Source organism: Simochromis diagramma, unplaced genomic scaffold (assembly GCF_900408965.1).
Source record: "Simochromis diagramma unplaced genomic scaffold, fSimDia1.1 OVJJ01000816.1, whole genome shotgun sequence".
NCBI classification, from domain to species: domain Eukaryota; kingdom Metazoa; phylum Chordata; class Actinopteri; order Cichliformes; family Cichlidae; genus Simochromis; species Simochromis diagramma.
Window position 1 is genome coordinate 11,616,965 of NW_024386908.1, and position 72,089 is coordinate 11,689,053.

At 39.1% G+C, this 72,089-nt stretch overlaps 2 protein-coding genes across 5 annotated transcripts; both read left to right on the top strand.

The window, feature by feature from the left end:
• Positions 1-2,652: 2,652 nt before the first annotated feature.
• On the top strand, positions 2,653-24,184 carry si:dkey-159a18.1 (sortilin). Of its 3 annotated transcripts, XM_040036018.1 has the most exons (23): positions 2,663-3,010; positions 3,944-7,040; positions 7,681-7,957; positions 8,255-8,317; positions 8,867-8,943; positions 9,017-9,113; positions 9,529-9,696; positions 9,852-9,925; positions 10,170-10,216; positions 11,021-11,157; positions 11,246-11,329; positions 13,584-13,644; positions 14,605-14,757; positions 15,460-15,557; positions 15,639-15,738; positions 15,837-16,011; positions 16,106-16,299; positions 16,844-17,036; positions 20,269-20,385; positions 20,468-20,609; positions 20,703-20,809; positions 22,670-22,750; positions 22,972-24,184. In XM_040036018.1, the coding sequence occupies exons 2-23, from the start codon at positions 7,015-7,017 to the stop codon at positions 23,039-23,041; spliced, it is 2,541 nt and encodes an 846-aa protein (XP_039891952.1). In that variant the 5' UTR covers positions 2,663-3,010; positions 3,944-7,014; the 3' UTR covers positions 23,042-24,184. The 3 variants fall into 3 exon arrangements, with proteins under 3 accessions (XP_039891950.1, XP_039891951.1, XP_039891952.1); XM_040036016.1 differs by having other exon boundaries at positions 2,653-3,010; positions 3,944-7,957; XM_040036017.1 differs by having other exon boundaries at positions 2,654-3,010; positions 3,944-7,957; positions 22,633-22,750; positions 22,972-24,181.
• A 290-nt stretch (positions 24,185-24,474) lies between these two features.
• On the top strand, positions 24,475-33,046 carry fam3c (FAM3 metabolism regulating signaling molecule C). Of its 2 annotated transcripts, XM_040035819.1 has the most exons (11): positions 24,475-24,600; positions 25,003-25,058; positions 25,179-25,283; positions 26,676-26,702; positions 27,062-27,185; positions 27,386-27,444; positions 27,540-27,590; positions 27,704-27,788; positions 27,881-28,007; positions 31,425-31,522; positions 31,685-33,046. In XM_040035819.1, exons 2-10 carry the CDS (start codon positions 25,043-25,045, stop codon positions 31,512-31,514), a joined length of 684 nt encoding a protein of 227 aa, XP_039891753.1. In that variant the 5' UTR covers positions 24,475-24,600; positions 25,003-25,042; the 3' UTR covers positions 31,515-31,522; positions 31,685-33,046. The 2 variants fall into 2 exon arrangements, with proteins under 2 accessions (XP_039891753.1, XP_039891752.1); XM_040035818.1 differs by having other exon boundaries at positions 31,425-33,046.
• The last annotated feature ends 39,043 nt before the right edge of the window (positions 33,047-72,089 follow it).

Here is a 72,089-nt window from a genome sequence, read left to right on the forward strand (position 1 = left end):
ACCTTAAGTGTTTTTTGTGATGTTTCCTTTTTTATTATTAAATAGTTAAAACCCAGGACATAATTAGGACAAAGTTTGTAATTAAAGAGAAAGTGCTTTATTATCTTTTTTTTTCCAGAAAAATCGTAAATAAAAAGTGCACGCAAACCAGTAAACACATTAAAACAAACAAGTAATGTTGAGAAACTATAATACAAAAATTACAATTAAATTTCTCAACAACAAAAACAACAACTGGTGAAAATATAAATAATATGTAAACAATTTAACAACCCCCAAAGCGTCTAAGTCACATCACGTGACGGCGCAACATCTAAACACGAGAGGGGGGAGGAGGAGCAAAGTGTGCCCGCTCTGCGCTGACACAGGAGCGGTTACTCCGGCGACCTGGCTGTTTAGTCTTTGGCGAAACCAAAGCATTGGAAACGAGAGCGGAACTTAAAGTAAAGAATCGATCTCACCGGGCTAGTATCGATCTGATACCGTTACCGACTTGGTACAGATACAATCGATGTTTGGATCGATCCGCCCAGCAAGACAATAACTTAAAGCACACAGGGTAAATCAACAATAGTGCTGTGGCACTGTGTGCTCGTTGATCAAGGCATCCTAGAGATGCTGAATCGGGAGGAATGGTTCCATGTCATAAAAAATTGTACACATGGTAAAATCTGAGCAATTTATAAAGTATCAAAATATTGTAACTGAACATGTGTAATAATGACATTTAAAAAAAAAAAAAAGTACAGTGCTCTATTGTTACTCTAAAAGTAAGTATTTAAAGGTTCGGTCAAACAAAGATCAAATTAACCTCTTTTTGTTTTTATTGTAAAATAATGCTTGTTTTGGCATGTGATAAGCCAGGGTTGGATCTAACTCAAAAGCCAAGCACACCACACATTTACTGGCGAATGACTTGGTTGACAAGTCATTACCCACCTTGGTCAGTCCTCCTTTCTGCCTTTAATAATGATGCTGAATTACAAAATTACCTCGCTTTACGGACATGTGTTATCCACTATGACCTAAAACTAACTGAGCCAATAGAGTCACATGAAGGCCTTTACTAATTTGACACAGAAACTGAGCTAGTGGCTGATTCCTCCATTCATTATTTCATTATTGCAATAACATACTTGACATAGCGTCCTGCCGTGCCACAGCAAGAAGGAGTTCACAGCAAATTTGCTTCCATTGCATTCAACCTTTTGCCATTTCACACACTTCGTCAACTGATGTGTGAACATGTTTCAGCTGTTGGTGCTGGTGCAGGGCATACGAAGCATTTGTAAGATTTTAGAGCAGCAAAACTGAAAGCTAAAATCTGATATTGCCACTTCTTAGCCATGAAGATAGGCAGGATCTGGCATGTTGGGTTTCAAGCAGCAAATTCTTGGCATAGCAACCAGCCTCAATTTTGTAGACCTGCCACATAACCTTGGTTCATTTTGATGAATTGGGGTTGGAGTGGCTGGTTTGGTGGAACAGCACTGATGGATGCAGGTGTTCTTAAGGCGGCTGACCAGACTGACACCCAGGATTTGGCACAGGCACCTTATCTGTGAGATTCGAGCTTGTCCATGCCCTCATTTAGAAGGATCCAGTACTTAGAGCCATACAGAAGTGTAGTAATAATGAGAGGTTTTCCAGTTGTGTGGCTTCTAAACACATGATGTGAACTTGTAAGCAATTTTGAATGATCATAGTGGAACTGTAGGGTCAAGTGAATTTGGTCCCTGTCACACAGGCCTAGACACTGGTCCACAACGATTGGTTTTTGGGGAAAAATGCATATTTCCTAACGTTGGCAAGTTGGCACGCACTTTACCAACCTTTACTACTGCTTGTCAGGTAGTCCACTAAAAGAGAAAGTAAAAAAAGAGAGTTGCTACAAAGAGAGCAGCAACCAAAGCAATCATGAGGTTTTTGGTGCTGCACACTCTTTGCAACCGACTTACCCAGCAACAGCCAGCAACCTCCAAGAACCACTGCCAACAAATCTGGGAATGCATGTTTTTCCCCAGCAGCTGGTGGCTTCCCTAGCAAGCTAAAACCTTTTTAAGGTTTCTCACTTGACATTATGCACACATTGCTCAACTGATGTTCAAATATTAGATATGATACAACCAAAAACATTTTATTGATTGCATGGCTGCCTGTAGTTTTTCATGTTTGAAACTTACTATCTTTATCAAACTAAGTGTGATGCAGAGCAGAAACTACACCTTGGAGAACAGCTAGACAGATGTTGTAGACAAGTTTAATTTGGTCAACAATATGCTAAAGACCAACGCAATTACATTTGGATGCCAGTTTCTCTAGCGACAGGGTGTCACTGACAGTAGGGCTGCGTGACTCTTTATCAATCACTCTCCCAGCAACTACTGGAAATTAGTTGGGGAATCTTCATTTTCCCTCACAACCGGCTTGCCTGCATGGTCTCTAAGCCCGAGTGTCACTATTCCAAAATGGCACATTTTTGCAAAACCTGAATGTAGTCAAGAATAATTAACAATTGCTGGTCATTAAAAAAAAAGAATTTAGCTTTAAGGAAATTAACCACAGTCCACACACTTAACTGTCATTTTTTTCACTAGAAATCGTTTACAAATTTCCCATATCCTTATCAGATAATGTGTCAGTCGTGAACTGACTATCGACACAACAATTAGGCTGAAAGTGATTTGAGTGCTGTTAAAACAGGAAATTAATCAACAGCCTGGAAAACCCAGAACTCTCCTCTTCGTGACGTCGTCTATCATACCACAGCAGAGAGTGAGAGAAGGAGTCAGACCGTGCGGGCACAGCAGCGGGTTGGACGAAGAGTTCCTCACCTCGCACGAAGAAACACCGTGTGAACTAACAGACGGACAAAATAACCAAACAACTTAACTGGTTTCTTTGCTGATCTGTGCCGTGCCGTGTCGTGTCGTGCCCGCTGGAGAAACAGAGCCTGCACAGCTTCGAGAAACGAGAGAGAACAACAGTTTACAGATCGGTGGATATTCTGGTATGTTATCGTGCCATTAGAAACCATGTCCCAGTCTTTAAGAGCCTTTCGGTTAAAGTACCGACAAGCAGCATTTAATGTCTGTGTTTTATCGCATTGAAAGCCATGTGTCTTTCGCTTTCTGACTGTTGCCTTGAGTCGTCCCTTATTTTTTTATTTTTCACTTCTTTTAAGTAAATTTGAGCACAGTGAATAAGTGAAACTATTACATCCGCATTGAAAGTAACAGCTGCATCGTCGAAAATGTGTAGAGACGTAAGGACTTTAGATTATTCCTCAGGGTAAAGTTGATTCTTCCAGAAGTTTGCAAACGCAGCACAAATTATCTTCCTGTTGATGTATGCCGGTGATTCAAGCTTCCTTCCTAGAGCATTTCTTTCTAAAACAGAAGGCTTTTACTCGTTTACTGTGTCTTGTGGTGAATTTTGTACTGCGGTCATCGAGATCTAAACAGTGATCAAAATGCACATGAACTGTTTCAAAATTCAGCTACCTGCTTGGCTTCAAAAATCTGTAGGCTGGTGACAAGCTATCTGTCAAACGTGCATAGATCAATGCATGTTTTTGTTTAGGTTTTTTTGCCTCAACTTTTCTTACAAATCTTTTACCTGATATATATATATATATATTTTTTTAAATCTGCTGTAGAATAGGATGACCAACTGTCCTTTTTTGCACTTATAGACTTATAAAAGCCTATATGACATTTTTTATTTATTTATTTATTTATTTTTTATTTCACCATTCATTAACCGCACAGAGAAGGCTTCGTTTAAATATGTTAAAGTTTTCTTTAAGCAAACAGTATTATTAAAGTTCTTCATGACTGGGCCAAGTGTCCTCTTTTTTTTGGAAATCTAAATATGGCCCCCCTGCTGTAGAATTAATGTTTGTCTGTCATCAAAATCTGAATATTTACTTCTCCTTTTGCAGGCAGCTCTTCCTCACAGAAACCATGGTGGCGGCCATCCTGAAAATGTATTTCTTTGGAACAGCACTTTCCGTCCTTGCAGTCCTTTATGAAATGGCGGACTCCGTTGGTGGTCTCATGCACGTGCAGGACCATCACTACTTACAGGAGCTGAACCAACAGACAGAGAGGGACATTTCTTCAAACAACTGGAGAGGGCGGCCCGTGACTAAAAACATTGGCTCATGAGAAGATCGTCATGTTGTAGTTTTTGGACATGTTCTGCAACTGTCTGGAAGGACATGGAATGTTCACTTATGTGGATTTATGGTCCAAATGGTTCTTTCTGTTTGGGCACTTTTTTGTAGCCCATTGTCTGCTGTCATGTCTTGTAGCAGCTATTGTGTAAAACCACTACTGAACACAGAACACATTCCTTGTGTTAAAAGTACACATTTTGTATATAATTTTCTAAGCAAAGTGAATGAAAACATTGGGGGATTTTTGATGAATGTCTTTGATGTGTGTAAGTTTATTGCAGCATGTAGAAGTCAGAGTACAAGGTGTGCGTTTCAGTTTGGTAGTGATCCAGCAACTGAACTTGGAGTCAAAAAGAGAAATGCAGGCTGCTATAAAACTAACAGGTCTTAACAAAACATGACTTCTCTAGAAAATGGGGGGGGAAAAAAAAAAAAAGGAAAGAAACTTTCAGACTTCCAGCAAAAATTGCGCAACAAGCTCTCCACTGTGTAAAGATCTGTCTGCCTTTTTGTTGTGAGTAAGGTTTTGTGAATCAAATATGTGTTGCGCGACAAAGCTGGGAAATGATCTGTAAAAGCTGAAAAGCACGACTCTGTGCAGGATTTCAACGTGAATAAAGGTAAAATGTTGTAAATAACATTTGTTCTTCTTATCAAGCGCAGATACCATCTCGGGCTTTTCAGGAGACAAAATCAGAAAATAGAAAGTGAACAGTGAATCACTGTTGGGAGCTAAATCAGAAAACCTCTGGTCACAGAAAAAAAAATCTAAAAAGGAAATCATATTAATCAAAGAAACAGCATTTTGGGGGAATTTTAACGTGAATTAAATAAGAGTTTTGTGGTTTACCACTTTATGATCTCTAGTTCTTTCAAGTGGACAAAATAACCATTGAAGCTTGAATGGTTTCACTGCACAAAAGACTTGGCTCTCAGTCTTTGATTATCCCAAGGGCTTTTAAAGTGTTTTTGGGATTTGTACGTAAGCAAACCCAAGCACAAATAAAACCAAGTCAGAGACAAGTCATTACAAAAAAGTTTTTTGTGTTTCTACACACCCTTAAGTTCACTTCTGTGGTTTCTGCTTCTGTGCCCTAATAGGATATGGGATAATACATTTATGACACTTTACCTTTAAACCTAATTGGAACCATGTATTATTCTACCTATTATAGAATTCAGTTCATTCATCCAACCATTTTCTTCCACTTTTCATGGGACAGGTCACGAGAGCAGCAGCCTAAGCAGCAAAGCCCACACCTCTCTCAGAGGAAAACTGAGGCCTTCCCAGGCCAGCAGAGAGATATAATCTCTCCAGCATGCCATGCTGAACATGCCACTCAGTTCAATTCAATTTTATTTACATAGCGCTAATTCATAATAACTTTTTCCTAAAGGCACATTATATTGTAAGGTACATTAAGCTACAATATTAGAAAGAAACTCCAGCAATCACAAAACTCCATTTCAGCAAGCATTTGGCGACAGTAGGAATGAAAATGTTTTATCCCTATTATCAGGAAGAAATCTTCAGGAAAAGCAGGCTCAGGGAGAGGAATCCACCTTCCATGACCAGTGAGGGGAGGGTAAAGACAAGAGAGGGAGGACAAAAGACACACTACAGGAAAGAGAGGCAGTGTGAAATAATTGCTAATGATTAAATATTGTGTTGTATAAACATGCATAGAAAGAAGAGATAAGACTGAAGTGCAAACACTTAGTGCATCATTGGGAAGCCCTCAGCAATCCAAACCTACTATAGCAATAATTAAGGCAGCATTCAGGAACATCTGATCAAGCCTTAACTATAGGCTTTAACATTAAAAAAAATATTAAGCCTTATTGTAAAGTAGAGAGTTTCTATCGCCTGAATCTGAACTGGGAGCTTTTAGAGCGAGCTGATAACAACGAATTACAATAGTCCCCCTGCAGAGATAAGTTCCTTGCCAAGTGTCTTAAGAAGCTCATTCATCATATCAGCAGTGGGATGGTTCTCTAATGTTATTGGGGTGGCACACCAAAAATTGAATTTCCAGTTTTATTATGCTGATATCAAATATACGTTACTTGAAAATGGCAAAAATGAGAGAAAGAAAAAAATCATAAGCTTAGTTAATTCCCTGCTATTAAAGTTGATATCACTGAAAATAGGCACATATGAAAAGCGAAGAAGATTTTGAAATCCATAATAATCAGTTTTAATTGATTGATTGACTGGAAGTCCAGCCATCGCTTTAGATTTTCGGCAGAGCTAGGCAGAAGCAGATTAAGATTCACTCTCCCACAAAGCAAATTTTGGGTGGGTGGCCAGAGCCCCCCACTGACCACCCATTGGTGGCGCCTATACTTGTTGCTGTCAGTTTTCCAATATCTCGAGTGCTTTTTCACTATAAGGGTTGTAGTTGTACCTAACCAAGTCATTAGAGGTGACTCATCATAAGATTATGTTTTGTGTTTTTAACTAATGTGCCACACTTCAGTTCTCACAAATTATTAGATATCTTGTTTTACCACTTCAGTGGTTTCGGTTTCCTACCCTTAAATGCATACAGCACCATTATAATTAATTTTCTTTACCTTTAATCCTAATTGAAACTATGTATTAATTCACTTTCTATATCTGTTAAGATGAAAGTTCCTGTAATAGTTCACATGGTGTCTTGGAAATAAAAAGGTATTCCAAAGGGAAAGCCTGTTACAGCTGCTTTCACAGCGGGGTGAAAGCAGCTGTGTAATTCTGTGGCACCGCCCCCCGGCCAAAAAAACCCAGCCCTCTGATTCCTTAGATCTGAGTTGTTCAGGACATGACTATGAGGTCGTAGCAACTTAACTAGATGAATCATAGCCATAATTCCCTGAGGTATTTTGCATCATAGCCTATCATGTTCATACATGTAAATATGTAAGAAAGAATTGTGTATGTTTCTGTTATGTGTCCTGTGTACTGTTTGTTTGTATATGTGTCTTTCTGGCTGCTGTTTCAACCAAATTTCCCCTTGTGGGACAATTAAAGGATTATTCTATTCTATTCTACACATCTGAAAGCAACACAAGTGAATACATGTCGACCTCTTGCGTTAACCTGCCCATACTACTGCGATTTTATGTCACATTACCGTCTCTTATTTCTTTCAAAGCTTGCCAGAACTTTTCTTTTGAAGCTGTCCTTAAAATGTCCTTAACTTCTGTAAATGTGAATTCCAGTTGTTTTTTGTTGTTGCTAATTCATTTGTTAATTTATTGACGATAAGTGAACGAATCACGAATTAATCTGTTGTTTTAAGACAAACCCCCCCAAACTTTTTTCTCCCTGCAGTTAGGTCACCAGGATGCGGGCAGAAGCACCTGCTGGTGGTGGAAGTGCCACTTAGCGCAGCACTTTTTATGTTAATGACCCGTCCAAGCACTTCCCACACCCACTTACCTTTAGAGTACAACAAAAGTGAGTCATTATTGCCAGGCATATCGGTCAGTGGGACTCTTTTTTTTTTTCATTGCAGTCACATCACTGTCGACATGATCTGGAGACATTTGATGCTTTTGGGGGTGTCCGTCGTTCTTCTTATGAGAGTTGAATGCAGAATCAAGGAGGGAAAGACGCTGACTTTCCGCCGGACTCAGCATAGTGAGAGCCAGGACCAAATGCGCCGTCGCCCCAGGAGGGATGCCAGCAGCTCCCCAGGCACTTCCAAGCCTTCACATGGTCCTCCCTTCACCTCTTGTCGGCTCCTCCTCACCCCCGCCGAACACGAGGTTCTGGATGATAACACACACGAGGTGAGCTGCAGCTTGGTCAATATAGGCAGGTGCAATGTCCGTCGTGCCTTTTATTTAATGTAAAGGAAGAGATTCCAGGACTTTGAAGTTGGTACCCGTTTTTATTTGTGTTTTGCAATGCTTAACAGGGTTTCTCAACCAAGTGAAAGTAATATAAACACGTATAGTAATGTAAGCCCGTATACTCATTTGGCAAAGAGTATTATTGGGAAAATTACAGGAAATTGTGAGAAGAGATCTAATTTAGCTTGTTAGGCCTGTTTTTGTGATGTGTGAGTTTTTTTCCTCTCTCTTTAGACAGGTTTTAATGGTGATGATGGTTCCTACGTAATTCTCACATGGGTTGGTGATGATACAGGGGTGAGTAGCTTCTTATACAGAAAGTTTATTGCATATAGCCTCTTACATGTCACAGGGGCACAATAGAATTCAATGTAGAGTTTGTAAAGGAAAAAAAGTGCCACAACACACAAATATGCATCAATATACGATAATGAATTAAATATAATTGAGGCTGATTTTAAACACAGCAAATTCTCCTCATTCTTTAATATCCGTGGGTATGTAATTTCACAATACCCCTGGTTTTATCCTTATCTTACTAGTTCTGTCAGTGACAACTGGAATATAGTAATGAAGTGTTAAGGAAAAAATAAGAAAAACCTACATTTCATTAGCTCTTACAGTGGACACAATCTCTGAGCTTTCCATCTTGTACTTTAAGGATTTGTTTATAGAATGAAAGCACAGATTTGACCAGGTTTTTGCGCTTTGAGAAACATGTTAGACAACATGCTGGTTTAAAATAAAAGCCAAATTAAGGTGTGCTATAAGACTGGATCGTCTTAATCTAACTGTGACTTTTTAACCCAGTGTTTAAAGTTGTAACTATATTTCTTCATTTGATAGGTGGTCTTGGTGCTGTCAACAATCAGTGGTCCAGTTCATCCTTTAAATGAAGGAGGCTCCTCACGACTTTACAGAAGGTGAGTTAGAATCTGATCAGCAGCTACCGTGGGCACCTCAATCAAAACGTAACCATCTTTCCTCTCTCATCAGCACGGATTATGGCAAATCTTTTCATGACATTTCTCAGAGCATCAACCACACCTTTATTAAGGAGGAATTTGGAGTCAGTGTTGGACCTGGGATCTCTGTAAGTAGCACTATTTTACACTCTTACTAACACTTTTCTGTGGGTGTGCAATGAAAGAGCAGTTAGTGATGGTAAACTGCATTGCATGTTTGGCTGTGGACCTTGTGATGTTTTGACATGAAGGTGTGAAAATATCTTGTATGCTGACATCTAATCAGCTTGAGTCTTACCCACTAGTGTTCTTACAGTTTTGTTCACAGACTGATTATATTGCACGGAGCTATGCAAGCAGAATCTTTAGCTGAGAAAGTGGATGTTTTTCTTCTTTCTTTCTTGAAATCACTAGTACAGAGCTTGCATGCACTGAATTTTAAGCAGACAATTCTGCACGAAACTACAAAAAGTTATTGATGAAGCTAAAATTCTTTCTCAAATTTCCATCTCTGAGCTGTTTTCCATTGATTTTCATTGACAGGTGATTTTAACAGCCGACACACCGGTGCTTAACAATCCAGGTGGGATTATCTTCACCTCCACGGATGCTGGTGCAACCTTCAAGTTCATCCAACTGCCCTTTCACCTGGCGCAGCCAATTGTGTACCACTTCCTCAACCCTGACTATCTTGTGGCCCTCAGCATTGATGTGAGTCTGTTGAACTTTCATAGTCCCTTAGTGGTTTCCGTTGCTTTGTTTAATATTCCTGGCTATCACACAGACACACATGTTTATCATCCAAACAAACACACATCAGGAACACTCCTTAATGTGCAAACATTGCTCTGTTTCCTGACTTTCAGGGCGGTCTTTGGCTTTCTCTGGACTTTGGGGCCTGGTGGACAAAAGTTCATGATGGAGTGCATTCTTTCTCATGGTGAGAATAAAGAAGAAAAAAGAGTTATTCATTATATCAAACAGTGATAGCTCTGTGGCACAAATATAGTAACAGCACTGGAAAATGCATAATGACATGCGTAACATGTGGGACTTTGAATAAACTGAGATGATAGGAGCAAGGTTTTTATGAAGCAATAAATGCTTGTTTAAAAAGAAACAGGACCTATTAAAATTGTGACATTTTGAGGTGTTTGTAATTTTTTCCTTCCTCTTTCCATCAGGGGAGCTGGCATAAATTTGTTCTTCAGCTGCAGTCAAGTAGATGCAGGTAAGAACCTGTAAAGCTGTTAAAGGGTTTTGTAAAACTGGTGCAATTTAAAGATCAGACACTTTGTAATACAGGCTTGTCTGTATTCTAGTGTGTATATATGTTTTTATTTTGTGTGTAACAGGGTTTGCATAGTCATAAGAATTCTGCTTTTAATGTTTAATCTAATCTGCATCTTTATGGCTTTTGCAGCCAAGTTAAAATCTTTATTATCTCACAGGAAAAATCCTTTGATTACGGGGCGGCATAAAAGCTATTAAAGTACAATAAAACAATAAAGCAACTGAAGAAGCTCAAAACTGACATGTTATAAGCACATTGAAAAACAACTAAATAAATTACCAAGTTGTGTGAGGAACTGAGGGGTAGAGTATAGTGTATTGAGATTAAGTTTGATTTATAATTGCTAAGATGACTAAATCCATAAGTAGAGCAGCGCTTATTCTTAGACAGACAGCTACATGAGAAAACACTATTGCCTTACCCTCCACAGCTTTTGATTTGGTGGATTTTTACACTGAAAGTCCTTCTTGACACAACCCCAAAAGGATCTACGTCTCCTTCCAGGATCAAACCAGACAAATTTCACTTATCCGTCAGATGTGTAAATCACTACTCTTGTGTACATCAGAGCCTAATTTCACAAGCTCAAAATAAATATAAGTACTTTTTTTCACTCAAAACATTTATTGCTTGTGAGGGTGCATGCTTTATGCGGATGAGCAATGAGCTTAAATGTGTTTAAGGCTAGTGCACATTTCTTATTGAACTTATTCGTGTTATTATTGTCATTTGCCGATACAGTTGAGGCAGAGGAGAGGGGAGATTTAATCCTGAAAAGAACAAAGGACCTGGGGAAGACCTTCACCATAATCCATGAGGACATCTACAGTTTTGGTTACATAGGAGCGTTTCTCTTCTTCTCCGTTATGGAAGACCCGGTAAGATGGCTGGATCATTATTTATACACTTCGGTCTATCGAGTAGTATATATTCCATCTATATAGTCATGCGTTATTTTTCTCCTAGAGATCTCCTCGTGTGATGTATTTCTCATCAGACCAAGGAGATACTTTCAGTCAAGCACTCCTGCCTTCTGCATCCACTGAGCAGGTGAGAGAAAATATCAACCATCATTTCTGTTGAGTGTGTTAGCAACAACATCTAATATTCTACAGGTAGGTCTGGGAATTGAACCAATTATGTTTGGTAGTATTCAAAATGTAACTGTAGCACGAGGCAGTCAAATGTATGATCTTGATTACTTCTTAAGCGCTTAAAATAAAGTAAACTTGACTTCTTCTTGTTTGTGAAAATGTTTTGCCGCTCATCCAAGAGACTTCATAAGTTCTAAAAACTGACGGAGAGGTGGTACTGACAGCCTAGCTTCACTCCTTACCTCACGTGACCCTCATACCCTCATGCAGCCAGTCAGTAACTCTTGGGACAACCTCCAAGGCGATGATCTAACTCATCAGTTTTTAGAATTAAAGAAGTCTCTTGGATGAGCGGCAAAACGTTTTCACAAACAAGAAGAAGTCAAGTTTACTTTATTTTAAGTGCTTAAGATTACCATGACCGAGACGACCAAGGATGTACACAGACAGATCGTGCTTACTTATCATTCAAACTAAAAGAGGATCTGTTCTGCAAGAATTCAGCTCCATTTTTAATCTTGGGCTCTACTAGAGTAGCTTTGTTTGATTCAGAGTCAAAAGTGTTTAATATTTATCTTTGTGCAGATCCCCAGTGGTCTCTCTCTTTAGGCCAACATAGCATGAAGTAAAATCCAAGAGCCTGTGCAGATTTCCTTGGCTTTAGTGTTGTTAACATTTCTATACTCCACCCTCTGTATATAATTTCATGTCTATATTAAATACAATACAGATGCACCTCTGTAGTGTAGAGGTTAACACATTCACCTTACACGGTAAAATTAACTTGTTCAGTTCTGGGAGAAGAAACAAGCTCAGCCTCACAAGTAGTGTATTCCTAGATCTGATCCAGACTCTGGATAAAAGTGGAATCTGTGCCAAACCACACATGTGGATCCATTTGCTGTATGTGGGAAATACGTGGGCGGCTGAGAGTACTTAAAAAAAGCAACTGTGGCACAGAACTCATAAAGTGTTTTGATAACAGCAGCATTATGTACAATGTAGCCAAAAAACCTCTTGGGAGGCTACAAACAGTATGAGACCTCATTAGAATCACAGTGAACACTGTGGAAGTGGTAGTAGAGCTTATTAGTGCCTTCAAGTACTAAAGAGTTACTTTAAACTAATCAAACTGGGAGATCTTGAGGTAATGCAAAGCATATTATAGCACTCTCTTAATGAAAACAGTCTAATATGTTAATAATGTTTTGGTGTTGGTACCAAAATATATTACCAAAATTAGGGCAGTTTCTCAAGGGTCGCCCAACACGGTAGTGCAGTAACAGGCTGAAAATGAAATCAAAAGTATGGCTGATGATTTTTGGAGTCGCTCGACTCCACACACCATCAGCTTTTGCCCTCAGGCAAATCTGATGAATGTACAGCAACGTTTTCGCTTTCTGATGAATCTCCAGTAGATTCATCACATTTGTCTGAGGGCAAAAGCTGAGGATGTGTTCCCTCAGGCAAGTCTGGTGAATTTACTGTAGGTAGATTCAGGAATTTTTTTCAGATCTAATTAATGTACTGTAGGTAAATTCATCAGGATTGCCTGAGGGCAAAAGCTGATGATGTGTGAACCCCACACATCATCAGTTTTTGCCCTCATTATTAATCCCCTCCTGCACTAAGTATTTAAAAACAGATTGTCTAGTCAACACCGAAATGTAACCTTCCACTACAGTGCACAGCCATTTGTCTGCTTTTTTTTTTATCAGCACATATCACTGACCCTTCAAAGATATAGTATTATTACTGCTCTTAGTTCTTAGTAAGTTATTAATAAGCAAGATGTGGTTCTACCCTTTCCCTCCCAGCACAACACAGTAGCTTTAAATTGAATTGAATTGGCACTTATAACAAATTTCCTTTAAATGATAATTGAGATGTTTATCGCACCGCTCCGTTTGTCTTTGTGTCAGGTTTATGGGTGGGGAACATTAAAGATAAATGCAGATACTTCATTCATACTAAGGAAGTTGGTTGATATGCAGAAAAAACATCGGTGGCAACATTTTCCCTTTCAACACCAGCTGAACACACACCTGCTCTGATGAAACACCCACACATCTTGTTGACAGCACAAACACACATTCTGTCTCAAGAAGATTAGACAAGATTTATAGCAAAAAATTGAACGAGTCATCTCTTTTGTGTGTGCGTGTTTTTTCACGTCTGCTCTCGACTCTCATATGTGTCTCTGTTTGCAGTTTTATTCCATCCTGGATGGAGATGAGGATATGCTCTTCCTGCATGTGGACAACCCGGGAGGTATCAGACAGATACATAAACCCGCAAATGGGACCTTTTAATATCTTTGAAAATGTTTTCCATTCAAAAAGCCACATCTATAAAAATTAACCCTGTGACTGACACATATTTGCGAACGTGTCCTCACAGCATATCAGTTTTTTTTCCTGTTGAAATGGAAAACTTCAACTGTAAAGGCAAGACTGGTTTAACAAGTTCTTGGACTTGCTGACAAATCAGTCCATAATACTGAGTGTGTGTTTGTCCATGCAAGTCTAGATCTCATGGCTTTGTTCCTTTCCTTCTCTGTTTTTATCTCCCTCTCCAACTTTCTTTTCCTTCCTCATTCTATTGCAATTTTATTCTCTTTTCAGTATAATACAATTTTTGGCTCACACCTGCTTGAGACAGTGGTGCATGGGTGGTGTGGGGTGACTTTGTCTTTTGCTGGCTGAAACGAGGAAGACTTAGGTTTCACTGCAAAAGCTGATAAGCATATCTTGGCATCGGGGTGTAACACAAATACACATGCACACACGAGGACACACATTCAAAAGCTTAACATGTCCCCATCACCTCCCTCAGGTGATGGAGAAATGTTTTATTATTATTACAATTTATTTTGTTAAGTCACTTAACACTGGCCTATGAATCATTCAGGCACAAGAATAGCACCTAACTCAAGGTATTAATCAATGCTTTTAACACTATCAGCCTTGGTTTAACCTCCTCAGAGTCCAGACAACAACATTATTGCAGTATTGGCTTTCAAATGTGCTAGAACTTGTTTTTTTTGGGGGGGGGGGGGTTTTTTTGCATATGTTTCAATAAGTAACTTCACTGATTTACTATTTTTCTAGCAAAATATAAAGACATGAGTAGTGGCTTGAGACTTTTGCAAAAATCCAACTCTTTACATAGGAGAAGTTAAAATGTGTTGTAATTTTGTGAGATACATTCGTGCTTTCCGTTTTATTTCAGACACCTTCTTTGGGACCATGTACACCTCAGACGACCGTGGGATCTTGTTCTCCAAATCTCTTGAGCGCCACCTGTTTGATGGACATCGAAAGAGTGACTTCACCAACATTACTTCACTGAGAGGAGTGTACCTCACCAATAAGCTAGACGTTGGTAAGATTCTCCACACAGGTATTGTATGCATCTTCTGTCTCGTAGCTTTTCGTACATAACTCCTGTAAAAAATGGCTTTAAGTGAGAAGCTTTTCATTCCAACCCCCAAAATGTAGCCCCCAGTTGTCTGTTTTGTGACACTTTATGAGTTATAAGTGTTTGAATTGAGGAGATTGGACAGGCTGTCATGCCGCTTTCAATTTAGTGCTCAACCAATAACATCATTGTCTGACAGAAGAGAACACGACTGTCATCAGCAATACTGCAGTGCGGTGCTAAGAGAACAAAATATTACCCAACATTAACGAAACTAAGGAGCTGATTGCTGACGTAAAGAAAAAACAAAGACAAAGATCCCGGTTTGTAACACCCGGAGCAGGTGGACTCCACCCTGCTCATAAAAGCTACAAAAGAAAGAAAGAAAGAAATTAGTAGAAAAACATTAAACTTTACAGAGAGGTTGTCATGGCACATGCATGGCCTCAGCATTGCTGAGCAGAGCACAAAAGCCAGGCTGTGAGACTTCTAAAATCATCCCATAGGAACAGAAGCTCAGTCTTTTCTTTTGTTTTTTTTAGAGTTGCCTAAAAGCAAACCATTTGATTTTTCAATAAACAGCCATGATTTGCATAATGAGAGTTATATCTAAAATCCTGATTGAACTTACTGAATATTGACCGGAATACTTCGTTTTTCTTTCAGATGGCCGTATAAAATCTGTCATTTCATTCAACAGAGGAGGGACGTGGAGACCGCTTAAAAAACCCGAGAACATAAATTGTGGAGACAAGATCAAGAGTGTATGTTACATGAAAAAAAAAAAAAAATTATCTGTCTGTATGTATGTGTTTTCATTTTGATCTTTTTTTTTCTTTTGCCAGTGCAATCTCCATATACATGGGGAACACAGTCGTAATAACCATATAGTTCCCATGGTGACCCTGTCTGAGCCGGCTGCTGTTGGTCTGGTTATTGCGCATGGTAATTAATTTGTAATTACTTTCAGTGCTTCAGTCCAAACCATTGCATCAAACACTGTGTAAAATGCACACTTATAGATGATTTCCTCTTTTTAACAGGCAGCGTGGGTGATTCTCTGTCATCATCGCAGAACCCCGACGTGTTTGTTTCCTCAGATGGAGGTTATAACTGGAGGGGGACACTGAGGGGTCCTCATCACTACACTATATTGGACTCTGGGGGTCTAATTGTGGCTGTGGAGGCCCATCGTGAAGGACAAGTCAAGACTATCAAGTACTTTATTCTCATTTAAAGACCACAGGGAAGTGACAGGAAGTGTTTTCTTATATTTAAAGTTTTCTCTTTTTCTACTGTTTTTCACCATCAGATTCTCCACGGATGAGGGTCAGTGCTGGAAGCTGTATAACTTTACGGATCAGCCCTTCTTCTTTGCAGGCTTGGCATCTGAGCCGGGGACCAACGCCATGACCGTCAGTGTGTGGGGCTTCCGGCCCGAGGAAGACGGCCAGCCCATGTGGGTAGCAGTCACCATTGATTTCCAGAGTCTCATTACCAGAGAATGTAAGTCTAGACAACTACTGTGCACTCTTTGCTCTTCACTGGTTTCTATGGCATGTTGCCACCTGGTGGTAGGTTCATGTGAGTTGTATTAGCTGTTTTCCGACTGCAGAAGCAGGGATTTTCCACAACCTCTAAAAACCTGTAAAAACACATCCTGCTTGTTTTACCTCTGTTTATGACGCAGATTTGAAGAAGAAAACAGACCTGTTTGCATTTTTTTTTTTGTTTTCTCCTCTACAATTTGTGTGAGATGCTGTAATTAAACCACACCCTTTTATCTGGTGGTGAAAAGATAGATACTTTCCCGGGACTTTCGATATTTCCCCTGTGGCATTTTGCTTAGTTGTATTGCAGATGCTGTTTTGCACTTGCATTAGTAATCTTATGAAAGTGACGTAAGTGTTGGGACAGACTTATGCGTCACTAGTTTGACTAACATTGCCTAAAACTGCTTTATTTACATTCTAGGTTTGGTTTTGTTAAACCTGCATTTTTTAAAAGGATTGTTAGTGACAGTTAAATAGGTCATCACTGCCTTCATCAGGTAATGACAACGACTATGAAGAGTGGTTGGCTCATTCAACAGAAGGAGGGGACTCGGAAAGAAATGGATGTGTCCTGGGTGTTAAGGAGACCTACAGGAGGTTAAAGAAGCAATCTCTATGCCGAAATGGGCGAAGCTTTGTGGTGATGAAAAAGCAAAGCCCTTGTCTGTGCACCAGAGAAGATTTCTTGTGGTATGTTGGATTGTTTTGTTTTTAAATGGTCCTGTAACGTACTACATATTATTGTAAAAACCTTTCATTTCATTACATTTTGCTTCCAGTGAGCCAGACTCTTTTCTTTTTTCCCTCTTTGTTTTTAATGACCTTGAGCAATAGTTCTCAAGGCTTTCTGAAGGTCTTCTAAAGTTTTTCTTTGCACACTGGCCACTTTTCCACTCATTTCCCGTCACTATTTGACCATTTGTTAAGCCACTTAATGATGTGATGAAAGTGGGCAGGTTTCAAAAGAAGTCATGGAAGACTTAAAAAAAATACTATCTACAGTATAGATGGACAGTATATGAACATCATGTTCTTAAGAAGTATCTCTCAGGTACATTATATTGGACTCTGGGACTGAGTATTTAAAAACAGACTCACTCTTTGGCGTGGCCAGAAATGGGCTCAGTGGAAGTGTGGCTGAAGTACGCCAAGTTACACAAGAACTGAACTGAAAATCAGTGGTACCAGGTCTTATGGTGTGATGAGTCTTAATTTGAAATTATAGGTTCAAGATGTCATCAGTATGTATGGATGAGATCAGGAAAGGTACAACAGTGATTGTCTAAAGCCATCTGTAAAGCACAGTGGATGCTCTGTCATGGTTTAGGGCGATGAAAGTATTTGATTGCCAGTGGCTTAAATATTCACCATGTCAGTGATCCAAAGCACACAGTGAATGCAGTAAAAGCATACCAGGATGGAAGAACACACAATGGAACACTATCAGTCATGGATTGGTCTTCCCAGAGCCCAGACTTCAGTATTATTGGAGCAGTGTAAGGATAATCTTAAAGGAGAATGGAACAAAAGGCAGAAACATCCAAAGAGCTTTGAATGTCTTTCAAGGAGCCTGGAGATTTATTCCTGAAAACAACTTAAAGGAATTAGAAGAAGGCTTGCTGAAGAGAGTACAGGCTCTGTTGAAGACTATAGATGGTTTTACTCAGTGTTGGGCAAGTTACTTTGAAAAAGTAATTAATTATAGTTACTTGTTACTTCTTCAAAAAAGTAACTGAGTTAGTAACCGAGTTGCAAGATATTAAAAGTAATTAATTACTTGAAAAGTAACTATTGCGTTACTTTAAAAAAATTTTTTAACCCTCTGGGGTCCAGGGTATAATTGGCCATTGTTAACTACTTTTGATTTTCCCTCCACATTTCACCTTTAAAAACTATTTACTTTGCCTTGTTTGGTATCATCCTTTTCAGCACAACCTTACGTGTCTGAATTTACAGTTATGTTTTCATTTTGACATACTGTATTAACACAATTGATCTAAAATCAGACAAAAAACATAAAATCCGAGTAGAAAAAGTTATATTTTTTTTACTGTAACAACCACAGACATGTTTATTGAATCATATTTCATAACTTTAAATGCAAATATAAATTGTCAATTTTACCTTTTACCTTTAAAAAAAACATTTCAAACTATTTACATAACAATCAGCTTTTCTGCATTCAATAAGATGCCACGCAAATTATTTGTGCCACTCCAAAACAATAATTCCTGTCCACTATAAAGGAGAACATCACAGCCTGATACCTGCAGGTCTGACAGCAGCAGGTGTATCACTGTTCCTGTTTTTTTACCTGGAGACAGCAGTCATCTCATTGTTCTGACACACAACACAAAACTACCCACAACACTACACACTAACTACACAAGACAACACATTAACTACACACTCCAAACATGCTAAACGTCTCACATCTCAAAACTCGCGCTCTCTCTTTTTCTACTGTCTTTCTCTCTCTCTCTTTCTCTCTCTCTCACTCCTAAAACTATCCCGTCTTCCTAAACAACCAAATGTCATGTTGTCCATATCATTTTTTGATTGGTCGACATGGTGCATTTTTCCACCAACATGAACGGGCTGGTTTTTGCTGTTGTTGTTTTTTGTTGTGTTTTTTTTATTTTTTGGTCATAAGCAGAGAGTGCTTGCTAGCGCTGTCCTTAGACAGTAAACTTGACAAAAGTATTCAGGAAAAAACACAGGGTATATGTTGTTTATCATGACTCTGGTTTTACGTGGCCTATAAACACAATTTGAAAACTGGTATATATCACCTTGTTGCTTTGTCATCTTAAATTGGTCATGTGATTGGCTTACCACGACTACTTTATTCCTCCTCAGTCAAACAGCAGCACTCATGCGATTGTTTTGCCCCCTTAGCTCCAGGTGTTGTGCCAAAAAGTGATTGTCTGCCAGAAAGTGATTGCCGAGTGCAGCTGCTGAAAGCTGTAGCGCATAGTCAGCTTCTTCAATGCAACCGATATAAGGTGGAGTAAGCTGAACACAGCTTCAGCCGTCTGTTTGTTGAAAAATAGTAACGCGACCGCATCACATTTTCTTGTTAGTAACAGTAACAGCGTTGTAACGATAGAAATAGTAATTAGCTAGATTACTCGTTACTGAAAAAAGTAACGCCGTTAGTCCCATCACTGGTCTTACTAAATACTGACTTTCAACCTCGCCAGAGTGTACAAACTCTATTTCCCATTTTCCTAAAAAAATAAAAATAAACAAGAGCTTAGTCAAGACTTTTGCACAATAAATAATAATATATTACTTTATCTTAGCTGTACAATGATTCGAAATTCTGAGGCCTTTGCTTACATCTCAGAAGTTCAAGATCAGCTTTTTATTTTCCATTTACTTTTTCTGTTTGTTTGCTTGTTTTCCTTTTTAATGAAGAAAGGCAGCATTGTTCGGCTTTTGGCATCTAGCTAATGGCTGTGGCTTTTAAATGAGAGTGTAGCAATGGCAAGTGTGACCTGAGTGCTTTCCTTGCCAAGGATGAGAAAGCAGACGATCATGAACTTCTTTTTGCAGCAAGCGACCAAGAGAGACCAGTGTTCTTACGGTGTGTAAAGCATAATGCTGCTCTGTCTGGGAAACGTGTGAATCACTCAAGCACAAAAAAAGCAGCTAACTCAAGGGATGCTGTGTCCGCACATAACAGACAACAAAATTAAAACAAAATTAAAACATTTTAATTGCATTCTTAGCCAAAGACATAGCTTCAGCCCAAAACCCAGCATTACTGTGTTTTTTTCCCCTTATGTACTGCATTTTCATGTGTCTTTGCACGTTTTTTAATAATTTGCTGCACCCATTTTCTTGCAAAATATAGAGTTTAAGAAGAGAAAAGCATTTTGTGGTTGCACTAAAACTCTTTTTTTCTCCTTTACTACAGCGACTTTGGTTACTATCGACACATTAACACCTCAGAGTGTGTGAGACAGCCAAGCGCTGCAAATAAAACCTATGAGCTCTGTTTGAATGGAGAGGAGGATGAGCTTCTGACAGAAGGGTAATTGCCTTCATAAAGCAAGGAGAAACACCACCTTTATGCGCACATGCAAATCTCACACTATTCCCTTTTGTTTTTGTAGATACCGCAAGGTCCCGAGTGATAGGTGTGAGGGTGGGTTCAGTCCTCAGCTCATAAAGCAGACAGTCAAAGCCTGTGGTATTAAACCTAGTCCTGCTCCTCCTGCAATGTCCACATCTTCAGTCACACACTTTGACACACCGGTCAGTAGGTTGATTGTGCTCTTTCAGTCTTTGCTTCATTTTATAAAATTGTCTTTGTTTGGATAAATATCAACCTTTTCGTGTATTTTCCAGCGAGAAAAGCTGGTGTTGATCCTGGTGTGTGCAGGAGCAGTCATCATTGTCCTCATAGCTATTGTTTCTGCTGTGATTGTTGTCAAGAGAGTGATTTATAGAAACAGGTGAGTCACACATATGGTATCTGCTGCATGTTCAAATTTAAGCACACTGAAAGCTCTGACCGTGGTGGTCTCCTGCTGTCTGCTACAGTTCAATTCAATTCAATTCAATTTTATTTATATAGCGCCAAATCACAACAAAAGTCGCCTCAAGACGCTTCATAGATACAGAGAAAAACCCAACAATCATATGACCCCCTATGAGCAAGCACTTTGGCGACAGTGGGAAGGAAAAACTCCCTTTTAACAGGAAGAAACCTCCGGCAGAACCAGGCTCAGGGAGGGGCGGCCATCTGCTGCGACCGGTTGGGGTGAGAGAAGGAAAACAGGATAAAGACATGCTGTGGAAGAGAGACAGAGGTTAATAACAGATATGATTCAATGCAGAGAGGTCTATTAATACATAGTGAGTGAGAAAGGTGACTGGAAAGGAAAAACTCAATGCATCATGGGAATCCCCCGGCAGCCTACGTCTATTGCAGCATAACTAAGGGAGGATTCAGGGTCACCCCGTCCAGCCCTAACTATATGCTTTAGCAAAAAGGAAAGTTTTAAGCCTAATCTTGAAAGTAGAGATAGTGTCTGTCTCCCGAATCCAAACTGGAAGCTGGTTCCACAGAAGAGGGGCCTGAAAACTGAAGGCTCTCCCTCCCATTCTACTTTTAAATACTCTAGGAACAACAAGTAGGCCTGCAGAGCGAGAGCGAAGTGCTCTAATAGGGTGATATGGTACTACAAGGTCATTAAGATAAGATGGGGCCTGATTATTTAAGACCTTGTATGTGAGGAACAGGATTTTGAATTCAATTCTGGATTTAACAGGAAGCCAATGAAGGGAAGCCAAAACAGGAGAAATCTGCTCTCTCTTTCTAGTCCCTGTCAGGACTCTTGCTGCAGCATTTTGGATTAGCTGAAGGCTTTTCAGTGAGTTTTTTGGACATCCTGATAATAATGAATTACAGTAGTCCAGCCTGGAAGTAATAAATGCATGAACTAGTTTTTCAGCGTCACTCTGAGACAGGATATTTCTAATTTTAGAGATGTTGCACAAATGGAAGAACGCAGTCTTACATATTTGTTTAATATGTGCGTTGAAGGACATATCCTGGTCAAAAATGACTCCAAGGTTCCTCACAGCGTTAGTGGAGGCCAAGGTAATGCCATCCAGAGTAAGAATCTGGTTAGATACCATATTTCTTTTTCTTTTTCTTTTTTTTCTTTTTTTTTTCTTTTTTTTTAGATAGATACCATATTTCTAAGATTTTCAGGGCCGAGTACAATAACCTCAGTTTTATCTGAATTAAGAAGCAGAAAGTTAGCGGCCATCCAGCTCTTTATGTCTTTAAGACATTCCTGCAGTTTAACTAATTGGTGTGTGTTATCTGGCTTCATGGACAGATAGAGCTGGGTGTCATCAGCATAGCAGTGAAAATGTATGCTATGTCTTCTAATGATGCTGCCTAAGGGAAGCATGTATAATGTAAACAGAATTGGTCCTAGCACTGAACCCTGTGGAACTCCATAATTAACCTCAGTGTGTGAAGAGGACTCTCCATTTACATGCACAAATTGGAGTCTATTAGATAGATATGATACAAACCACTGCAGTGCAGTACCTGTAATACCTACAGCATGTTCTAATCGCTCTAATAGGATATTATGGTCGACAGTATCGAATGCTGCACTAAGGTCTAGCAGGACAAGCACAGAGATGAGTCCACTGTCAGAGGCCATAAGAAGATCATTTGTAACCTTCACTAAAGCTGTTTCTGTGCTGTGATGAGCTCTGAAACCTGACTGAAACTCTTCAAATAAACCAAATACAGGACACCGATATATCGTTTCTCCAACCTTCGACTCCAGGATGACGAAAACTCCACTGCAGCTGATCATGAAAGCGGCACGAGCAGCAATAGCACAGCCTGCCAACAGGACTCAGATGATGTAAGTGTTATTTAGCACTCCCAAAGGGTTGATTGATCTCTTCGTCTCTTCTTCAGACTCCTACTGAAAACGCTGCATCCGGATGAACAGAATCAACTTTTTGGGATTTCCTTACCAGCATGATTGAGCATGCATCGAGATGTTATTTAGCACTGTTTTATAATGTTTTCCAGATGGTGTAATTTTTCTCACACATACATTTTGTGTTCTCTTTTTTCTAGGATGTCATTGAATGACACAGCAGACATGATTGACACCAGCTGCACTGAAATGGACTGCATGTTGCCTTGATTTTCTCTTTTTTATTGAAGCTCCCCAAATGTTTGAATGTCTTAATTTATTGAGCTGACTTTGCTTTTTTCACTCTTTGTACATATGTATGTTTTCTTGATTTACATGTTTAACACATTGTACTTCTGTACAACATAAAAATAAAACCCAAAACAGAATGTGCATTTAAAATGAAACAAATTCTGCATATTATGGAGTCTTCATCAAAATGTTACAGGTTAAATTATACGCCAATAAATTTCTGCTTAAAACCTGTCCATTTGATGGCGGTGTTGACGCTTGTATCGCTCCCATGTACTTGTAAAATGACTGAAGAAGAAGATGCAACAGGAAGTTGGTGTGACATGGTGAAGATTTTGTTTTTGACAGATGACTCACTACTAAAAAAAACTACAAAGAGACATGGGACGGTAAACAGTTTCTAACAAACTCAAAAGTCAGTAGTTAGTGTGACTTTTATTCTTTTATTCTTCAGAACATAAACTCTCTTGGCCAATCACTGACAGCATGTTTTTGCTGGTGGACTAATCTCTGATGGTACAAGCTCTCCAGGACTACTGGTTGAAATGCAACCCCAAACAGAGCCTCTGTATTACAGATGTCTGAAGATTCATTCTGTTGACTACCTCTGTACATATTGCGGACAATTTGAGTAAGAAATTTCAAAACTAGATTCATGAATCCATAAGAACTTTTGCCACTGATTTTCAGTCCAGTTCTTGTGTAATTTGGCACACCTCAGCCCTTTCTCCACATTTCCCTTCCTTAATATCAGCTTCTTCAGAACCCCCCTTTCACTGAGACTTTTTCACTGAGGCTTTAGTGAAGCATGTTTTGCACATTTGGTCAACAGTTGCTATAGGAAATGATGCAATTGGAAATGATCTGATTGGCTAACACACTGGCAGTGCACTAAACGCATACCATGATAGACAAACAGTACTTTTGCACATTTCTGATGATTCCTCTCTTAGACCATGTGTCAGGTCTTTGCTGGATTTCTTCCTATTTTTTAAGGACATGACTTTCCCATGCTGTGCATCTCCTGTAGATATTTTATAGGTACATGTATATTTTTGCTTGTTATATTGTTGTTTGAAATAGCCCATGTTCAGTTATTTCCCTACTCTTTCCAAATCTAGTAGGTTATATTCCCATTTGAATCATTAAAAAAAAAAGTTAAAAAAAAAAGTAAAAAAAAAAAAAAAAAAAAAAAAAAAAATATATATATATATATATATATATATATATATATATATATATATATATATATATATATATCTTTCGTATATATAATTACAGCTTTCGTAATTATTAGCGTAATTATATATAATAATTACGCTAATAATTACGGAAGCTGCTCCTTTTTGTACTGTCCAGGCGCTTTATTTCCGGTTCGTCTTTCCTTTTTCCGGCGGAGTGGCGCCTCTTTTTCACGGTTTGCTCCTCCACCACAGTCCAGCTGTCATGACGCGTATCAGCGCCATCATCATAAGTTAGTCAGCCTGTCCTAAAAGAACCACACCGGAGAGTCCACTGGTATTTTGCTACGTAAACAGGTGAGAAAGTCGTGAACATTTATCTCAAAGCTCAACTACGTATTTGTCTTTTGTAGAGGCTGAGATGCAGTCATTCCAGTGTCAGTGAGTAAAACCTGTCAAAGACGAAGAAGTTATCCACGGGGTTAAAAGCTAGTTAGCTTTTCAAAATATAGCTTTTAAAATGCATTACGTGCTTACATACGTTACATTGTTCGTTAATTCGGTCGCAATAACTAGTTATTAGAAAAAGCGCAAGGTCACTGTGTTTCGGCGTTAGACACTCCTATAAATAACACACAGCACAAGCTAACTTCCCCCTCTAGACCACCCTATAAAGCCACGCAGATATACACCATTGACTGTCGAAAACAGTCACTGATATACACATACAGACACCTACACTTTTATTTGATATTACAGGTTGTCGGCTGTTTGTAAAATATTCTGGAGAGTCGCAAAGATGATTAGGGCTACTGGTAAGTCAGATATATTTACTATAAACATTTAAACAAACATGTTTGCTATCTAAAACCATTTGGCATCAGTGATTCGGATGGCTGATTAACCGCACCTCTCCGTTTTCCCTCTCTTCGCAGGAATTATCAAGTTGACAGTGTTGGTCATTGCATTCCTACTGGCTGTCTTCCTGGCTTTTCAGCTGTTCGAGATTAATACGGATTTTAAACTGGCTAATGTGATTTGTGAGTAACCTTTCCTGTAAGACTGGATTGAACAGCAGTGTAGGTGGGAGATAATCATCTGTAAAGGAAAGCAGACAGTCATTTACTTTGTTTACTTTCTGTCTGCAGGGACATTTTAAGTCAGGCATGTCCTGCATCCTGGTTAATTTATTTCTTTATTCATTGGGTCATCACTTTATGGCTTTTAAATAATCTTTATTTATATACAGGAAAAAGACAAAAAATGTCAGTCACAGGTTTCAGTTCATGATATAATGGGTTGTAATGCAATTGGGCTGAAAGGTATATGTATTGTTTGCTACATATATTATTAATAAATTATTCATTTTAATGGATTAAAGTCAGTTGTGAGCCGCCAGCCAGTATTTTATCTCATAGGCCCTTCTCTTCTTTCCTGCCTCCAGGAGGGTTATCTGCCTGTCTGGCACAGTTTTAGAAGAAGCTGAAACATTCATTTCTTTTGTGAACTTAGTGTTCATTATCATGTTTTGAAAGTGGAGAATTTTTTTTAAAAATGCAGCTTTTTACCCTCTCGAGGTTACTTAAGGGTGTGCGTGGGAGTTTGCCCAACAAGTCTGCATATGTTTTGTTGACTTGGAGAAGAGATTCGACCATGTTTCTTGGAGTATCCTGTGAGAGATGCTTTGGGAGCATGGGTTGTCTGGCCCATTGCTACGGGCCATTTGATCCGTATACAACCGCTGCAAGAGCTTGGTCCGCTAAGCCAGCAAAAAGTTGGACTTGTTCCCGGTGGCTGCCAGGGCTGCCCTAAGTCACAGATTCTGTTCATGATTTTTATGGACAGAATTTCTAGGTGGAAAATCTGAGGCCATGGTCCTGAGCTGGAAAAGGGTGGAGTGCCCTTGTTTACAAGTGAGAGGAGAGCGGGAGATCAATAGACAGACTGGTGCTGTACCGGTCTGTTGCGGTGAAGAGAGAGCTGAGCGTATACGTGAAGCTCTCGATTTAATAGCCGATCTACGTCCCTACCCTCACTTAAGTTCATGAGCTTTGGGTAGTAACCAAATGAACAAGCTTGTGAATTCAAGCAGCAGAAATGAGCTTTCTCCGACGGGTGGCTGTGGGGCCTCTCCCTTAGAGATGGGGTGACGAGTTTGGCCATCCAGGAGGAGCTCAGAGTAGAGCTGCTATTCCTCCACATTGAAAGTATCCTCTGCACTCCTATAACTGATGGTTGTAATTTTTTTTTATGCCTCTAGTTTATCTTGACATAAAGAAATGTTGCACACTTATTACTTATCTGTATTAATTGTTGCTACTTGGATAAACTTTTATAAAAATATAATAAAAATTGTATTTATATTCCTAATAATAAATATATTAGATATTATAAAGTCTACTTACATCTACGTCTCCTTTTTTGCTTTTCAGCAAGATCTGTGCCAGCAGGTGTCCTTTGTAAGTGTTCTCAATTGTTTACTTTTTTCTTTTTATTCTCTATTACTCATGTGTTTTGATGTGCCTCTGTCTTTTTTTTATCTATCTCTGTAACAGACAGAATAAAAATGGTAATGAGGAGCTTGTCTCAGATTGTAATGTAGCTAAATCCTTTTGAAAACATCTAGATATTGAGTTTAACTGTGTGTTTTAATCTTAGCTATTGCATTAGTGTGCAAATAGACCCCCTTTAGATGAGTTCAAGCTGTACCATTCCTTGATCACCCGTATTTGTGCCTGTTTGTGAAAAGCCTTAAACAATGTAATTGGACTGCCTGTGACCTGATACTGTGCTGTTTGGGCAAATTTTGTGTTCTCAGCAACGAAGCCTGTCAGGAATAAATGTGGGCTGTCCAAGGCATGTTCAGCTGGACATTTTGCCTTCAAGATGGCAAGTGGTGCAGCCAGTGTGGTCGGGCCCAGAATCTGCCTGGAGGACAAAGTGTAAGTAGGATGTGAGACAGTGTGTTATAAGAAAGAAAGTGTTGTCTGATTATTCTGGCCTGCCTGGAAATCTACATTATAGTATGTTAAACATGTTACGAAGTGCCATCCTTCTATAAATCACTCATTTCCTTAAGTTTATATGCTTTTATATTTAAATGTATCCATATGTTCTCCCCCTTTCATATTTTTGGTTGTAGACTAATGAGCAGCGTGAAGAACAACGTGGGAAGAGGAATCAACATCGCCCTGGTTAATGGTGACGTTTTCCACTCGAGTACCCCACTTTAAATTCCAAGAGTTACAAACCTAATTCTGAAAAGCTGTATTTTTGTTTGTTTGTTTTTTCCATAGGAAGGACAGGGGAAGTTGTCAAAACAGAATATTTTGATATGTGGGCTGGAGGTGAGTATACTTGAGAACTCTTTTTTTTTTTTTTTTTTTTTTTTTTTTTTTTTTTTGTAGACATTTACAAATCCAGTTCATACAGTTTGTTAACCGTGTGTCACTTTGCATAGATGTGGCTCCCTTGATTAAATTCCTGAATGAAATTGAAGATGGGACCGTTGTGATGATGGCCTCATTTGATGATTCCGCAACAAAGTAAGAGCATTTCAGCTCGCATGATCAATAAATATGTTTGCTGTTTCTAGTTGCGGGGATGGTCATGACATAATGTCTTCTTTGTTATATAGACTCAATGATGAAGCCAGGAAGTTAATTGCTGATCTTGGCAGCTCAGCTATTAATAATCTGGGCTTTCGAGATAACTGGATCTTTGTGGGAGGGAAAGGCATCAAGACCAAGAGTCCATTTGAGCAGGTAAGATGATGCACAAAATCCCATAGTTAACAAAAGCTGGAAACTAGATTATTAGTGACCTTATTACCATCTACACCATCTTAATGTGTGTTTTCTTCAAACATTCAGATCAAACCACAAGGCAAACCACAAAGAATGCTGATACACTTGCTTTTCTCCATAAAGGCTTTAAAGGCTTACACCTACTCCTTCACTAGCACACTTAAGCATACAGACACACAAAAACACGTTCATTCAGGAGATCCAAAATTAGAACCCTTTTCCTCCTCACACTAGTGTCAGGAAAGCACAACAAGAAGTAACAATTTTGTTTTATGCCTTAGTTTAGCTTGTATGTAGGAATGGAAATCGAGATCCAGATATCTAAGCTTGTCCGCTAATTTCCGTTTGTGAGTCAGAGAGGGAACATAGTGACGCAGTCTACAGCGTGGATATAAGTATTACTTTTATTTAAAAAGGGTGAGAGCACAATGGTGAAGTGCAAACTACATCCAGGACAAAAAAACAACTGGATTATGCTGTGAGCACTTCAGCTCTTTGTGCGCACCTGTACAGATAGCATACTAACGCTAAGCTAGCCACAAGAGTGATGTTTAAACTGAGTGAATGCTGACCCAAGCCCTCATTAGGAAATGGATTTGTGTTTGTGTAAGCAGTTTATTTTAAAACATCTGTTTTTCTCTTTTGAATATTTATAATTGCTCATTATTAAGACAAAAGTACTTCTTATCCTACTACTCAACTAATCGATGGAATAATCAGTAGAATTCCTGATTAATAAAAGATCAATTATTGCAGCCCTACTCTTTATACTCTTTAAATGTAAACTGCCAGCAAAGCTACAGCACATTAGACAAAGAACAAAATGAGAAGGTACTTTCAGCAGCTCCTTTGTTTGCTAGTGTATCACCACCAGTGTTGCGTAAGTTACTTTAAAAAAGTAATTAATTACTAATTACTTAGTCAATATTGTATTTAAAATACTTATCTAATTACTGTGTCAGAAAAGTAACTTAATTACTAAATAAGTAATTTAACTAAATACTTCTTAAAATCCCTATAAACCTTGAGTGGGCAAACAATAGAGATTAAACTCTTTAAATAATAAATAATTTTTTTAAAGACGGAGACTCTACAGTACGCAGCGGTAGCATCTCTTCCACAATGTAGCCTGCAATCATTTTTTTAAGCTCACCTTCAGACGCTTTCTGTGCTGCTGAAGTAAAATCAAGTTTTGCCTGCTTAGCAGGAGTTGCCGCGGTGTTATCCATGGATGATGAACAATGACTCGTCTATGCCAGGGGTCGGCAACCTGCGGCTCCGGAGCCACATGCGTCTCTTTAGTCCGTATAGTGCGGCTCCGCGTGGTTTGGGAAAATAAATTAGAAGTATTTAGCTGAAGTGTATTTTATTTATGTTAGTTCTTTTTTACCTTGTAGTTCTAAATTGGAAGATTATTGTGATCTTGAAATATAAAAATAAAATTATATTCTATTATTTTTTTTCATCAATCAAAATAAGCGTCACACTCACGGAAGCCGGTGTACCCGCCGAAACGCTGTGCATTTATCGAGACTTTCAACCCCAGGTAGGCCAATTATGGATCCACATTATGTCAGCAGCTGTTCTCCACCGTGAACTATGTTAAAAACAAACACCGCTCACGCCTCACAGATGACAGCTTACAGTCCTGCGTAAAGATGAAAGTGACTTTGTACAGCCCTGATTTGCAGACACTGTGCACAGAGGTTCGGGAGCAGAAGTCCCATTGTAAACATACCACGGCAGACCCGCTGCTTTTTAGCATCTCTTTATTGACCACTTTTCACACACGGCTGCACGCATACAGCCAGCTGTAGCTTTTCAGCTCACAGCCCGACACACACCAACAACAGCATAGATAGCACAGACGTAAAGGCAGTGAGGCGTGATTGCGGGTGCCGCTGCAGGTGCGTCCGCCTCTCCTGCAGCGGCGCTGCAGACCACGCCCCGCCACACACATTAACCAGGTAAAATACATATGTAGGCAGAATTTTGCAAATGTCTATTTTTCTTTTTTTTTTCTTTTAGCAGCATAGTGTTTTTTGTTTTTGCTTTTTTTTTTTTTTTTTTTTTTTTTTTTTCCCCCCCAATTATTATTATTTTTTTTAAAGTCAGGTCAAGGCTCCAAAAGCCCAAAGGCGATATAACAGTTTTTGTTTGCTACATGGATCATTTTAGTTCAGCTTTCCTTTTGTTCTATTTCTTAAAGAGTTCAAAATGTGTTAATTACATAAATAAAATGTAATTTTCTCTGTAGCAATTCATGGATTTCACAAGTAACACACTTTAGTTGTTCAAACAAAGCATAAAGGTAAAAAAAAAAAAAAACAATATAGTGTTATCCTCATTTTGATGTCAAAAAGTATTTGCAGCTCCCAGTGTTTTCTTTTGCGTGGAAACCAGGTCCAAATGGCTCTTTGGGTGTTAAAGGTTGCTGACCCCTGGTCTATTCTCTCGTGTCTGGCGCTTCAGTAGATTACTCGTGCTATTAACAGCAGCCGATAGTTGTTTCTCCCCAGGACATAGCTTACATATTACTGTAATATTCGTGTCTGCTTGTTTCAGAAAAGTGAAGAGACGGGAATATGTCCATTTCATAAAACAGCCACAGGCTTCAGCCGAGTCCGACATCTTCTGCTTTAGAATACAACTATGCAGCAAACTGGCGCGAAATGACGTGCAGCTGCACTACAGCGATGTTAAAGCGGCAGAGTTTACTTCTACGTTTAGAAGATAAATTATTGAAATTAAATAATGATATTCAGCGAGTTTAATTATTTAACACAAGTACATTGTAAGTAACTGTAATTAAAATACCTAAAAATGTAATTAGTAATTAGTTATTAGTAATTAGTTACTCTTTCAGTGGAAAAGTAATTTAATTACAGTAACGCGTTACTTAGTAACAACAAACCTTATCTGTCTATGACAAAGACACTTCTGGAAACAAACTCTACTGTTTATCCAGTCTTGGAACGGGAACTCGGGGCTTGTGACACATGGGGCTTAGATTGTGTCCCCTCCCAGCCTTGAACCAGGGATCATTCGCACATCAGATGAAAAATCCATACACCACAGAGCCATAGAGCAAAATATGAGGATGAAACAGCTTGACACTTTATTTCTAGTAGCCTAATAGAAATAATCTTGAGAAAATGATTCTGCACACAATCAGTCATTCAGGGATTCATATTTTGTAGTCAGATATTCACTCTACAGCCTATTTGTCATCTTTAACCACAAACCAGTTTTGTTGGTTGCTGGTCCTTGTCTGTTCTTATCATAACATTTTACTATTTTTATGTCATTAGCTGTTAACAAGAGAGACTTTTATGACTTTAACCTTTAACATGTATCTTATTTTTGTTTTCTCAGCATATAAAGAACAGCGCAGAAACAAATAAATTTGAAGGCTGGCCTGAAGTGTTGGAGATGGAAGGCTGCATACCGCAGAGGCAGGACTGACCTTTAAGGTGCTGCCCACCTTTGCGTTCACTCTTGTCTACTCATGTGTTCTCACCTGTGCTGATGTTCCTATCTTGATGAGACTTTACAGTTGTTGCACTTTTTGTGCTCAGAAAGGCCATTGTACACCTCTTACCCAGAAGCCTTTTATCTGAATCTGTCCACCACAGCAACAATCTCACTAAAGAAGACATTAGCAGGAAGAAGGAGCTGCTGTGATGATGCTTCAATCAGAGCAGGAAGCAATGTGGGAAAGGAAACTTGGACCCTATTGCACTTCTCCTTCTGTTTGGATGCTATTAAATAGATGCTAAATCTGGTTTACGAGTAGACTGCACTGATCAAAAGGCTTTAATGATTTGCTCTCAATCAAACTTTCTATCTTTAGATTCTCTTGGGACTTGGTTGTGATAGTGTTGCATAATGGCAATGGTGACCAAAAAGGACGTAGTAGATCAGATTTTTGGGGGAGGGGTGGCTAATTTTTTGATAACCTGTACCCTGCCTTAAATAACCATTTTTAGATCTTCTTGTTTGTTTGTTTGTTCCATATGTTTGTTGTTAAAAATGTGATTATTTTATTTTATTTTTTTATTTTTTTTAAATTAGATTTGAAGATTTTATAACCAAATGTACCAAATTCACTGTGATGTTTTGTATATATTTGTTTAGAGACAGAAGCAGTTTTGAAAGGGATTAATTTAATGAGTATTTGAATACTAATATAATTTCTTAAAATAAATGATCTTGTTGACAATGTTTGTGGTTGATTAAGTGTTTTGTAGCCTCTTGAAGTGCAGACGTAGCTTTTTCAGTGTGTCCACAGCAGTTGCACTGCTATGTGGTTTTTCTTGTTCCCTTGAAACGGACCTTGTTATTTAAACATTAGGTGTAGATGGATTGGATTTCTGTTTGCTCACCACTTTATCACTTTCAAACAAGATAATAGAGCGTTTGCTGTTTCACACTGGCTAGGTGTGACATTCTGTCTTCTCTTCAGCTTAACTTCTATTTGGGGTAAGGTTTAAAAATCTTTGGTGGCTTTAGTATAACACTGAACTAGTTCATGAATATTTCCACTTGTTTTTGAATAAAAAGGGGAACTTTTTAGAGTAGCTACCAAAAAAAGGAGTCATTTTGCGCTATTGTTGTACAGCTATGTTGGAGGTGCCGGAGAAGAATACAGTCACTGAGTTGTTGAACGTTTTTTCCAAACTCTTTATGGCTGTAAAAAAACAACAACAAAAAAACAAAACAAAAAACAACAACAAAATAAGCCTTTTTTAACATAAGGAAACACCGGCTCTCAGAACGACTCCTTAGCCCATGCGATCATAGTTTTTACAACGTATTCACGCACTACATTTCTATTTGCGTTCACCTTTTAAACAACTTCAGATCACACTGTGCGGTTTCCTTTCCTCCCACATACAAGATCGTTTCGAAAACGTTTGCGCAACACTGTTTAAAAGTTGCACATTTTTCTTTCTTTTTTCTGTTGAAGTAACAAAATAAAGCACTGATCAACTTCACTTTTCACTTGACATAACTTATCTACAAGTGCAAAACAACTTTTAACTCTTAAGTCTCTAATGCTGTCATAAGATTGTATTTTTATTTTTTTAAAACCTTTTGTTTTGAAAGCAGTCAGTGAAGGGACTTTACACTCACTGGCCACTTTTTTAGATACACTTCGCTAGTACCAGTTTGGACCAATGTTTGCCTTCAGAGCTGCCTTAGTTCTCTAAAGATTCAACAAGATGCTGGAAATATTCCTAACAGTCCATGTTGACATTATGGCATCACACAGGTGCTGCAGTTTGACATGATTTGAGCTTTATGGCACATTAACACAAGCTAGGTTCATCAGTTAAGCTGCTGTGTTTCTACAATGTTTAGTTACGATCGAAAGCGGGCCAAAAAGAAAAATATCCCCCACAAGCCTTAACCGTTGATACAAGGCAGGATGGATCCATGTTTTCACATTGCTTACACCATATTCTGACCCTACCATCAGAATGTGACAACAGCAATCGAGACTCATCAGACCAGGCAACGTTCTTCCAGTCTTCTATTGTCCAAATTTCATTGCAAATTTTAGCCTCGGTTACCCGTTCTTAGCTGTGTGGTCTTCGTGCTGCTGTAGCCCATCTGCTGCAAAGGTTTATCAGCTCAAAGATGTTTGGTCATTCTGCTCTGATGTCTGGTATCAACAAGGCGTTTCTGCTGCTCTCTGGATGTTTTTCCTTTTGCGCACTATTCCCTGTGCACCCGAGATGAGATGGCTATGTGGGAAAATCCCTGTAGATGAACAGCTTCAATGATACTCAGACCAGCCTGTTTGGCACCAACCGTCAAAGTCAATTAAATCACGTTTCTTCCCCATTCTGATGCTCAGTTTGGACTTCAGCAGGCCATTTTAACCATGTCTAGATGCTTAAATACATTGAGTTGCTGTCATATGGTTGGCTGATGAGATATTTGTGCTAATAAGTAGCTGAACTAAATAAAGTGGTCAGTGAGTATATAAACAGATTATCTATAAACTTTTAACTGTTTTGATTGGCAAGATTTAGCTGCATTGAGATTTATTTTGCTCACGGGACATTCCTTGTCATTGTGTTGAGTTATAGTATAGCGGTGTAATTACTAGATCATTGTGTTTAGAGTCATATTTACAGTAAATCAGCACACCTGTACCATATTGCCCTTTCAGTCTTTAAAAATGTAACAACTGGTTAAAGAAACACTCTTTGTAGTGACCTGTAGGGAGCGCTATTGCCTTATTTTTTTTCAGGCGGCAGGCCATATGTTTTGTAGTGACTTCCTTCTTTGCATGTTGTTTTGCTTCAGCTGTACAGTAGAGTAAGTGTCCGTGAGTGGCTTTGCTCCTTCTAATGAAAGATCCGAGGCCTTTCTCGTACAATCACGTCTGTGTAGCAGATTCCATCAGCACTGCTGTAAATATCCCATTAATGATGAAGTTTGGCCTACTTTCAACTAAATATGCAATTTCTTCCTCTTGAATAATTAACCTAATACATGAAAAAGTGATAAATGCTGTACCTGCTTGCATGTCTATTGAGGGTGTGAAAATTGAGTTGCCTAACCTCTCCTGGGGCTTTCTCTTCGTGTCAGCGTCACATTATAGTGGAAAATTTTTCGGTCTCCCTCCTCAAAGCATATTTACTATCTGCATGCTCTGCACCATGGCAGCAAGCCAACAGTTCTTTAATTAGTCACTTTTTTTGTTTTACACCTTCTGCCACTGAAGTGACCTCCTCATCTCCTCTCAACATAAAAGCTCTCCCAGTAGTGGAAGAATCACAGTGGGGTATTTTCTTTGATGTCATCTGCGCAGCACACATACATCCCACATCCCCGTTGTAATTTATATGCACGTGTGTTTTTTAAAGGGCAACATTTGTTTACGAACTGTTCCATATGTAGCAATTTGTGCGTGACATTGTTGCCTGCTAAGTTAGGACGTAGTATGTTACTGTTTTTCTTGAAGCAGTTAAAGCTGTATCTGCATGATGCCTTCAGAAGGGTAGGCTAGCCAGTGCTCCCGTGGGCCGAACCTCTCCAGGGCGTCATGTTTCGTCATGTTCGTGTTACATATGAACACAGAAACGTCTAGTGCGAGCACGAATGCTAAACTATATGAACACAAGAGGACTATTACTGTTTTTTAGCGCATAGAACAAAACCCTGTTTGAGATTCCTTTTGTGTGTGTGTGTGTGTTTTAAAATAAATCTGTCCACCACACAAAGGTGGTTGCCTCTGAAAGAACCTCAGAAGCACTAAATTTTCAGATTGTGACCCCTGACCTCCGCCCTTTAGCCTTTTGACCGAAACACCCCGAGGTTCTCATTGCATCAAAACAAGCTTCGAAACAACCGTCTTCTATTTAACATGAACCTTGTGATTAACACGCATCTCTTCCTGACCTAGTTATGAGACTAACATGCTTGCATTGGTATTTTCTGTAAATGCACATGCTCATACACTCATTTCAGTCCAGTACTGTACCTTCTCTTGACCTCTGTTCTGTGAGTCTGCTGACCAAACATCCCTCAGTGACCTGAACATCGCAGCTCTGGCCTCTTGAAAACCCATTTCGTCTCTGCAAGATTCAAATAAAACAGACGACAAGCAGAAATCACCACTTGGGGTAAAATATACATTAAAGCATCTATTACGGTCTATGTTTCCTATTATATTTTGCTCATATTGCATTTTGTCAGCTCCCATCATACTACCAAAGCACTTAAATTTCACCTTTTAATGCCTTTTGTGGCTATGAGTTGAACTTTGTAAATTCCACTTAACAGTTTTGCCCTGTACGTTACATTTTGAATATCTTTTTGGTATTCGAATGCTACACGATCTGCCAAGATTTACGGACGACCTGATATGTCGCTAAATTTGTGACCTCCCTCCGCTGTTGTCTGAGTCAGGTTGGAAACTATTTTTTTATGGAAACAATGAACGATATTGATGTTGTGAAATTAAATAGTTTACGAAAAGGTGTAAGATTGTTAAGCTCTATCATATTAATTTAAAGTTCTTCAGGGAAACTTGAAGGAAAGAATATGAACCAACCTACTGGTCTACAATGGCACGGATTCCAAGAAATAGCCTAGGCCTCATATCTTGAGTCTGAGATGGACATTAGATCACTTATTCAGCTTTTATGCGCTGCTATCAGTTAATTGTTCCATGAGCAATTTAGAGTTAAGGTCCTTGCTTAGGCTTAGGCTTCGGCTTCAGCCATAAAGACCTAAAGGTGATCATTTGGCAACTGCTGATTGCAAGGGGAAAACCTTTGAGATTGCTTTGTTTGCTAGCGCACTGCTATAGTTGTTCACAGTTTGAGTGGAGGATGCTAATTTATCTGCAAATACTTGCCAACAATTTGCCAAGTGGTAGTGAAACTTGAAAGACTGCGAAGCAAGATAGAAATGGAGAACTTCTGCTTTTAAGGGCACAGCTTTCTTTAACCCTATGTGCTGCACATTTTCCAGCTTCACTGCTGTTCTGCTAGTAGTTTGCAAGTGTTTGCAGACAAGTCAGTGTCTTCCACACCAAGTATGACTGACAACAGCAATTTGATAGCAACCAAAGCAATCACAAGGAGGTTTTTAGTTTTGGTTTTTGGGATCTTCTTTGCGACAAATTGCAACAAATAACACATTTTTGCCTAGCGACTGGAGGTGGGCAGGCGGTTGCCAACCAGTCTCTCAGCTTATATAACTGAGGCCCTTGTAAAGACCCTTTCTAAGCCCTTTTCTGTTTTGAAGTCTCGAGTTTGACATTTTGGTAGTTTGATAGTCTGCTTGAATGGCAGTCATACCCTAAAGCATCCTCTGTTTTATTGTCTATTTTGTCCTAAATGGGAACATCATTTCTAAAATGAACACCCTGTTTAATTATAAAAGACCTGAAACCACGTGAAACTAATTGAAACAATAAACTCACGGTGAAAGTGTTTACTGAGGTTGCAGAGAAAGACAGAAGTAGACATGCTGGGTTTTAAAAGGAATGCAGGTTTTAAAGCACTTCTGATAAGACCTCGAGGATACATCATGTATATATAGTCTATGTTTAACATGTAAACAGGAGCTAATATTGAACCATTAACCCCTGTTATTAATGGACTACGTCTGTTACAAAGTTCTAAGCTCTCCTGGGTGACTAAGTAACTCATTAGACTACTATAAAACTGCATACTCAACTGCTACTAATACTAGTTGTTAGTGTTGTGGTTGGCCTGAAAGTTGCAAAGTGCCTTGAGCTTAAAAGTTTGATATGTTAGGATGGAAGGACTCGTGTTCCGAGCAGTGTCCTGACACTAACTAAAAGTTGGAATATTCTAGTTGCCACATTGACCTTGTTTGGTCTTAATCTGTTCTTTGTCCTTCAGTTTACTGAATCACTTATTTGAAGCCCCTTTCTAAGTCGTGTTGTTTTTGTTGCTTTATTCCCACCTGACTTTGCTTTTCATTCCCCCCTTAGAAGATATTTTGTTTACCAGAGTGTTATCAGAATATTTGGCATCCTTCTAAAAGTTTCCCAGGCTACACCATCCAGCTAGAAGGACCTGAATCGGGGCAACTTCTCTCCTAACATAAACACAGTTATTTGTGTGCTTTTATGTTGTCTGGAGGCTGTAACCACTCCCTTATAATCTCTTATCTGATACTGGAATAGCTCAGCCCTTATGTTTACTACCAGCTCTTTAAAGCACCAAGTTTTTTCCACAACTTTTCTTTCTTTCTCTCTCTTTTTTTTAAACTTATCTTGACACCCCCTTTAACCTCATTCCTCCCCCCCCCCCCCCCCCCCCCCCAGTCTTCTCAGTGACCCCTTTGCCCTTCTTTCTACCCCTCCTCCAATCCTGTAATTGCTTCTTCAACACACACATACACATACTCAACCAGACAGCTGTGTTTACACTCAGTGGGCCTGTGGGAACTTCCTGCTGACCTCAGCACAGACAGACAAGCCTCATGCAGACACCCAACCAGATCGATAGCTGATCATATGGATCTTTTCACAGCATCTAGAGATTACTAAGCGGACCCTGGTCAAATGCACACAGACACTCAAACACATGGGACTGATTGCCAGCGCAATCCAGAAGAACCAGATGGAAAACTAAAAACTGTTTTTCCGCGTACTTTAAATTATACTTCTCTATTGCTGTGTAAGTGGGTGTGTTGTTTTTCTCATGGATTTATATAATCCCAGCACAATTTAAGGGCAGCCCCAAAGCTAAATCAAGTCTTTGCACTAATAACACGCTAAGAACTGAAATAGCAGTGACCTTTTCACCCTCACTAATGACTAACACAGCTCATACTCAGCTACGCACATGGTCTCTTTGGTCTTCCCTGTAAAACAAAGGTCTCATTCATAGTTGTCATTTCGCTTCCTGAGCTACTTCTGGCTCAGAGTCAGGAAGTCAAAGTGGATCAGATCACTGCTGGTAAAAAATTCATGCTACCCCTGACGTACTCCAAACTCTAAGCTCTTCCTTGGTATTGTAACAGCAGCAGCTTTGCTGTATTGTGCAGAGGCCATTGCCAAATAGGTGAATACTATCTTTCTCAGCAGCTGGATTAGATGCATGTGCTTTTAGGTAATTTGGCTGCACGAGTTTATGACTACAACGTGAAGACCTTCACATACTTAGATTTTCATTAAAGGTTTTAGCTGTGCTTCAGAAATGCTGTGGGTGGGTTTTCACAAACAAATTGAAACATGTTGGCTCAATTCATTGAATGCACATGAAGAGTTTGACCCAGAGTTGTTAAAGAGCCGTTTTTGTCTTTGTTTTCAACCGATGTCTGATCATTTCCAGCCCAGGGGGATTTTTTTGTTTCAAACGCTTCTCCAAAACATGCCTCAAATTAAAAGCATAGAAATAAACACATATATACAGCAACCAAACAAGCATGGATACCAGGGCAATGATATGTTGAAATCATGATATTCTTGTCAGGTACCATAAGTCAAACAACCAGATGATGACAAAGCAGTCATGGTAAAAAGAAAGTACATCGTCTGTCAAGTCTAAAGCTTTATATATCAGGACTCACAAACACACACAAATCATCTGGTCTTTTCCAGGGCCCTACACTACGAAGCAAGTTTAATATACCCAAGTGTTTTTCCATTTTTCTGGATTCACTAACACTTGTAATCTGGATAAGTGGTCACATGAAGCTGTTTGTCAACTCGCTAAATTAATCCAGGGTTTCACTTGCGTGTTTGCATGAAAGGCCTAGTGTTAGAAGCAGCTAACCCTCCTAAAAGGGATGTTTCATGAGTCATATGACTCTCCTTCCCAAGAAAATGATCCCTACGAGTGCCACCTACTCCAGCCAGAGACATTATCAGAAGATTACAAAATGGTGACCAACAAAAAGGGCATGCGATTAATGCTGCAGAAAATCGTTAATCTGGTGATTTAATGCACAGAGTAGTAAAATAAACATTTTAATTCCAGTTAATTATTTCACGGCTGAGTGTGCCGTCAGTGCTGCTGTTTATTTCTAAGGTGACCCCTGCACAACGTTATACTGGTTCCATTTAAACATTAAAGGTTACTTGATAAAGGAGATGGTGGAAATCACTTGAGTTTCTCTACAGAGGAAAATTGAAGTGATTTGATTGATTGGACAGGTATTTATGGTGTGTGTGTTCTTGTAGCTGCACTTCCAACAGTCTAAAGTAGCCTTTGCAGCAGATTAGCATCAAGTGTAACAGCAATTTATGCATTTTCTGCATCACTAAATTAATACGTGCAGCACTCCTGTGACAATACTACACGCTGTTTGTGCTTTACTCTGTGGTTTTAGTAAGGTACGACTTAACAACTTGCATGTAAAGTGTATTTCACGTAAAACATGCTGTGCATATAAGGATAATTAAAAATGTAATGCTTAGAGCTGATGTTTAACCAAAACTCTGCAATATAACCTGCTCCTGATAGTTCTGGTTTTTATCCTCTCAGCTGCAGACTCGGTGTGTGCAAGGGTTTGAGAGTAAAGATTAAATATAAACAAAGAAATCAAACACAGGCTTAGTTTGTGTACAAAATTGATACAAGGTTTACATGTACAATGTTGAGATAGCGTTTTAGGATCAGATATTCATGGTTAATGAACAACGAAATTGTTGCAAAAATGTGTTGAGCCAACAGGAAAAACATCAAGGAATAAAGCGGGGTCTAAGAATCCATATTTCTTACTGATACTCATCAGGGAAACATTAAGTCATTAGATGCTACTGACAAACTTCACACCCTCCTACTCTCTGAGTAGAGGTCTGTGGGATCTTCCAGGAATAGCGATGCTATTTTCTGGAGAACTGACAGGTCAGTAGGCAGTAATTTCATACCTGCTGATGTCTAATCTGGTTTGGTAAATTAGGTAAATGAAATCTGATTTCATTATTTATTTGGAAAAAAGTACACCCCGTGACTCAGTAGGTTGTAGCAACAATAACTTTGTGCATTGTTTTCAATGTGTGACTTTATCAGGAGAGTTCATAGTCAACCCAGTGACTGCAAAACGCCCACGTCCTGTATCTGCAAAACAAACCCCTCCACCACCATACTTGACCGCTGGTATGAGGTATTTCTGCTGATAAGCTTGTGTTTCACCAGATGTGACACTGTAGATTATTGTGAAACATCTCCACACATCTTATCTGTCCGAGGGACATTGTTCCAGAAGTCTTGTGGTTTGTTCTGATGCAACTTTGCAAACCGAAGTTACGCTGCTGTTTTTTCTTTAGAAAGAAGATGCTTTGTCTTGGCAACCCTACTAAACAATCTATACTTGCTCAAGCTTTTTTCAGTTGTACTGTCATGAACATTACATAGCATTGAACATGCTAACAGAGGCTTGTAGAGTTTGTCATGTAGCACTTGATTTTTTTTTTGTAGTTTCTCTGAGCATTGCATAATCTGTCCTTGGGATGAAATAGCTGGGACGTCCACTCCTGGGAAGACTGGCAGCTGTCTTGAATGAGAGGTGGTCACACTTGCTAATAATTAGTTAATCTCGGTGCATTTGACTAGTGCTGCTACTTACCCTCTTAATTCCTATGAAAGTAGTAAGGGCGTATATAGTTTTTCACACACTGTTTCTATATGTCAGTATTTATTTACTTTATTTAATTTTTCATGAAATAAATAATGGCGTGGTTTAATATCTCATGATTTGTCCTAACATGTAAAACCTTAGACTTTCTTTTTACCATGACATGAAAAATATTTTTGTAGGAACCCTTCCTGGAATTGTATTGTTATTGTTTGCGGTGCTCTTTGGAAAGGGTACCTATATACATATATATATACTTTAAAAAATTCCAAGGCACTCTTGGCATGGTCGTGCTTTACCTAAAAAACCCCAAACTGTGTCAGCAAAAATGTTTTTCCTCGAAAAAAGATTTCAGAGAGCCACTGCCTACATACATCGTCACATAAATGTATGAATCATAGCTCTCTCTATAATTTTCAATTTGACAATTTCATTAGGGGTACTGCGGAAGAAAAAATAAAGTCATAACACACACAAACAAACCTTTTATAAACACTAGAGCATTTGACTAAATTTGCCAGTAATGAAAAGTTTCACTTATGTGCTTTCAATATTGAGTGGTTGCACTTATGGTTTGCAGGTTGTGCCTTTGAGCCTCATGTAGTTTGATTAAAATTTCAAAATGGCCATTTCTGCCTTGTTGTTTTCATCTCCATCAGTTTTAAGTGATTTTGCGCAAGCTGTCGGGAAATATATGGCTTTGACCACAAAGTCTGCCTCATTCATTTTGCAACAGTCTAGACAACACTCCTCACTACTTTGCTTCACTGAGCACTATCACTTCTTAAAGCCATCACTCCTTTCCAAACTAATGTGCAGTGCTTAAGGGATTCAACGTGTTTGACTTTCAGTTTAGTATCATGTTTGCACCACTCAAAATAACTGGCCGAATTCATCATATGCATTTTAATTTGGATAGTTTATCCTAAAAGTTTAAAGATGGGATTCATTTTTTTTTTTTTCTGAAAACTACTTGGAAGGGCTGGATGTTCTTTTTGTCTTCCAGCTACCACAATCATTGACTTTGGCAACAGTTTATACTCTAATGTCTAACATAATATGTATTAGAATGATTACAGTTACAGAGCGACTGCTCTGCCAGCTATCAGGCTGTAGTTTTATAGCAAGCTAGTGCTGCCTTTTCCCATAAACACAGCTGCCTCATAAATTACACTGCACTTTGTATCCCTTTGGATCTTGCATGTCCTTCACTGCACAACATACGCTTAAGTACAGAATACTATAAAACAATTGAATGAATGCTATTCAAATGAGTCAGTATCATTCTGCTATATCCCTTATGTGTATGGAGCCAAGCAATGCATTTCTCTCTAATGCACTTCAGTTGGGCTAGATACCATTTGTAGCCTGGTACATCTTCCCTTTATGTTTTGGCACACATCACAACAGTTTGAATTGAAATGATGTGTGTGAACCCATTTTTGGTACAGGGCTTGTATGTGTTTTGCATTAAAATGTTCAACCTGTTATTGAAAAATACCACATTAGGCTATCCAGTGCACCTAAATGCCTTGAACAAACTAACATATGAGCTGGGGGGAAATCTGTTGCTACCTTCGCCATGATTCAATGTGTTATTGAACAGATGCCAAATTTCTGCATACTTGTTCCCAGAGGCTTTGACACAACTGCATTGTTTAACAACCAGGGAATAAGAACGGGGTATAGTTTCATGCAGACAGGTAAATAGCATGAACCAGAAGCACATACATATTTATAGCTTAACCTAGTTTGCTAGATTAAAATACAATGATATTAATAAAACTTGTCAATAAAATAACGAGGGTAGAATATCATCGAGAGTACTCCCAACTGTCTGAAGTGAACAAAAATTATGTTTGTGTAAATTGTCCAGATTCCTCAGTCTTAGAAAAGGTCTACTGTGTTTACAGCACAACTATAGGTACAAGCCATGAAGCGATCGAGCCCCCAGCTCATAAAGTCTAAAGCCTACAAGCACGCAGAGCTAGAAATTATTCAACTTATGAACTGTTTCTGCATCAGCAGGCATGCTCGCTGATTCAGAAACAAAACCATGGTAGCTATGAAAAAAATGTGTGCAAGGGAGGCCCCAGACAAGGGCGAGTCGCTATGGCGGGGGTGGGCACAGCCTTGTGGTTTCAGTGTAAGTCATGTGTCATGGTGGATACAGACTGCACACCCACTCTTTGATTTTGATTTTTTTTCATCACAATGTTTAGTTTGGAAGGAAGGGGGCTTTACTAATCCAACTGGAGAGTCCAAGGATGAAAGGGAAGGTGGAAGGAGAGAGGGAGAGAAATGTAAGCTATATTTAATTGTAATGCTCCTCGCAATTAAATGTAGATTCTATTTTTGGCTATGTAAACAAAAAAAGAAAATGCATTCAGTTGATTATATCAGCAACCACACAGGTCCACAGAGTTCTTAAACAATCCTATAGACAACTTGTTTACATTCTTTTAGTGGGCAGTGTGTACCAGCACCACATTGAACCTGCCATGAACAATGTTTGATTACTGTGGAATCAGTTGCGGGTCCAGCATGGCAAGAATTTACGACTCTGTAATCATCCTATCTGCCATCTTATCAGAAAAACAATATAGTGTAGTCTGTGTGTGGAGACTGGTACTTTTCTCCAGATTAAATATTAAATCTTTTGGTGTAAGTTATTTGGTGTTGTTTAGGATCATGTACCAGCTCACATTGGCAAGCTGGAATTATCACAGAAAAAGTCATCGTATTTACAATGTAGTCTTTCAAACATGAATAATAATAGTTTTATAGTGAATCTGAACCCATTTTCTACTCTACAGTAAAGTGGTTTTCTATCATATGTGTTGAAAATTCCTCTGGCCGCAGTAAGACAAGGTCATGCAAAATTGTGAGATCTCACTATGCTGCTATACTGCAGTGCTGTTGAGATGGAGCTCTTTTGTAGTGTAGCTCATGGAAGGATTAATAACCACAAAAATGATGTCAGTTTGACTTTTTAAACAATGCATAATTCACAAAGCATAAGCACCAATAGAAATGTTGTATCAAAGAAGCCAGAGTCTGGCTGATATGAATTCTTTAGCAAGAGTTCCACTTATTGTATCACTGTCTGTCTTTCTTGAATTGACAGAAGTTGTATTGCTGTCTCCTCTGGGCTGAGGTAGAAGATCAAATACAAGGCATGAGATCAAATGACCATACCCAGAATTCAATACAACACCATAAGGGAAACATTTACACTCTTTTTGCTCTCTAAATATTCTCAAATGTTCAAAGATATCCTTTACAAAAGCGTGTTGCATCTCCTGTGTACAGTATATATTCAGTATGCTGTTACTTCCATGATGGTTTTATGCTGTGAGAAACGATCTTTTAACATGAAAGCCAAATGGGTTCCATACAACAACTGTTTTGACTGGAAAGGCCTCAACACAAACAGAGCCAGAGTCCACTAATGGCAGCTATGTTGCTATACCATTTGTGCTGCCAAGGTCCTGCCGAGCCAACTGTATACGCTGTAGGTGACAGCCTGTCACAGTTTACAGCGCTGTACAAATGCAGGACTGTCTGCTGTGTGTTTTTGCTTCCATAAAAAGGATGCAGGTGTGTAGGCTTAACCTCCACTTTCACCTCATGGTATGCAAATGTACACACATAATGTAGATCCTGTTAGGGTTGTGTCACTTTACATTTCCCAGGTGAGGCTTGTTAAAAATAACCACAGGCTGTTTTCAGCCCCAAGGCCCAACTATTTTCAAGTTGTTTTCATTAAATAGGTTGATGCTAGAGTCTCCTTGTATGCAAACTGGACTCACACGCACTGCACTTGCAGCAAGTTAAGCAACGAGTGCCGAATATAGAGCACGATAAAAGGATGTTTATGTACATTTGCTGCAGCAGAAGTTTCATTAAGAAAGATCTTTTAGAAAACCTGCAATGTTAGTCACTGTAGCTGACTGTCCTCTGAGTCATTTGTTTGCTTTTCATAGTGACACAAGGAGTGGAGGTCACTGAACCTTCAGGAGGTGTTGCAATCTCTCTGCCAAGCAGGCCAATGAAAATCCAGAGATACCTGGCGATAGGAGAGCAGGGGAGTGGCCCCAGTGCTTGCTTTGGCAAGACAACTTCTTGTTGTTCTGATATACATCTGTGTAGCAGAGGGTGTGGAAGAAGAAGAAGAACGTTTAACAGGACTGATTAGGTAATTTAGAAAAAACACGAGGGGGGGCGTTGTAAAGTCTGGTTCCACATGTTTTGAGGTTTTGCTTTAGCCAGAGATGTTTTTGTTCACGCTTATCTATAAGTCTGTGTTTAGGTTCCATTGTTTGCATGAAATCCACCACCGCAGAACCACATGTGCTTCGTGTCAGATCCAAAACAGCCCATCTCAGATCTTTTTTCACAACAGAGCTGATCTCTGGCCCTAACAGCAAATAGCCTCCCATGTTACACGAGCCATGTGGAAATACAACACCATTTGGCCCGAAGTTGTCCAAATATGGCCCACAGCCCATTTGCTCACGCCAGCTCGTGCCTTAAAGCCTAGCACAAGAAATCATTCATCATATTCTTAATTCAATCAACAGCAGTTTCATTACTTGAGCACAACAGAGACAGATAACGGTGGTTCTCATTTTCCCTGCTCTGTCTCTTCAAAGTATTGAAGTGTTTTTTCAATGGCAAATGTAATTACTTGCTGCACATCTAGTGTAAAATGCTAATAGCGGCCAAGGACAAAACCCCCTCTGTCTCTATTGGCTTAATACAGGGAATGTTTTGTGAGCCATAGAATCAACTCATTTAGGCTCTATTTGCCATTACTATGTGACCTCCGTATCAAGGCTATCATTTTCTCTGGCATTGTTCGAAACCTTCACCGCTGTTTCTCCCACACGCTCCCTCCTCCAGTAATCTGCGTCAGTTTAGTGATAATTATAGCTTACTGGAAGAGATGTGGCTGGCTGTGAGCACTGCCTCTTGGGTAAGAAAACGGCTGGAAAAAAAAGCAAAACAAAACAAGGAGACTTCCATTTTCCCTTTTCCTCTGGGAAACAAAATGCAGAGCCGTGTGGGTGACATTCAGGGGTAAACAGGATTGCTGCTGCTCTGCTCTCCTTCTTGTCTCTGTTTCACTTCCAGCCAAGAAAAGGGGGCCGCAGGGGTGCATGACTGCTGCTTTCATCACTTTGATCCTCTTCTTCCTCACACAAACAGTCAGGAATTCATATACTCTCAATAACTAACTGGTGAAGTGCTTTGAATGGGAGCTGTGTTAATGGTTATGGTTTCTAGTAAGTCTTAGAGTGTGCGTCTACCCTCTTGATACTGAGTGAGCGTCTGCAGCACGTACAGTATATGCATGTGTGCAGAAGGCTTTCACTGGCCTGATCCTGTTACACTAATGGTCGAGGGCTTGCTACCCTTTAATGGCGTCCATAGTTCACCCGGGACAGCTGGATGACACAGGGAAGAATGAAACACACACACACACACACACACTCACGCATTCAAGAATGTCACATGGTTACACACAGGGCATATACACATATGTTGTATAAAGCATCAATGGACTGTTACAGTGAAGGCCTTTAAATCACTTGTCTTTCATTTAACAAGGTCTGCCATGCAGCTCCTTTTTCTTCCTCATATCTTTCAGCCCCTCCTCTTTGAGGCTACTTTATAAATTCAGGCAATCACTATGTGGGTTTCCACATATGGCAGATCTTGCTAATGTACAACACATGCAATCTTGCTAATATTTTTCCTCTCAAAATACATCCACATTTTTTTAAATAGATGAGAGACTGTAAAATGTAACTAAAATCCGGCTACAGAGAGTAAAGAAAGTGCATTCTTTGTTGACAGTGAGAGATCCTGGTAGAGCATCTCAAAACTGTTCAGACATTACGATCTCTAATTATTATCAAGAATAAAAGTAGATCATGTAAAAAGTGCACAAATATAAAAGCTCAGTAAGTGTTTTTGCTTCTTTCATTTACTATAGGAATACTTCCCCTTTCGTTCTATATTCAGCTTTGTAGCTTCCTTCCTATAAGGAAAGCAAAGCACATCTTTGTTGTTTATTTGCACAATCCGTAGAGCATTCTGCTGCATACTGGAATGAAAGTTGCCTACAGGTTTAAAAAAGGGGAGTATAGTTGGCTGGTATCCCGGGATGGGCTGGGAAGATGTAGAAGCACATAGTGTTCCACTCTTCTTTCCTTTAGTAAATAATTTTAGGATAGTTTTGAACTACACATTTAATCCTGATGTTTAACATTTGTATATTATGTTTTTTTTTAGTGTTCAGAATGAATGAAAAACAGATATAATCATGTCCTTTTTTCATATGGAAAATTGACCTGTGCTTTTTTAAAAACAGGCCCTAGACAGAGGGGAAAGCTCCACTGTCTTAAAATAGTTTAAACTGAAGGGAAACTTACCAGCTCTTGGTCTAATAAATTTGGGAATTTGGTTACGGTTTTGCATAGGTTCCAATGTCAGGTGTCTGCCCGCATAGGTCTTTTCTTTTCCTTTACAAGCTGTACAAGTGGTGTGGGACCACACATGGAAAAGTAGTGCACAGTTTTGCATTTCCATGGGAGTAGCTCTGTATCATGTCCACACCTTCAGCTCTTTGGGATTCAAGTTTATCAGGTGTCAGCAAGCCAGAACTGCATCGCTACAGGCCAAATAAAGAGCCCAAGCTCACCCTCCACAGCAGGAGGCTGAGCCCAACAGCAGAATTCACAGCACCCAAGAGAACAACAACAACATTAAATAACGATAATGAAACAAAAAAAAAAAAAGTTATTGTCAGGACATTTTTATTACATAAAAGTTCACAGAGGAAGGCTTGTAGAGCAATTAGGACTTTGGACCTTGATCACTTCAGTCATTTTAAAGTTTCATCCAGATTTACATATTATTGCAGTACTGCACAGCTAAATATGTGAAGGGGTGTACTGCGCTCGAAAATCGGATCTCTCTTTAGCTCATTCCTCATCTCCTCTAGTTGATCACAGCTGCTACTTGCATAACACTCCTGAACCTTCAGGAGTGCGACTAAAATGAAGCATCGGAAAATTGCATAAAGCTTAAAGAATTTTTTAATTAGAAAAATAACAAATACTTCAAAAGCAGCGACAAAGAAAACACTGACTGCAAGGGTAAATCAGTACTGTAGCTCAGTGATCAATTTGCAGATACTTGAAATATCAGTTTTTTACAACACTGCAAAGTCAAAGATGGTAATTAAAAAAAATTCCTCATTATGTTGATAGACATCATAATTTAATGGGCATTACGTTTTCTGCAAAATGACTTTGCTTTTGCAAATTAGCATTGTGCAAACAGACTAGGATGAACACTTGATTTTTTTACACTTAAGACTCTTTCTACCTATAAACTAATATCACCTTCTTTGCCCTTACTTTTGTAAAAATCAGCACCTGTATGTGTGATGTGTTCAGTAAAGATTTAAAGGTAAGAACTGCTCAGTGACATTTGATAAACTGAATATTTAAAGCTTGCATGTAATGTCATTATTTTTGAATCAGATATTGGCTCTGTATATGATAACAAGTTACTTTTTTCAAGTTATGAATTTGAATTTAAGCTGATGATGCTTATATTTAATCAATGAATTCCACCTTTATGCTAATACTAAAGGTAGTATCAAGAGTATACTGTTGGTGTAGGGGATGGAAATCAGCCACAATAGCTTGAGAAATATTGGGTTACATTTTGTAGGTAGAATTCTTAGATTTTAGAGCCTGTACTTTTTCATTTTTACCTGATTAAAGAAGAGTAAAGTAAGTCAGCTTTTAACAGAATACTTTTTAACTCAAGTATCTTTACTTTTACGTAAGTAAAGGATGGCTGTACTTCTGATCACCATGCAAAGATCAAAGCTACTTTAAACAGGTGATCCATGCATGGAAAATTTCTACTAGTTGGACAGCTGTAGCACTCACTTCAGTGACCGCTACCTTTGCCCTCGCTAAGTGTGCTTTCTAATTTTGTCCACCTCGTGGTCTGCACTGTGGATGACCACAAAAGGCCCGGTGCATCTTCAAAGAGATACGTTTGTACTATCAGCATCTTTAGGATCATCGGGAACTGAGAGGCAGCCTCTCTCAGTCAGTGCTTGCATTATTTGAAACCCCCACTGCTATCACAACTGTGAGAAATGTGTGACTCAATTACTTCTTGTAATGCTTCTTTCTAATCCTGCTACTGATTACTTATCATCGCACTTCTTCCATGTTGCTTGGTATTTTTGTCGAGTGTCAGGCTCTGCAAATTACATTTACCCCCCCCACATGCCCCTTCCATTTCATATATTGTATAACAGGTGTGGCTGTTTCCCAGTGATTATGCTGGTAGAACAAACAGTGTCTCTAATTTACTTAGGGAAATTGTCTGACCTAGTGGAAAGTGGATGTTTGTCTAGTGTGAAATGTTGGGTAAAAAAAAAAAAAACCTCAAAAACTCCAGGTGCCCAATTCTCACTCATTCATTTGAGCCTGGAAGACACAGGCAGGTAAATGTAAGTGCACATACTCACTCACAAGAGAGAATACAAAAACTGCAATGTTTTCAACATATTAATGTCACGCTTTACGTGAACTTTATTACATAAAGTTTAAGCCATACCAAGAACCAAGTGAATCAGTAAAGGAAGAATAATTGCATAAAGCCAGTCTGTGTTCAGCTTGAAATAATAATTGCAGTGTTCGGTTTTTGTTGATGCTTTTTTTTAATTTTTAAAACTTCTCCGTCAGCTCTGTTAACATCACTCTGGGACTCAATGAAAGCAATGCTAATAAGGTATGGGTGACATCTGCTTCTTCTTCCCTTTTCCCTATCATCCATTTTTCTTAATTCTCAGTCTTCAATGGAGTGAATCTCAGCGTTGTTAATTACAACCTCACCCAAACCCCCTCCCCCGCAGCTCTCTGTGCTGTCAGATGTTCACAGCAGAGGAAAGGTGCAAAACTCAGATTTGAAACCTTTAATTTAATTATAAAAGAATCCTAAAAAGTACAAAACTTTTTATTAAAGTTTAGTAAAACTTAATTTTTATTAATGTCCTTTAAACTCACTGGAAATAATATAGCATGCTTCAATGTGCTATGAGAATCTGAAGAATCTCAGAAGGCTCAGGCTGAAAAGGCCTGATCAATAAACAGGAGATCAATAGCTTACCATTCACTGAGCCACGGTCCTTTTTTTCCCCAGTTGTTCCAGCTGATCAGTTGTTCCAGTTGATGTTCTACTGTTCTCTTTCATATTTGCTGCTAAAGGGGTCTTAGTACTGTGTAAAAATGCTTGAGCCATCCCTTATACCTTTATATTTTGCTTCTAAGGTGACAGATTTTCTTATATTTTTTTAAGTGTTCGTGAGCTCTTCTGGCTTTCTCGAGGTCTTCAAAAGTTTTTTTTCTTTGGACATTGGCTGCTTTTTCACTCTTTTGTTTATTTATGAAGCCACTTAACAGTAACCTCTAAATCATTCAAGCATAAAAAAGACACTAAACTCAAGGATGAACCACTGTTGTGCCTACACATAACAGAAAAGCCCTTTTAAATCAGATTTTTAGGCACTTTGTTGGTAGCAGCCCCTCATTTGTTCCCATTTCTTTAGTTTAATAGATGAAAAATGCCAAAGATAATGCCATCTTAAAGGCATAAAGAGTTTTGCACCACCAAGGTGATCCCAAAGAGCTATTAGCTAAAAGCCTGGCATATGTCAGGATGCTGCGCAGTGTGTTTTTAAAAAATGAGGAAACTGGACACGTTGAACACAAAAGATGAAGTGGGAGGCTTAAAAAACATTCTACAGCAGATAATAGTATCTGAAAGTTATGATCTTAAAAAACACAATCCACATCTGGCACAGAGCCTGAGCCATTCAGTCGATCCATCTACTGTTCGCTGAAGCCTCATTAGAAATGGTTGCAGTAGAAGGGTGGCTGCCGAGAAGTCATTCTCCTTTAAGAATCCTGGAGAATAATTCCTGAAGACTAATTGCTTTAGTCTTATATACTTGATTTCCATGTATGTTTGCCCATGTTTTAATAAATTATTGCATCTATTTTCCATTTTTGCCAGCAACATATAAAGAAACGCCATATAGTACTGAATATAATATTTATCATAGCCGTGCAATGACTCAAAATGCCAAGACCTTTGCTTAAATATCACAGCTATAAGTTCAGCATGGTATTTTCCATGCTTTCATTCGCTTTTGCAGTTTATTTTCTTGTTTTCCATTGTAACAAAGAAAGAAGGCATTGTTAGGCTTTCTGCATCTAGTTAATGGCTGTAAATTTTAAATACGAGTGTGGCACTGGGTTTTATGAAGCAATAGTAAATGCGGCCTGGATGTTTTCCTTGGCACGGATGAGAAAGCAGACTATTCATGAACTTCTTTTTGCAGCAAGCGGTAGCTCCAAACAATACATGGAGACCAATGTGCTTACAGCACATACAGTAAAACATAACCACTGCTTTGTCTGGGAAAAAAGTCATTCAAAAAATTGTTTCTATAAATGATCAGTCAACGTTGCTCGGAATACTGAATCCCAATGAAACCAGTAAAAAATAAACTTGTTTTTTCAAGGAATTTTTTCACTTTTATGTTTGTTGAACCTGATCTGACTAAATGGCAGCAAGTGTTTGCATATGAGTATACAGACATATGTACACAGTTAATACCTATACATAGTCTTTTTTCAGATCAGCTGTCTATTCATTTAAAAGAAACGTGAAGCATTTTCTATATAATACCTGCCATCCCCTGAAAAAAGCCTCCTGGATTGTTCCTTTTTCTCTGGGATGGAATAGTATCTCTAGGGGACAAATGCAAATATAATCCATACTGTATTATGTGGCAAAGAAAGACAGCGCACCCGATTGCAGACAATGCATTTGACTGACATGCTGTTTTGCTGGGATCACATTTCCACTGCTCTCATAACCAAAGATGTTAAGCCATGAGGCGTTCTGTATTCTAATGTATGTAAAAACCTCTCTGGTTCTTACAGAGACTGCCCTTGCAGCAAGGTGAGGAAATATATGAAATCAGATTATTATTGAGCTCGGAAGGAGGTTCGGTCACGGAGCTGATTGCTAATCTGGGCAACAGATTGATTCAAATGTCATTTTCGACACGTGTGGCGTAAGCGGTGATCTTAATGTCTCAGATCAGGTTATGGTGCCCTGCTGGCTTCCATTTCCACATTTGCATGTGAGATTTTAGCTTTTTGTGGAAAAGGATTTTGTGTGGAAGTTCAACCATTTTCATTTCCTGTTTCAAATTAGAAATAATGGCATTATTATTACGATTATGGCATGGAAAAGGGGGCATTGTAAGTGTTCTGTTTCCTTTTCTAAACCACTTCATGGCATACAGGTTGAAGAAGTAGTTACGCATGATGTAATCGACAAAATGAACCAAAATGCAAAACAGAGACAATTGATTGAGGGGTAATAAAAGAGTTTATCGCTGGAGTGCCAGGAAGGAAGCTTGCATGATGAGCTTCAGGCAAGCTGATGAGTTGGTGAGTGGACTGAAAGCAGGGGGAGAGGGTTGCAGGTAGGTAAGCGGGCAAAGTTGTAGTGGATTAATGCAAGTGACCACCTCCAAAGCTGAATCCAAATGGCTGCTTTGGCAAATGGGTACGGATCAGGTCACTGCTAATCCGACCCACGCGGCTGACTGGCTGTGCTTCAGTTTTTGGTGTATTTAATTCTATACCTAATTATCACTAATTAGCAGGTATTCTGTGTCTGTGCTGCACTAATCCAATATATGGCTGTACCTTATGAACTAAGTGAGACACACAAGGGAGCAAAACGGCTGAGTAAAACAAAGAAGACACGGTGAAAGAGTGCATTAAGAGCTGGGCTGAAATATTGCTGCAGTACGGTGGCCCCTAGAGACAAAGCACGTACAAACTCCAAAACACTTGCAAACTCCAAAACACTTGCAAACTCCAAAACACATGCAAATGCCAAAACACATGCAAATTCCAAAACACTTGCAAACTCCAAAACACTTGCAAACTCCAAAACACGTACAAACTCCAAAACACTTGCAAACTCCAAAACACTTGCAAAATCCAAAACACTTGCAAATTCCAAAACACTTGCAAACTCCAAAACACAAGCAAATGCCAAAACACATGCAAATTCCAAAACACTTGCAAACTCCAAAACACTTGCAAACTCCAAAACACGTACAAACTCCAAAACACTTGCAAACTCCAAAACACTTGCAAAATCCAAAACACTTGCAAACTCCAAAACACTTGCAAAATCCAAAACACTTGCAAAATCCAAAACACTTGCAAACTCCAAAACACTTGCAAACTCCAAAACACTTGCAAAATCCAAAACACTTGCAAACTCCAAAACACTTGCAAACTCCAAAACACTTGCAAAATCCAAAACACTTGCAAATTCCAAAACACTTGCAAACTCCAAAACACTTGCAAACTCCAAAACACTTGCAAAATCCAAAACACTTGCAAAATCCAAAACACTTGCAAATTCCAAAACACTTGCAAACTCCAAAACACATGCAAAATGCCAAAACACATGCAAATTCCAAAACACTTGCAAACTCCAAAACAGAACGGAAGTGCTCCAGGATGCTAGGGGCAGTGTTGAGCTCGATTTGCAAAATAAACGGCAAGTTTGTCTGTATGGGACGGTCTAGTCTCCGTCGCGCTTCCCAGGTTGCCTAGCAACCATGATACTAACCGCTGGAAACGTGTCATACAACTTTGTTTGACAGAAATGAAGGAGAACATATTTTGTTCATTTGTTTGTTTGTTTCTACAAGAGCTTTGTGTGATTTGATAAGTATCTGAGGCTGAGACCACAGGACAGTAAAACATGATTTTTGGGCTTCATTTCTGTACTGAACAGTTATTTAAGATTAGCTAGTAAATAACAATTAGCTAATGTTGTTCATGAGACTAAAGTCATATCACTTTGGTAATGTAAATATAATATGGCCAATATTATAGTTATTATATTAATCATTATTAGCTATTACAGCAGTGAACATGAACTCTGTGTCAGCCTCAGTACAGATTCAAGTTGCAGTTATTTATATGTCTTATCACCTTAAATCTTCACTCAAAGACAAGTGTCTTTGACGGTGTATATATAGGTGTATCATATATAAGAGACAAATGTTGTTCCTTCAGTATGTTGGCATTACTAAATTTGGCTCATTGCTTACATATATTTATAAAAAGAAAATGTACAAGCTGTGATAACTGTTTCTGATAAAATGAAGAGTAGACTGATATATGAAATATTCCTTTATTGGGTGAGAAAATCAGACCATGTCATAACTGCTTTAAGTCATACAGAATAGATATCAGAGCCTTAAACAGGCTGGCTTCTGCTAAATGGGTCAAACTGGGCAGAAAGTATACAAACACAAAACATCCTTATAAAATATGATGTAACACTATAGATCAACTTACTTCAGAATATATAAAGCATATAAACAATTACAGCAATATGATGCAACAAACACAGCAGTACTACTAATCCAAAATACTCAAAGCTTCATAGAACTGAAACAAACATTTATTTTTAGGTCCATTCTGCTGCTGATACATACTTTAGGTTTCTGAATGTTAAACTTGTTGCTGCCTTTCATAGTGTGTAACTTGAAGGCCCTGAGTACTTTCTCCCACACTGAAAACACTGGGAGGATAAAATTATTTGAACATTACCTAATAAGACTGATTCAGGACAGACAATTAGTGATTCTAAACTTTTCTAGCAGTCTTTCACAAACAGGGAACAATCTGTCTATTCTCTCCATCTGTCAGCTGCTGCTGGCTCTTCCCCCTCCTCTTCCTCACACACTGATGAGTTTGTCCTGGTGGATCATCAGGGGTGCAAAGCCTCACAGATGATGTGCAGCAGTGGGTCCCTCAGTCTGTCCTCACTCTGGACACTTGCAGTTGTCACACATGGAAATCAAATGTGTGATAAGCTGCAGGATTCAAACACAAGTGTAACTTATAAATGAATGTTCATACTTTTATTACACAATCAGAGAGAAAGAAACAGAGAGAGAGAGTGAAGGACAGACAGACAGGTGACAATCTCAGGTGTATACACTGCTGCAAAACAGCACAAAAGAAGGAGGATTTAGTTTGTGTTATTACGAAACAAGAAGAGTTCCCTGATGGTACAGTGGACACATGTATGACTCCTGTGATTAAAGCATCTTTCTTTCAGCTTAACGAGTGAACCGTCAGCTCGTTCAAACACACGTTAAAGTCCGTTTGGCTCGACACCACCGAACAGAGGCAGCAATATAACATAGCTAACATTAACAGTGCAGTGAATCCTGCTTGTGCCGTGATATTCAGGACTGCAAACCGAGCAGCATCACTGACTTTCAGCTTGTTGTGTTTGTGGATATATGACTGACTTTGATTATCCATAAAATCATCACATTCTCTGTAAGATTAAAGTCAACTATTGAACGGCGTATATTTTAAAGTAAAGGCTTTAAAACCAAGTTAGTACAAACATCGCTAATGTCACATAACTTTCCCGACATGTGGCCAACAGTAATGTTTTAATGTTCTTCATTATAAAAACATTTGCGCATAAATAAGTGACATAATATTCAGTACTTACTTCTGAAAGTTTCCTCTTCGGCGGCTCCGCTTCTGCCGTTTTTTTCGGCAAAATTATCCACACCACCGCCGCGCTGTGAAATCTGGGATATGTTGGGCCCATCCTTAAAATTCAGGGAAATTAAGGACGCATTTGAGGGCCGCATTTCGAGCAGCCTTTGAATTGGGACAGCCTTCGTCGTGTCGCTGTGCCGTAATCGGCCTTAAAATGCGGCCTTTAAGGCTGCAGACCCTGAATTGGGATACAGCCCAAATCCGGTCATTGGTACTTCCTGGCTTGTGTAGTTACTAGGTAACAAAAGCTCAACACTGCCCCTAGCGTCTTGGAGCACTTCTGTTGTGTTTTGGAATTTTGCATGTGTTTTGGGGTTTGCATGTGTTTTGGATTTTGCAAGTGTTTTGGATTTTGCAAGTGTTTTGGAGTTTGCAAGTGTTTTGGAGTTTGCAAGTGTTTTGGAGTTTGCAAGTGTTTTGGATTTTGCAAGTGTTTTGGAGTTTGCAAGTGTTTTGGAGTTTGCAAGTGTTTTGGAGTTTGTACGTGCTTTGTCTCTAGGGGCCACCGTAGGGGTACTGCAGTGATGAGTAAATGATCATCAATCTGGGGGGATTTGTTTACAGAGAAATAAGGGTATGGAAAGTGAGAAGTCAACATTTGGGGTTTATTTTCTCAAAAATTCACCTTATTTTCTCTAACATGTGAGAAAATAACTGAAAATGTAGAAAATAACTGACAATTTTAAGTTATTTTGTCAAAATTTCGAAATGACAGCTGAACAAATGGCATTTTTCCATGGCAAAAACAAGCTTCAATACAACTGAGCACGTTAGACACGGGGATGAAGAAAACATCTGACAGGGAAGGGATGAATTGGAGATACATTTGTCAAGAAAGCAGTACTAACAAATAAGAACAGTACATGGTCTACCTTTCTATATGAGTCTCAGCTAGTCCACAGTGCACAAGTATTTTTCCTCTTAGACATTTTCTCGGTCACATATTAAAACTCAAAATCACAACTCAGGGACATGCAGTCAAGAGCATGCCAAGCCAACGGGTAGCATTATAACTTTAAGCCTAAACCATGTAGGCAAATCAGAATCACTGGCACCTTTCCCAGCCACCTACTTTCTCAATCCGACTGAGCTTTTGAATGGCTTCACCCTGAAAGGGCATCTGTTTTCAGTGACCTAAAACTGCATTTGCTTGTGGACCATACACAGACCTGCAGGACTAATTTGGAAATACAGGAGTGGCTATCAATAACAAGACTGGGCTTATCTAAGCCATTATTTAGAAGCCACACCTTGTACCGAGGAACCATGAACGTAAAACATTCGTGTAAACACTCCTTCAACCAAACAAAAGAAAACTGTCTAAAACCCACACTGTAGCTACATAACAAACAGGACACGAAGTCAAGATTAAGATAGAAGGCTATTCATTTACTATTACATAATATGTATGTGCTGTATAATTAGTAGCCTTCGCATTCGGAGAGATTCAAAGAAGCATGTCTGTCATCAGCAGTGTTGGGGAGTAACGGAATACATGTACCGCCGTTACGTATTTAAAATACAAAATGTGAGTAACTGTATTCCGTTACAGTTACCGTTTAAAAAGGTGGTATTTAGAATACAGTTACTTTGTTGAAATAAATGGATTACACGGTGGTACTTACCTGTTTCATATTGTCGCAGGTCAGGACTGTCTGGGTTTTGTTTGACAGCTGTGTTCTGTTGTTTCAGGCGGCAGCTTTACGGTTGCCATGGTTACAGGGTGACGCTCTCTCTCTCTGCGTGTTTCCTGGGTGAGAGAGCGCCTTTTTGTTGTTGTTGATGTGCTAAGCTAATAGAAAGAATGCTACAGGTATAGCTCTAAAGAATGTAGCATCATAGGCAGTGTAGTCCGTGCTGCAGGGAGAATGGACTGCCATACCCGTTATGTGTCTGTGAGCGAGGGAGGGAGAAAAAGGAAAAGTACGAGTTGTCATCGAGCAGAAACGGGAGCTGGAAGCATGTAAATATAATAATAACCCACCGTATTAGTCAGAGGTCCCTTTACTACGGTTCAGAGCCGCGGACCGTCAGTAACAGTAATAAATCACAGCAATAGTACATTCACGTAGTTGTAAACAGCATATATTAAGTAATCCAAAGTATTCAGAATACGTTACTCGATGAGAGTAACGTAACGGAATACATTACAGAATACATTTTGGGGCATGTATTCTGTAATCTGTAATGGAATACATTTTAAAAGTAACCTTCCCAACACTGGTCATCAGTAATAACCGTTCACTACACAGTGGTGCATATCTGGGTGTTCTTCATCCATCCACTGCTAAGGTTAAAAGGTGCTGTACAGTGGAGACCATTTACCATCTCTGTAAGGATCGGCTGTGAGTAGATGTTTCTTCTTTCTAAAGGTCATGAGACAAAAAGGATAGGAATAACTTTGAACTTTTTTTAAGATTCCCTGAAGACACAAACTTTTTCATATTCTTTAAAGCTCTTTGTCATTTTGCCCTTATAATCCTCCTGTCTTTTGTGCCACTGCCTGAATATTAACCCCACCTCTCCCAGGCATTGTCTAATTAGTGGTCAGATTTTAATAATAGAGGGATGTAGGATAGTCCCATCTAAGGGACCTATTTACGAAACGACTGCCCCTGTGCATGTGACCACGAACCCTTGTGTCCTTTCACTGTAACAGGCTTTTGAAGTGCCACTATCTAAAGTCTGGGAGTATGGCTGCATACTTATCAATGTATGCACTTCTTTACGTTTCTCATTTAAAAAAAATGTAATTTTAAGCATTTTTCTCCTTAAATGACATTTTGGCTATTTTTTCCAAGAACAAAAGTTGCTTTTTCTGTCTTGTGGCATGAAAGCTGCTGTAGTTTCCTCTTTTAGGGAACTGTGGGGATTTTTATGTCAGCGTTCCAGCTACGGTTTGTGGTGTGCAAACATTTACTGTAAGAAGAGGGGAGTTTGAGAGACTAAAAGGGAAAAAGAAAAAGGGAAATGGTCAAAGCAAAACAGGGAATTTTAGAGGCAGTGAATGTGTCATTTTGTCCAAACAAAAACAAAGTAAACCTTTATTTTTATTGTTGAAAAAGCCCCATAAGTCTGCCTCCTTGCATACTGTAAACTCATGCTATGGACTTTCTTCTCTGGCACTCGAACAGTAGCAAATAACATTCTGCAGATTTCTCGTGGCAGCACAAAGGTCATTCAGTCTGCAACAGATGCTAAAAGGCCAAATCACAAGCTGCTGTAAGCTTGCCACTGGTGAATTAGCTCCTGTGTTCGTCCACATCTGTTGTGATCAGCTACGGTCCTGCACTGGCAGAATAAACAGATGAACCAGTGGCCTGCTTAAAACAGTATACTTAATGTTATTATGAGCCAGGATAGCATATCTGACATTATTTTTACCTTGTGTGTGTGTGTCATCTCTCCTGGACTGCAAATACCACGGCGGTGGTAAAAAAGGCCCAGCAGCGTCTCCATTTTTTGAGAGTGCTCAGGAGGAACAACCTGGAGGAGAGGCTGCTGGTGACATTCTATAGAGCCATCATAGAGAGCATCCTAACGTATGGCATAACAACATGGTATGCAGGGTGCTCAGTTGCAGACAGGAAAGTACTGCAGAGGGTCATCAACACAGCCCAGAAGATCACTGGCTGCTCTCTGCCCAGCCTGGAGGCCATTGCAAACTCTCGGTACCTCAGCAGAGCTGGCAATATCATCAAGGACTACTCTCACCCCAGTAATCAACTGTTTGAACTATTACCGTCAGGCCGACAGTACAGGTCACATAAAACCAGGACAAACAGATTCAGGGATAGCTTCTTTCCCAGAGCTATCACCGTAGTAAATAAGCACAAAACAATTTAACCTGCTTAACTATACCATACTTGCCACTGTCACTATATTATGCTGCTATTCATACTATCATTATATGAATGCTGCTATTCTGTATATATCGTACTTATTATTGTTTGAGTACTTCGGTTGTTTTATTGTTTTATTATTGCATTTTGCACCAAGGGAGTGGCACTCCAATTTCGTTGTGCTCTGTACAATGACAATAAAGGCTATTCTATTCATCACTGTCAAAATGTGTTTCTGGAGACGCCTAGTTTAGCAGGAACCACCACAAAGGCGACTGAGCTCTTTGGCAGCATTAACAATGTGGCATTCAGGCTACTTGGAGCTCATCACCTGATGCTTGGCCGCAACAAAAAACTTAGTCACAGTTGTGTGGCAACAATGAAGTTGTCACATGGGGGAAAAAACATAAGCAGCTATGTTTGGTATGGTGTGAACGAAATCTATCAGAGGTATGACAACATATCAGGTTCTACAGAAACGTTTGCCAGTCTTTGTGACCTTTATATGTTCTTAAATAGCATCCGACATCTGAAATTATTCCACAGAAGGCAAAAGCCCGTCACTACCAAATCTGGACTTTTTTGGAGCTGAGGCCCCATCTTTAGTCAAAATCGCATTCAGTCTGTCAACTCTAACAATAACTAACAAAGCCTATATTTTAATGAGACAAAATAGCAGTTTGAGAGTATAAACAGACTTGATAACATTCAAATGAATAGTCTCACAAGCCCTACATATTTTAACCAGCGACAGACATTATACACCCTCTCTCACACAAGCACATATAACTGAATAAGACTCCACAGGAGGCATAAAGATTGTCGCTCTTGACTCAGAGGACCTACCAGGCTGCATGGCTCATTACAGCTCCTGAGCCCTCCTCCACAGTCCTGTAATTATAAATCCCCTAACAACCCATCCGCATAAAGCCTTTCATTAGGAAAGTATGAACTCATCATTGTCCAAGATATCCATCTAGTTTCCTCTAGGGTTTTGAATTTACATGGGCAAAATGGCCTGTTTGTTGACAGTGCAAGTGCAAGGGGAAGTTTGGAGTGCTTCAGATCTGCTGTGTTTGAAGCGTTTATACATCACATGCCTGTGCAGGGGCAATTTGAGTGTTTAATCTGTGTTTTTCTGTGTGCATAGAGTGTTTGTGTGTGTGTGCTACAGCTAGGCAGAATGAAGACTGATTGGGTTTGAGAAGGCAGAGATGTAATCAAGGTAGGCAAATGCTACAGGCTGAGAGGCGTGTTTACGCTTATCAGCCACACACACACAAATATAAAATTCATTTTGAATACACCCATGAAGAAACCCTTAGCATACACGCATAATCGCACACTCGGTCTTCAGGACGGCAAGGATTATCAGAGGAACTTGCTATGGTACGCAAAGTGCAATCTAACAGATAAGAAACAGAAAGCTATGCTGTGAAATCCAAACATCATCAGCTTTCATTAGTGTGGCTCTGTAGATTTGCTTACAGTCCTGGTGTTCCAGTCCACCTGTGTGCATTTCTAACAGACTCTCTGCCCTTTCGTTTTTTCTTCCATGTCAAACGCTGAGAGCATGCAAAGATAGCAAATCAAAAATCCCATGCACGTGACTTAATGATTTGCATTTACAAGCAGAGACACATTTTGGGACACTGGTATGGGTGGCATAATAATAAACAGTCCAACGTGTCTTTGGTGTCTGCATCCATACTGTGATGTGTGATGCTGAGTAATTCTGCAGAGTGAACCTTTTGTGTGCTTTTGCCTATTTTTGACATCTGTATGCTGTTATAACAGTGGATGATCACATTTAAAGGGATAAAAATTTCAAATCTGACTCATATGATGTCTCACATCTCATTTCAAACAAACCTTCACTAGCAAATCTAAATGTGTTCAGAGTCTGCTTTGGAGTGGTTCTTTCTAAGCAATCCTTTTCCGTGGCTGCTTCTAAGTACAGGTCCTCTTCTTGCCTGCACGTTGCCACAGAGTTCTGTTTTGTGGCCTTTATTGTTTCTGTTGTATCTGCCCCCTCCTCAGCACATTTTGAGGACTTTTAAGGACATTTATTTTTACTCCTATGCGGATGACATTCACTTATATATTGGTGTGAAGCGCTCAATATTTATCTTCAAAGGTTTTGAATAACTAACGTTTTTAAATCACATCAGATTTAATTTTATTTCCTCCTCACACACAGATGTGGCACTGTTTCCTGTGTGTGAAGAAGAACAATGAGAAGCTTCTGTGGCTGTAAATGACAGCAGTTTGCAGCCAAATGACTCTCGCTTTAATCTGAAATGAACCAAGTGCAAATAAATTAGACGAATACCATGATTTTTTTCACTGTATTTATCTTTGTCACTATTTTTATTTACTATTTCAATAACAATAATATCAACAATTCTGTAAATTTTTATTCTAGGTTATATTATTTTTTGCTTTGCAAAGGTAGGAAAGCTGTTTTGTTTTATAACTAATATAAGACTGCTATTTGATTGTTTTCTGGTCTTTCAAGTGCAACATTTAGTGACATATTGTGTATTTTCTTTATTTTTTAAGCTTTTTATTTTACTACAAAGCACCACCAGGTACCTCTGATTAAAATTTCTGGTTGTCTAAAAGTTAAATGAGGAGTTTGCATGTTCTCCCCTGTGTTTGCGTGGGTTCTCTCCTGGTACTCCGGCTTCCTCCCACAGTCCAAAGACATGCAGTTAGTGGGGTTAGGTTAATTGGAAACACTAAATTGCCCATAAGTGTGAATGCAGGAGTGAATGTAAGTGCGACTGGTTGTGTGTTAGCCCTGCGACAGACTAGTGACCTGTCCAGGGTGTAACCTGCCTCTCGCCCTAAGAGACAGCTGGGATAGGTTCTAGCGAACTGCGGTGGATGGATAAAAGTTAAATGTCCTAATTAAATTAATTACATTAAACTGTCTTCCTTGGAACACACACACACACACACACACAAAAGAAACGGAACAAAAAAAAACTTTTTAGTGTTTTATTTTTTTTCCCCTATTAACTTTTGTTCTCCCTGTTGTAAAATGAGCAGAGCGTTACAGGAGACCATAAAATAGCCTTCCAGTCTTGTTCTTCTATCAGTTTTGTCTCCTGTCTGCCAGCTTCCCCATTTAAAACGTATTGTTCTGAATCACGAGATGAGCCACAGTTTGCCCATGCTTTTCCCACGTGCCTACGCTGTTCCCTCTCTGTGCCAGTCTTGTTTGGCACTGGCTGTCTCCCTCTGCAGATATAAGAGGCTCATTGAAGTGGTGAATCCCCAGAAGACAGTTCTGCGGGGGTTGGTGGAGATGCCTAACAACAAGCCGCCCATTATGAATCCAAGACAGATGCAGGTTGTGTAGTATGTTCGCTGGGAAGTGATAGTAGGCCTGTGTGTATGTTGTTGTGAAGACTAATCAAACGACCATTGTTGATTATGTCTGTGATGTAGGTCAATGGAGTTTTCCACCCGCCCATACCCACTGGACTTTCTGACCTCTTGCTTTGTGAGAAACTCCTTTTAGAGCCACTCGGATGGGCTTGCATGTGTCTGTGTGTATAGATTGCCTTGCTGAGAGAATGAATGATGTCACCAATCCCTGCAGTACAATCGGTCCTGTTGATGTCTCCTCGCAGTCTGAAAAGAAAGGCAGTGTTCACTGTCTCGCCCTGTGGCTGCACCACACTGTTATTGACCTCTCTGGTCAGCACCCAAGATTAAGATACACTACAAACTGTACTTATCTCTTTATAGCAGTGGACAATGGTGAATTAACCTTAAAGGCATACCATCCCTTATACCATAATTTGGTGGTAGAGCAGGGTATAGTGACTCATCTAAAAAATTAGCTGTTGTTACACAGAAGTGTTTTAACCAGTCAGCTCTAATCATGGTGCACAGGAGGATTTCTAAAATAATAATTTCTTAGCCCTCAGAGCTAATTGCACTTTATGTTGAAATATTTGAAAACATTGTTTTTTCTTATGTGGATTATGGCAAAGTAGTTAGCATAGCATTTATATATTGGTTTGTGCATTGTATTGGTATCGTGCTAAATATCTATGATAAAAGCCTTTAATTTGTAAGGATTGATTTGCTAAATTGGAGAACTAAAGCTGGCTATGTTATGACCGCTTGTGGTCATTTTCAGCCAACATGTGCTTTATTTTTAGGGTATCAAGAGGATTTGAGAAGTGAAAGTATGCACACGATATGAGCAAAAATAGACAAAAAACAAAACAAAACAGGGAAAGGGTAAAATACTCAAATTTTGTTTTTTACTGCTAGAATTTTATTCTTCTTGTTATTCCTTACATTTATGCCCAAGTTTAACACTGTGGATGGTATATACATCTTTAGATGTTTGCCACTGATGCTGCTAAGGCATAATATTAAACACATATGCAGGTTTTACCAAGTTGTTTGTTATATGTAGACACAACAGTCATACATTGGTTAGTTAGGTGGCTTTGTTATGCTTGAGTGATTCATAGGGCAGGGTTACGTGGCTTAACCCCCCCCCCCCACAAAAAAACCCAAAAAACATTAGTCTTAAAGTTGTTTGGTACAAGGACTGCACTGAAAATAAGTGAGCAAGCAGCTAATATCCAAAGAAAAACTTCTAGAAAACTATTACTCAAGATTATCCTTTAAAAAATGTACAGGAAAATCAGATTGCTCTAAAGCAAAATGTAAAGAAATGAAGGGTGCCTCAAGATTTTTGCGGAGTACTGTCGTGCAACATGTTTACTATTTACCATTAAAAATTAAGGATATTTTAAAAAGTTAAGGTGCAGTGCAGTTATTTCATTTGTTAACTTCATGCTTGAAAGCAGAAATTAACTTCACCAAGATTAGCTTATGTCTTCTCACGACATAATTACCCAGTTGTGTATTATGAATTCTTATTAACTGATCATTTATCTTAATAGCGAGGGTTCAATTTAAAGTAATAGCTTACTGAACTGAAGCAGATGTATATTATTCCAGGTAAAATGTAATAAAAGAATCAACTGAACCGATCTAACATAATTTGCTTAACATTTGGCTACTAACATCTCTGTCATTGGATACCTGGAGCATACATTGAGATGAGAACAGCCTGGAGAAAGCCTGAAAGGAAGTTTGTCTATAAGTGCTCTCTTCTACCTGCTGAAAGTAAATAATCTAACCACTGTTATCATGAAGGTGTTCTGTTCACTAAGCTGATTTATGGACTGTAACATAGTGGCCACTTGTATACACAAAACTGCATGCATAAATCAGCCGTGTGTGCACATATGCAATCCCATGAACATAGGGACGTGTTTGTGGTCAAGGAAACTGGAACTTACTCACCATGAAGGTTGTGGGGGTTGTTTTTTGCTTTTAAACTGTTCTCCCACATGCAATTAGGCCTGATGAAGTGTGACACATTCTGCATAATACTGTGAAAGGTTATAGGTATCAAAGCAACAAACTCAGTGACCTCTGTGCATGGGGACTAGCAGCACATAAAGTACAGGCTTGAATGCAGTAAGTTAATTCACGCACAAACAGACACACTCAAGTCCTCAGCTGTTAGTTCATGAGAGGTCATGGCCACCTCCTCCCTGCTATCAGTGTAAATCCCATATTCCCTGAACCAGACCCCCAGTTATCCCTATAGCTAAGACAAGCTGGGTGACATTGGGATGCCAGTAGACTCCTGATCGCTGTAATCTCTGGGCATTGTTGACTCGTGGTTGGCCAATCTAGGCTTTACTGTCAAAATCCACCATAGTTTCACTTGATCCTCTTCCACATAGTTACATAAGTAAAGCATAAGCATCTCCAAACATTGTGCAAGCAACGCTAGCTATGTGAAATGGATGCATAGAAAGTCTTTATTATACACACTCACTTAATGGATACCTTTCCTTCCAATTTTGTCTGGGCGCAGTCATTTATGATGCAGTCTTATCCTCATAACATTGATTGTCTTGACTCTATGACTCCATTCTCATTCTCGCCAACTCATTAAATCTTAAACATAAATGATGTGTATATTTTTGTATGCTTATTTATAGTTTATTCGTGATGTTATGTTTTTTGTGACAATCCACATTTGACACATATTAGCTCACAATAAGCATGCCACTGTTGAAATACCTGTTATCAGAGCCAAGCTCCAGGGGCCAGTTCACTTCCCATTAAATTTATTGTACCAAAACTGGCAGAATTCTCCTAGAGGCCACATGTGACATAGTCCTCAATTAGTAGGAGAGAATGGCTGAAAATAATCGCTTGATGTGTACATGATGTGCACCACCGTGACCTAAGAAGGTATATGCCAAAGAGTCAAGAAAAGAAAATGCATATTCTGGGGAGGAGAAATAAATAAATTGAACGTTTCAGTTTTTAAGTTTCAATTTATTTACATTTACATTATATATTCGATGGAATGATTATGCTCCGTAATCCATGAAACACAAAGGCGCCTGGTGGCAGTTTTGTATTTGGCTTTAATGTGACAAGAGAACAACAACAACAACAACAACAACAACAATAATAATAATAATAATGAAGAACACCAGTTACTTTTTAAGATAATGTAATTAGCCATCCCTGTAGGTTGCCAGCTTCGTCATGCTAATCGCTAGCCTTGGAATGCTAATGTCCAGCTAAGTTAGTAGCTTATCCAGTAAATGACTAGCCTTGCTATGCTAAGGATGAGCCAAGTATAAATAAGGTTTTTCCATACACATTCTTTTTCGGATGTTTGGCAATCATGTTGACAGTGTAGAATTAAGTGAATACAGGTATAGTAACACAGACCTAAACAAGTCTGAATCACCTGCCAGCCATCAGTTGTGAGGGAAAATTATGTATTTCCCGACTGGTTGTGAGTGGTCGCTGGATTATGATGTCAGTTGCAGGAAAAATAAAGTTTCAGTCATGCAGGCCTATAGACCAGTCAATGACCACCTGGTAACCATCTGTTGCTATGGAAAACAGATCTTCCCCAACCACCTTGTGTTCGCTTTATTTGCTAGCATATTGGTGCGTACTCGGTTTGAATGGAAGTTTGTCAAACCCTGTCCAGCTGCTGTCCGAGCTATATATGAGAATATTTACCTTAGGAGTAAACATTTGCATCTTTTTTGGTTGTGGCGCTGAGGTACAACCTTTACTTTGAAGGCAAACCTTCTTATTTCTGGTTTAGGTCGCACTTTTTCAAGTGTTAATACTACCGGGCTAGTAGTTAACAAGTATTTACAGACAAACATTAGAAACTCCAGGCAAAATTGATAATCTGCTATCATCCAAAACAATCACTTTGGAACAGATTTAATCTGGAAACAGGCAACAGATTTTTTTTTCCTACCAACTGGTTGCTATATCATGTACAATGTGGTCGATGACTCTTGAGAATGTACACGTGATTTCAGATGAGAAACCTCGATAGGTTGCCAGCTTTAGTAATAAAGCACCCAACACAGTTGCCTGTGAAGGTTCTCGGTCATCCAGGTCATCGTAGTCTAAGGAGCTTGGAAAGAAAAGCATCTGGACTTCTTTAAGTTGCTTGAAGACGTTTCACCTCTCATCCGAGAAGCTTCTTCAGTTCTAAGGGTCAAATGGTGGAGAGTCCCAGACCCAACTTTGAGACCCAACAAAGTTCAGAACTCACCCAGTGGGTAGTTGATTCCTCTTTTTCCATCACAGGCCTAGCAGTTGCTAATCTGGCCTACCCATTGGTCCTATCATTAGCTTACTCTGTCAATGATATATCTTCCTCCAACTTCTCAGAATCATTTTTGTCCATGATGTGTCCTGTGTATTCTTCATAGTTCTATTTGTGTTTATTTAAAAACATATATCATCAATTATATGTAAAATAGGGATATGATCAAAGGAATTATTTTCCAGAAACCATGACAATCTTTCTGTTCGTGCTCCTATGCACCAAATCACAACCCGCTGTCGTACTTCCATGGCTAGTGTGGCTAAAAACACAAGAAACTTGACAATTTGTGTGTATGTCTGCCAGAGATTATACAACCATACACGCTCTAAACACATGCTCAGACCATTCACACAACACAGTGATGATGAAAATCTTTTTCAGTGAATGCCAAGATTTCTACTGAGACAAAGCCATGTGCTTATGATGCATTACTCGTTGCTGTTCCATTCACACTCAGTTTTATTTTCAGCACATGAAAAAAGAAAAAGAAGTCACAGACAAACAATGAGCTCACATGCATCCTATCCTCCCACTGGGCCCAGGCATCTAATAGCTGCCTGGGTCCAGCCTGCTCTGAAGCATCTGATGTCTTTATCTCATTCACGTCAACACCCAAGAGTTCTAAAGGCTGTTAACCCTTTTATTCTCTTTAGGTGAGAGGTGACTCTTTCTTTATATTTTTTGCTTTTTACAAGTCATATCAGCTTATGCTGATTTATCAACAGTGACAACATAATAATAGCATATGTATGCATGGCTATATGGACCTTTGGCTGATGTATCATGTGCTGATGGGTGTAGGGAGGAGACTTAGTCATGTTATCCCCCCTGCTGCCTCTTGGTTTTACCCTAGAGGCTCCTGTGGTGTATGATGCTAATATATTTAGCGGAAATCACATCAAGTGCTCCATCGATTGTAAGCATGACATCATCCTCTCCTCCACTCAGACCTTTACATCCCTGATGGTGGAGGGGAAATAGGGCTGAGAAATCTTTAGCACAGAGAGAGATCTGCTTTCACGAGAATAGTGGTCGATGCTCATTTTCACCTGTCTTTCATTTTCTCTCTCACACAACCCCATCCACATGCACACCGATGAGCATCTTCACTAGAGGGGGATTTTTCCCCCCCCGCCACCATTGAAGTTTCCACATTAGTCTGCTACAGGCAGGGCAGACAATCTATGAGACAATTGCATTAGAGTGCCAAATGTGTGTGGAAAAGCTTCACACACTTAGGGCGAGAGCTTATGAAAATGAGCCCGTGTGTGTATGTGTTGCAAAGAGGCTGTTTGGTGGAGATGTAAAGGGTGAGCTAGCGTGCAGCTGAGCTTATTTTCAACCTAATAAATGTTTTTGCAGCATATGGGCGTTTGGAACCGACTGGCTGTTTTAAAAGTTGTAGGGCTTTCTGGTTGTTTTAATTTTTATTTTTTTTTTAAATTTACAACTTCAGCAGAACCAATTGTATAAACTCAATGGTGAACATTTAAAATAGCCATTAAATGTTAAATCGCACATCAGCCTATCCTCACAGAGAAATGTTTACATCTCTAATTAAACGCATTTAGACCCACAAACTGAATAAATTGTATATGTACGTTGATGTAACATCTATATTTTGATTTTAGCTTCCCATCTGTTACTGTACGTGGCTGTACTTCAGTGTGCTGTGTCCGTGTATTTGTTCATTTTGAGGCACTTGGTGACTCATCCACAGCGAGCACACCCTGTACTATTCTTCACCATCTCAGGCTCATCCCCTCTAGTTACTCAGGGGAGCAGATGAGACCTGCTGCCAAGAGTTTCATGACCATCTGCACGCTGGAGACAACAAAGGTTTGCTAAAAAAAACACTGAAAAATAATCTCAGGTTGGTTTTTAAAGTAATGTAAATATATAAATCATCTGTTCAAGGATATAATTGTGTAAAACCAAGGCATTTACAAAGCATGAGTCACATGCAGGGAGCTGGAGTCCATATTACCTTATAATGCCACATATGAAACATTGTCTGGAAAGATTTAATTGCCAGTGAAGTAGATGGAAACACTAGTTTTTAGCAAGGATACTGGAGTGATAATGATATAATTCTGTTTGTCCTTTAATCATGACGATGGAAGTAAAAATGAGGATTTCATAACTCAGTGATCTAGTGTACGTTATGTGTCCATTAGGCATTAGAAATAATGAACTCATCAAAATGGACTTCATGGTTCTTAATGCCTTTTTTGATTTCTTGAAAAGAATGATTCATCTCCACATTAATTTCCATCCAGTGGAGTACTTTAGCTCAGTTTCAGATATAATCTCAGACTTCACTTAAATGACTGTAAAGGCATCGTATTGACCATTTATGTATGAGAGCTGGTTGATTTCTGATGCTTTTTAGATACATTTTAAGAACAGTATTGTCAATGGACTTGATAAGTGAAGAATATAATTTCAGTTTCATACGGCCTTGTACTTTGCTAGGCGACAGTATGGGTTAAAAGCTGTTGTTGCACTACTAATTAGAAACGATGCGTGTGTGCAGATTCACACCGACAATTCTCTATTTGTGTTGTTTGAATGTCATATGTCAATGTGGCACAAGAAGTTGATGGAATTAGTCCTGTCTTCCCTTTGTTTTATTGTGCATAGTGTGCATCTGTATGCGTAGCTGCAATGCGTCCATGATCTTTTGACCCTGTGTATATGTTTCCCTTCCCAGCATTTCTCAAACCTTTTATTAAACCCCTGACCTTTAAAATATATGACATTTCCTTTTAAATGGATTAAGAATTATGGTTCTTACAATATCAGATATATGGGAGGAACCAAACAAACTGAAGGCTTCAAACACACCGTGACACAAGATGAATGTGCTCTCTAGGTTACTTGCATTAAAGCCAGAGGGAGACTGTGAAGGAGGACTGGTTAGTGGTGGTTTGAACAGCAGTCCCTAGAATTCCTGTAAAAGTTGGATGATTTCAAAGAGCTGCTCTTAAACAGAGGCCAGTGTAGGACAGCAGAGTCTCTGGTAGAATTATTACCGAATTTAAATTTGGTTGAAAAGCCTCTTGTAGCAAGAAGCTCCTGTCATCTCGTTCTCCTTTTCAATTCCTCTTTTTTTCTCTCTGCTTCGCTGATTCTGGTGCTGTATTAGAATTCCCATTCAAAGTAGGTCAGCACCCCTCTCTTTTGCCATTCTCTCTCTGTGTCTCTCTACCTCTCTCAGACTTCCTGGCACCGTTCCCTATGTAATCCCTATCCAAAGCGCTCTCTGAAAAAATTGCTACAGATGAGAATTGGATGCTTTGATTCAACTTACTCCGCTTCAAGCTAATTTCGCCTTTTCCTTTTGTGGCTTTTGTCTCATTCCTCTTCTTGATGTCTGCTTTTTTTTGCATATCTGCCTGAAACCGCTGCTTTTCTTCCTCTCTCTCCGTCCATCGGATCATCTTTTCTCCCCTTCACTCTATCCCTGGGTTATCCATCACTGTCACTGGGCTCCTTTGCAGAGCTACTGAAATTATACATCAAGGTTGACCCCAGATAGCATCTATTCAGCAGTCCAGGCAGTTTAGTTTTAATGCTCCTTTTAATAGGTCTCCCCATAATACTGAAGGACAATGGCTGTTACAAGGATTGTAAGTTAGATCACTTAGTGATGGCCCTGTGTTTCTAACCACTAGGTCATCTTGTCATCCTGTGTTGCAGTACACATAATTAGATGAGCAACTTTCACAGGGGCCAGCAGCACATCAAGGTCAGTGTTATGCAGTAACACTCCATTAACTATCTTACTTTTTTAACATGCAGTGGAAGGAGTTGCTATTTGAAATTCAGTAAGAGTATTTTTACTTACTAATATTAAATATTACAGTTTAAACATTGTTTTGTTTACTGCCTTATGTTTTGACATGGGTCTTGATATTACTCAGTACTCCTGTAGATAATCAGTCAAGACACCTTAAATATCATTGTGAAGTGCATACAGTCATGGTAACAAATAAAGAATAGCCTCCTTCAGTTATGAAGTTTTTACATATTAGGGATTAAGAATAAGAAAAATTAACAAACTCTCTAAACCTTACAAGGTCTTAAAATGCGGTAACCTCAGATTACAACACAACATGTTACCCAGGCCGAACTTTAGGTGTTGGACAGATGACCTCATGTTTGAAGAGTATACAGACGAGTCGGCTGGTTCAGTAACTGCAAGCTACTCAGGTCCTGCAGATGCAAAAAAAAAAAAAAAAAAAGTCAAAATTATCATACTTCCACCACCGTGCTGACAATTAAGTGTTTGTGCTAATATGCTGTTCAGTATGGATGCACATCTCCATCTTGGGTTTATCTGTAAACATTGCTGCAGAAGTCTTGTGATTGTACAGATGCAAACCTCAGCCGTGCTGCCCTGTTCTTTTAAGAGAGAAGATGCTTACTCCATCTTTTTCTAATTGTACTGTAATTGTATTGTAATTACACAGTGTCATGATTTATTGTTTACCCAAGGTTGTACTTACCAAAAACCTATAACTTGTGGTTTATTTCACTTCCTATCTAATATACACTCATTAGTTTATTACTTAATAAGCAGTAAAGCATTTCTACAACTTTAACCATTATCATCATGAACAAAAACTTACTAGAGAAGGTTAGGCAAATGGAATGTAACACTCAGCAT

Coding starts and splice junctions, on each gene's coding strand:
- si:dkey-159a18.1 (XM_040036016.1), top strand. CDS start 7,565: ATGTTAATGACCCGTCCAAGCACTTCCCACACCCACTTACCTTTAGAG. Junction 7,958..8,254: donor TGGATGATAACACACACGAG/GTGAGCTGCAGC, acceptor CTCTCTCTTTAG/ACAGGTTTTAATGGTGATGA. Junction 11,330..13,583: donor CTTCTGCATCCACTGAGCAG/GTGAGAGAAAAT, acceptor CTCTGTTTGCAG/TTTTATTCCATCCTGGATGG.
- fam3c (XM_040035818.1), top strand. Junction 27,591..27,703: donor TTTTGATATGTGGGCTGGAG/GTGAGTATACTT, acceptor CACTTTGCATAG/ATGTGGCTCCCTTGATTAAA. Junction 27,789..27,880: donor TTTGATGATTCCGCAACAAA/GTAAGAGCATTT, acceptor TTTGTTATATAG/ACTCAATGATGAAGCCAGGA.